At 44.1% G+C, this 71,633-nt stretch overlaps 4 protein-coding genes across 5 annotated transcripts in view; 3 read left to right on the top strand and 1 right to left on the bottom strand.

Annotated features, from left to right (window-relative positions):
• rps16 (ribosomal protein S16) overlaps positions 1-1,138 on the top strand; it is a 2,075-nt gene extending 937 nt beyond the window's left edge. For both annotated transcript variants that reach the window (XM_053414864.1, XM_053414865.1), the window contains exons 4-6: positions 211-307; positions 430-477; positions 956-1,138. In XM_053414864.1, coding sequence (XP_053270839.1) covers positions 211-307; positions 430-477; positions 956-1,101 — 291 coding nt within the window. In that variant the 3' untranslated portion in view covers positions 1,102-1,138. The remainder of the gene's footprint in view (positions 1-210; positions 308-429; positions 478-955) is intronic.
• A 23,781-nt stretch (positions 1,139-24,919) lies between these two features.
• myf6 (myogenic factor 6) lies at positions 24,920-26,088 on the top strand. Its single transcript, XM_053415019.1, has 3 exons — positions 24,920-25,486; positions 25,805-25,901; positions 25,985-26,088. The coding sequence occupies exons 1-3, from the start codon at positions 24,920-24,922 to the stop codon at positions 26,086-26,088; spliced, it is 768 nt and encodes a 255-aa protein (XP_053270994.1).
• A 5,162-nt stretch (positions 26,089-31,250) lies between these two features.
• On the top strand, positions 31,251-33,068 carry myf5 (myogenic factor 5). Its single transcript, XM_053415047.1, has 3 exons — positions 31,251-31,706; positions 32,648-32,720; positions 32,878-33,068. The coding sequence occupies exons 1-3, from the start codon at positions 31,251-31,253 to the stop codon at positions 33,066-33,068; spliced, it is 720 nt and encodes a 239-aa protein (XP_053271022.1).
• Positions 33,069-41,587: 8,519 nt separating this feature from the next.
• On the bottom strand, positions 41,588-61,973 carry lin7a (lin-7 homolog A (C. elegans)). Its single transcript, XM_053415383.1, has 5 exons — positions 61,884-61,973; positions 51,453-51,571; positions 45,133-45,204; positions 41,925-42,134; positions 41,588-41,803 (listed from the first exon to the last, which is right to left on the bottom strand). Exons 1-5 carry the CDS (start codon positions 61,918-61,920, stop codon positions 41,588-41,590), a joined length of 654 nt encoding a protein of 217 aa, XP_053271358.1. The 5' UTR covers positions 61,921-61,973.
• Positions 61,974-71,633: the final 9,660 nt, after the last annotated feature.

Raw genomic sequence — 71,633 nt, 5'->3', positions numbered from 1 at the left:
TATTTTAAAATAAGTGTCAAGTAGTTTTTCTCTTCATTGATGAGAATATTAAGTGTTTGATTATTGCTTTTACAGGTTATTTCAGGCACTTTCTAAGTTCTCATATCGGCCAACCAATAATTAATCCGACTCTTTTCTTAATATCGTTCAATAGATTTAAAATTCTGATATTCTGCTGAGCCTAAAGTTGACATCTATTTGTTCTCTTAGCTTTTGGAACCCGTGCTGCTGCTCGGTAAGGAGCGTTTTGCTGGAGTTGACATCAGAGTCCGAGTGAAGGGTGGTGGACATGTGGCACAGATCTATGGTAAGCAGACATGTACTCTCTTAATGCAGTTTATTTCTATTCAACAGTCACTAGTGTTTATGTATGGGAGGGAGATATGTAATTATGAGTTATCAATCACGATATAAATTGTTGTTTTTCAGCCATCCGCCAGGCCATCTCCAAGTCCCTGGTCGCATACTACCAGAAGTGTAAGTATTACAGTGGTACACTCACTGATCGTGTATAAACGAAACGCTGCTGCAGTGACTGATTCTTGTTCATATCTGAGGTCAGCTCCTCAAAACCGACCAGACCTGACTTATTAAAAATATTTACTTTTAGAAGTTGAAGCATCAACTGATCACTTTTTATTTTCTGCAAATACGTGAACAAGAGCTATAGTTATTTAGAGGACACATATTAGGAACATGCATGTAAATGGATCACAGCTTGTAAAATGTCAGACTTGTTTTTATAATGTGTAGACCTGATGCGTGAGAGATATTAAAGTGAATGGCCGGGGCCAATGATCTCTACATGTTCAGAACAGTCCCATCATGCCTTGCTGCTCCCAAACCATAGTTGGGACATTTTTTGGAACCATTAACAACAAATGGGAGGAGCAGGGAGCCACTCGTGTGCTTGTTAAAAGTTTATTTAATAACCAGTGATTTTATGTTCCACCAGATGTCGATGAAGCCTCCAAGAAGGAGATCAAGGACATCCTGATCCAGTACGACAGGACCCTGCTGGTGGCCGATCCCCGTCGCTGCGAGTCCAAGAAGTTCGGTGGACCCGGAGCTCGTGCCCGCTACCAGAAGTCCTACCGTTAATCTGTACATTTTCATAATAAAGTGGAGGAACGAATAATTTCACTTGTCATTTTTAATTAATATTTATGTGTGAGTTGCTCTTCCTCTCAACAGGCAGTGATGTCTGTATATTAAGAATTTGCCAGATTCAACTGGCGCACTGTAGTAATGACCTCAACCTGAGAGGTTATGTTTTCATCTCCATTTGTCTGATACCTTTACTGGAAGGATTACCATGACACTTGGTGGTATAGATCAGGGAAGCACACATTAAATATAGTTTTGGATACAGATCAGGGGGAAGATCCAGGAAGTTTTGTTACATATTTCACTATTTCTGACGTATATCATAAATGTGTATCTTGATGATAAATTCAGACATTTAAGGAACTGATGTGTATCAGTGCAATGTGGTGCAGCTTGATTAGTGGATATGTGCCTTCTATGGAGAACAGTTCTAATGTCTTGATCATTTAGCACGAAGGAAGTGCATTTATCATGAAGCGTTTATCACTGTGACAGTTACTGTCGGCTATGTTCAATACTTAGAGACTAAACTAAGTTTTGATTAGATTTCTTAGTTTCTTGTCCGAGGCTCTGAACCAGGACAATAAACTAATTGCAGTAGAAGAACATGAAAACTGGTACGTGTAACAAAAAAAGTCAGCATTTGCCTCAATACTAAATATCCCGCTTTATGTGCTAAAAAGCAATCTTAAGAAATTGTTTGTTTGCCAAAATACTTTGCTGAGTTATCGTAATATTTGTGTTTGAATAATTTAGCAGTTGTGTGTTATTTGCCGAAGTCAAGGACAGATGTTTACAGAGTTAAAGCTCCTGTGTCCTGCAGATATTTTGAATTATAGTATGAAAAGCACAGTTAATCTTTTCAATATCAACATATTTACAAGGTCTCTGTGCCTGCAGACGTTAGAAGTTATTATTCACTGAATTTATGACAGAGACATAAAACCAAGACGTTTTAATTTCTCAAGCAACTTTACAGTCAAGTCCCTTCGATTAAAAAGACATTACCACATTCTAACACCAGGTGGCGCTATAACACTAGAAACAACATGTGACTCCCTCACCAGCAGCCATTAGAAAACGTGCTTTACTGGCTTGCTGCCATTTCAGAATGAGTGTCAGTGTCTTAGAGCTCAAACAAAATATGAATCATATACACCATGTTCCAATTAAAACAATTAAAATTACTTGTATGGGTAAGTAATTAATATTCAAATAACCTAATTCGAATTGGTGTTAAAATCTATGCAACAACACAGATACAGAACCACAGATTCACTGAGTATTGTTTGACTTTATTAATTAAAATCATCCAAACTAAAAGTCAGATTTGTCTATTTCAACCTTGATTTAAAACAAAAACACTTGAAGCAGACAATTCCTCTTGTCTGTAGATCACGTCCAGCTTCACAGTCTTACATCAGATTGCAGCATGTTTCCCTCATTTTCTGCTGGTTCCTCGTTGCCCTTGTCTTGTTTTCCCTTCCAGAGCTGATGGACAAACACACACACACACACAAACACACACAGCACTCCACAGGAGCGTGATGAGGTGAGCCGGGCTGAGCTGAGGCCCAGATGTTGTTGGCCTCTCTGCGGGCGGCCAGCAGCAGCCGTTCCCGCTCGCTGAGCTCCCGAGGGGTCGGTGCTGGGGTTGATGGGAGGAGGAGGAGGAATCAGGCCTGTTTACAGCTCTCCAATAATCAACACAGCAGGGAAGCCCACTCCCCACTGCTACCGTTGTTTACTGCTGTTTATGTTCTGCCCCGGCCTAGTGCCTCACCTCGCAGGGCCGACAGTGGGCCCCTGTGGAAGTGGCTGTGAGTGAGGACCGGCTGCAGGGAGGAGAAGAATCAGGATAAGGTGGCGAGCTGCAGGGAGCAGAAGCAGAAGGAGCAGAAAACTGTGACAAATCTGTGTTTCTGGGGTTTGTGCGACAACAGAATTTGTCTCAATCTCTATTTCCTCAGAGTGATGAGTGCATCTCGAGTCCAAGTGAGATGGAAGCGGAGGAATAAACTCTAGTCACCTTATGAAGTGCAGCACTCTATGGTTTGTGTGAATCGGTGAATATGTCCTGTCAACAACTGTAAAACTCTTTTTGTGGTGGATAAGATGAGAAAAGTAAATACACAACATTTACCATTTAATCCCAAAGCTCCTAAAAATAAAGAGAAAGATAAATTACTTGTTGTATTGTCTCGTCTACAAGGACATAAGAGATGTAGTTATTATCAAAATATGTGTCATGATGTTTTGCTATTCAAATCATGTCATAAATAATGAGGGGTTATTCTACACACACACAGACACACACACTCACTGCTGGACCTAACACCTGCCTTTCCTCTGTTAACACTTCTGACTCTCTGAGTCTCCAAAGCATAAAATAACACTGAGGTGTGAGGCCAGGATGCATTTTGTCATCACTTGCACTTCATCCCCACCTCTACACACGACGCCTTCATACACACACACAAACACACACACTGCAATCAACACATGGGGGGATATGATCATTTCACTCACATCCACATGTATAAAACAAACTTCTAGCAAGGGTTTAAATATTATTAAGAGGACAAAAATTAAGATGGACGTCTCTTCATCGACTTCATGCTGACCACTGCTCTCCTCCTCCTCCTCCTCCTCCTCCTCCTCCTCCTCCTCCTCCTCCTCCTCCTCCTCCTCCTCCCTGGAGCCTTCCCCTCCTCGTCAGGCCTCATTGCCCCGTGTGAGTAAACAACAATTGGCCGAGGATCAGGGGACAGTAGCAGGCAGGGACAACAAATGTTGGCCTCAGTGGACAGGAAATGCAGCTTAACCAAGCGACACGCCGCTGTTTGTGGTAATGACGCCGGGTGATAATGAGGAGCTGCTGATCGGAGGCGCTGTCCTTGAGGGAGGTGACCCCGGAGAGCATGTGACTGTGAGTGAGTGGAGGAGGGAGGCAGTGGAGACGAGGGACGACTTCATCCAACGCTGACGTGTCAATAAAGTTTGATACCGAGACTGAAATGATGCTGATTTGAGGAAGTAAACATGTTTTTCTACACATGTGACCTCAATTAACCTCATCATTAATCAGCTTTTATTGACTTTTGAATACACATATTTGATGAATAATCAATCCAAATTAACAATGATGCTATTTCATGAATCAATTTTCATTATTCCTAAAAAAGAAAGCCAAACATTTTCTCCTTCCAGCTTCTTAAATGTGTTTCTTTCCTGTTTTCTCGTCTGAAATGGATTGTGGGTAATAATTTGGGTTAGGGACTCCTCACTCAGACAAAACAAGTAACTCGACCTGACTTTCTGGGAACCTGTGATGGATGTCTTCCAGCGTGGTATGTTCTGGCCTCTTGACTGGATTTTATTACCTCTGGACGAAGCTCAGTTAGCTGTTTGCCCCATTGTTACCAGTCTTGATGCTAAGCTAACACCTCGAGCTACACATTTAACATTCAGTCGTAAGAAATGATTAGCCAGAAATGTTGAAGTATTTCTTTTTAAATAAACAAAAATTTGTCTAAAGTTGAAAATTTGCAAGGATGTACGAAGTAGGAGTGGCGCCCTCTAATGGTGTGTAGCTGTAACTGCAAGTCAAAAATAAAGTTGGCTTAAGATATAGAGGAGACTTTATAATACTTGTAGATGTGGGTGCACTGTCACATACAATTGTGTATTGATTACAGTGTGTGTGTGTGTGTGTGTGTGTGTGTGGACAGATGCTGGATTTGGACTCGTCTCTGAGGATTAAATGTTTCACGGATCATTTTCTCACTTTGCAGAATCATCAGTGTTGAGAAACAGTGATTCACTATTTGTCAGTCGCTGGTTTCAGTTTAACGACGACTGTTATTGTTCCTTCTTTCCTGCGAGTAGCAGCTTTGTGTGAAACGCTACGTGCGTATAGAGTTTTTATAGTTGGCTGTAAAAAGGTCGATGATCTCGAATGAGCTTCCACCTGATGACAGCTATCAAGTAGAGCCTTCTGTGTTTATTCCACAGCGTTCCACTTTACCTCCCCCCCGCCCGCTCTCTTAAAGTAACCCTGGTCCCCGTTGAGGAGAAAATGGAGCTGATGATGGATTCTTCTCATCTGCTTCCCTCTGCATGAGGAGGCTCCGCTCTCTGCTCTGGGTTTCTAACCCTCTACGGCCAGTTGACTCACTCCCAACACATTTAACCTAATTAGTCCCAGTGGAACCTCACAGAACCTTCACCTCCCTTTTCCAAATCAGCCTCTATACCCTCGACTCCTCATTTTCGTCCTCCATCTTTGTGCCGGCTGGGCGTCTGCGGCCCTGGACGTGGCCCTGCACACAGAGTGAGCCGGGTCACCCAGGGTTGCCCCCCCCCCCATCCCCCCCGAGAGCCCGGGCGTTACGTCCGAGCCGAATCGCGGGGTCAGAGGCTACCTCACACACCCTCCAACCTTTTACCCTTCAGCCCCGGCAGCGGCGCTCTGATTCCTCTGCGACAACCTGCAGACGACCTGCGTTGATCCCCCCCCCCCTCCTCGGGGGTCAGGATCTATTTTAGTGAAAACACACAGTTCATACGAGAGCGCCTCACCTCCCGCGTGGCGAGGGCCCAGCAGATTATTAGGGTTCACGGCGCTCGGAGATGAGGTTCCAGGCAGCTTTGAAGTGAAGAGGTTATCTTTCATTCCTGACACAGTTGTTGTTGTTTCCCTGAGCGTCTTTATTAAAGCAACAGGTCAACTTACCTGTGAGGAGACGAGAGAATGAGCCTCATCGTCCACATGTTCCTTTTAGTTCATCTGACCTAGAATATCAACAATAATAATATACCAGCTTTAAAGGAGGAGTTATAGATGTAATGTGATCTGTGTTTTTGTACTTTTTCCATCTAATTCCATCATAATTGTTGCAGCTTTTATAAACAAAAATAATAAATTTGAGATTGACCTTAAAACAACACGACAACAACACATAAAGAGGCTTTAAACTAAAATCCTTTTTCTATTTATACGGAGCAGCCTAATGTGTCCAGAGAAGAGGAAGAGTTGTGGACAGATGGAGGTTTAGTTCAGCTATAAAACTTTACAGCGGAACGAATAATCTATAATCGCTCCACAGAAACACTTCCAAACACAAACTTGGCAAAATCAGCCGAACTGAGTCGATGCTTCACCACATGACCACTGCACTCATGTAATTAAACATCTTTATCTCACATTTTCTGAAACAAAAAGTCACATTTGATTTGATTTTTATCTGAGCGACGTTTAATGAAAAGACATATTTTATCACTCGGGTTAAGGCATGTGTTAAAACCCTGCCCACGGGGGGGCAGGTGAATTTTATCGCCGATGCTCTCCTCACTTTCGGGGGCTCGCGTTGGCGAATCTCCCACAAACCTGTTGCTCTCCTCTGAGGGATCTGACCTCCGGCTCCGTCAGCTTCACTAAGTGCTGCAGAGCTCATGAGCCGCTCGACTCGGACCTGTCAGGAAGTGTCGTGAAGAATGTTTCTGCGAGAGAGAGAGGAGCCTGAATTGATTGCCCTCCGACTGCTGCCAAAACGCACTCGGTGTGCCATCCTGAGCCGAGTGTGTGTGTGTGTGTGTGTGTGTGTGTTGGGGCCTGTCATGCCCCCCATATGTGGATATGGGGGGGGGGGGACATGGCTAATTAAACCTAGTAAAAGCTGTTGAAAGGGGTTGGACACTGGCAGCACGAGAGGACCTGACACCCATGTGTTCTTGTTTCTAGAGAGAGACGGGGCAAGCGTGACGGAAGCTGGAGGCCCAGGTTGCAGCGCCCTGTCTGGCTGCCAGGGCTCAGGCACAGGGCAGGAGCAGGAGGAGGAGGAGGCGAGGAGGAGGAGGAGGAAGGTGGCGTTAATATTAACTGCAATTCCAGACCTTCTCCTACCAGTCTGTCTTTGGGTTTCCACCACTCCCCAGTCTGCAGAGGGCTCTAAACCCTGAACACGCCTGCCTACTGCTCCGCACACACACATACAAGTATATACACACATTCCGAGAGAAAGGGATGGGAGCGTGACAATCGGGAAACAACGGCTGTTAGTTACAGAAAATGCATTACGGCGTGGGCCCGGGCTGCAGAGCGGAGGAGAGGAAGTGGTGGGATTACGCCGGGCTCGGACGAGGAGAGCGCAGGGGCCATTTCTTCCCCCTCTCCGCAGTAAACTGTCCAGATTTACAAGGCCTCCGGGGACACAGATACCCCATCCTCGTCCTGTCAGACCTCGACAGCTCCTGATTTAAAAATAATCCTAAATCAGCCCGTGACAGTTGTCAGCGGGGCAGGAGGAGGTCAGAGGAGCCATCGATGCAGGAGGAAAAGCTAATCGCAATAAAAAGTGTTTGTGAGATAAGAGATAAACCTCATGTGCACGGTGTATTTAAAGATCCAATCTGTAAAATGGTGAAAACTGCTGCAAACTGCCCCATTATGAGCTTAAACACAGTGACTTGGTGGATTAATGACACTTTACTGGACGCCAACACAAATTCTAACACCTCAAAACAAGTTAAACATATATTTTAAAGGCACATTTGGCAAATTTGTGCATTTGAAAAACTCCTTTTTTTAAATTAAAGAATAAAATACTGTTCCTGAAAAGACTGACAATGTTAAATAATGCAACTTGTATATTTAGGCCTCATCCCAAATATATCCCCAACCGTGAACATGATATACCAAAAATCTGGATTTGTCAAAAACCACACCAAAAATGAATGGCTTCTTTTTCGGCCCATGTTCGACCCTTCCACCAAATTTCATGGAAATCTATTCTGTTGTTTTTGTGTTATCCTGGTCACAGACAATCCAACCACACAGAAAATGGACAGGGGGGAAAACGAGTTGTTGTTAGTCAAGTGTTTCTTGCTCCATATCGCCCCCTGGCTATATGGTTATGACATGTTCCCGGATCTTAGCAGTTACCTGAGTGAGTTTTATGATAACCTCCAGAAATAATGGCCAAACGACAAAGTTGTAATGAATTATTGTTTATGGGATCATGAGGCAAATAAAGATCGGGAGCCATTCTTTCTAATTTATGAGTCAAGCTGCACGGAGCCGCAGAGCAGCAGCATCTCTCCCTCTCTCCGTCCTCCACATCTGACAGAGCAGAGCATATATCCTCCTGGAGCAGTAAATAATAGCATTTCACTATCTCCCCTCTTTCCTGTTCCAGCTACTGCTCCGTTGATGTATGTTTTTTTTTCCTTCTTTTAGTGTGGAAGCATCACCTCCAACCGGATACGGCCCGCCAGCCTGTCCTGTGATCACCGCAGGCCTCGGAAGACCCCTCCGACAGAAACAGGAAGCAGTTCACGGCGCGGGTCGCGACCCCTCTCATTCAGCCCCATGAGTCAAGCAGGGCCCACCCCGGTGAAACACAGGAAAGTTCCGGTCCCATCAACAAGTTGTGGAAGGATAGTCAGAGGGAAGGAGGGGCAGGAGGACTCCTCTCTTCTCTCACCCGATGCACATGTGTATGCACTGAGTGTGTGAGTGTGTGTGTGTGTGTGTGTCAGAGAGGTGCACATCTGCTGAGCGCTATCCGTGTAACATTATTACACACAGGGTCCACTGAATCTCACCTAAACGCAACCGCAGCTGCATCCAATACTCGGCCGCGTCCACAGGAGGAAACTACTGTGTGAGCTGCTGCTGAACAAACACCAGGTCCCTGCAGACGTGTGATCCACGGCTCCGGGGCCAGAACACAGTCTATAACTACAGTGCACGAGTACAGGCAGTAAAAGGTTGGAAGAATCCAATGCAGTCGTAAAGGTGAAGGATTTATTGCTTGTATTTTTAAGTTTTGCCATTTTTCTATGTGTTTATTTTTCTCTGTTGACCATTTAAACCACTGTAGACTCGATTTTGAATAAGACGACATCATGAGACTGGCGTGACTGAAACAGACTGTGTCTCAATTCAGGGGCTGAATCCTTCTGAGGCTGCACATTTGCCACATTTAATTAAAATGCAACCGAGAAATGCATCCTTCCAACCCAGAGAAACAAAGGCTCCAACAGGTGGATCCTTCCTAGACCAGGATTCATTGAGTTTGGGGGAGGAACCATTTTTCAAAAAGGTACTGACAATATGTCTGATGCCTGAGTATCACACTTCAACTCACAGGAAACAGCACACAGGTTTTTAAAAGCAACATATTGAGAATAAATGCAAAAATCGAATAAATGGTGGACAATAAATGTAATAATTTATATCGAGGAATAAGGATTTTGAATAAATGAAATCCTCTGATGTGGCGATTATTTAGAAAAAGAAGCTAACACCGATGTTTTAACATGGAGATTACTTTGCTTAATACGACGTTAGACTGATGATACATGATCTTACGTGTGTGAGGAGATGTAACACGACCCTCCGTGAATCCCCTGAAGTGGCAGCAGACGTGTCTGGACTTGCCCCGACTTGTCTGGAGATCAGGAAAACAAAAACACAAGTGGGATTTGATACAACGTGTATTGTTGACCTGATTTAACATGTCGTCGTATCATTTATTTAGTAAAATGAGGGGAAAAGAATAACAAAATAAGGTGCAAAGTCATTAATAACTACAGCTTCAGGATTTCAGGATTATAGAAAATACAGGAAAGGTAGAAAACATTGTAATTAAAAGGAGAAACAGTTCAGGAGAATGATGGTGAGTAACTCTTACTGAAAGACCTGTTTGCTGCAAAAGCATTAAAATGCCAGTTTCTGATGTTAATGGAGCTTTGGCATCATTTACAGTTTGTCCTTCATGCAGTGAAGTGTGGGAGCACACTACCTCAGTCAAAGTCACTTCTCTGAGAAGCTGCAGAGCCACAGAAACCGGACGTGTTGTGTTGTTACGTCTCTTTTGTGTTAAACCCACAGAATGAAGACGCTTGCAGAGTCGAAGGTTTTTTCGTGCCAGAGATTGTGTTATTTTTTTGGCCAAAACACGGAGCTGATGTCATGGGAGCTGTGTTCATGTTCATGATCGACCACATCTGATATTTCACTTTAATGGACGGGGTGTTAAGTGGGGGTGAGCGAGGGGGGAGGGGGGGGCAGAGCGAGAAAGAAGAGATCGTTTGGCTGAACAAAGCAAAGGTTCTTTCCTCAACAGCTCAGACCGACTCCGACATTATTTCCACTTGACAGATAATCTTTACTTAAGAGCTCCGTCTCACAGTCTGAATTATTCAGCCTTCACAGACTCGCTGGCAGCTTTATTAACTTCCCTGATAAAGCTGTGAAATCTGTAGAATTTCACACATGATAAGAATAAACCCTATTCTAACATTTTGGCTATACATTTTCCCAATGCCACTTAAAGGGACACTAATCAATAATTTTACATATTAAAAATATTAAAAGTGAAGCCGCAACATCTGGATTGCCCCCTGGTGGATACAATATAGATCGCCAACCCCCCTCCTCCATGTTAGGGAGTTTATAAACGTACAAAATGTAACATCAGCCACTAGGGGTCTCTCAATTGAAACAATAACATAAGAACTAGTTTGATGGTTGTGAAGCAGCATCCTGAAAAAATCATGTTCATAGCGAGGTAAAGAATGTTTTATTCACAAATACGTAAAAAACGGAACAAGTGACCAGTTCAAACAGTGGAAAACTGGCTAGCAGTGGTTTTTAACTTCCTTATACATCATTTAGCTAACTAGCTAACTGGCTAGCGTGTTTTCCTTTGTCAGATTCTGTTTAGCTAACTTGCTAGCTGGTTAGCAGTGTTGTATTCCTTCCTTATACATCAATCAGCTAGCTAGCTAACTGGCTAGCATGTTTTCCTTTGTCAGATTCTGTTTAGCTAACTTACTAGCTGGTTAGCAGTGTTGTATTCCTTCCTTATAAATCATTTAGCTAACTGGCTAGCAGTGTTTTATCTTACGTATACATAGTTTAGCTAACTAGCTAGCATTGGGTTTTATGGTCTTAAAATCTTAAAAGTGAAGCCACCACATCTGGATCACCTCTGGTAGCTGTCTGCGATATAGATCACCCACCCAGATGTTGTTTCAGCAAACTTGCCAACAAGCTAGCAGTGTTTTATCTTCCATATACATAGTTTAGTTATCTAGCAGTGGGTTTTTCATTCATCATATTGTCATTTAGCTAACTGGTTAATTGGCTAGCAGTGTGTTTTTGCCATGATCATGTTATTTAGCTAACGCTTTGGCCGGACAAAGCCACGGGTAAAGTAAAAAGTGACCAAAATTAAACGTTTACCTTGAGTAGAACTGTGGATTTCTCTGGGTTGAACAGTTGTTATATCGCATATCTTGAGGTGATTTTCAAGTTTCCATCGTCTCCTAATCCTGTAGTTTCTACGTCATTTAAACGTCCTCCTCAGTAATTTGATCCTCCATCTCTTTCACGCTGATAAGAATCATCTTTTTTAACAAATGAGTCGGCTTTTGTCCGGCTGAATTTATGCCTTGCCAGTTCTGGTATTTGTCCTTTTCGCCAGCTGTTTTCTTTCCTGAGGTAAATCTCTATAAATCAATGCGAGTTAATCTGCTGAGAAGATTGTGTGCTGGGCCCGGCTATGGGGGCACTCGATCTCCATTGGTTACAGAGCATCCATCAAGTACTCAGTGGAGGCTCGGCGGAGCAGTGACACCCTGATCCCCTCTGACCCCATCGCCCTCCAACCCACCATCCCGAACCCCTCCCTCCTCGCACTTCTTCATATTCTCAGGATAATTAGGCCGTGAAGATCTATTCATTCCTGCGGAGAGATAAAGGGAAAGTATCGTATCAGTTGTTATCTGCTGTAAAGTTTCGCACCCACACATCCGGCCTCCTCTTTATCTGGATGTCCTCTCGCCAAACAACCCATCCTGCTGCGCTGTCTCCGGGGCGGCGCTGTCCTGCTGCAGTGGAAAGTCGATCTGATTGCGCTGTCATTCATCATGTAACTTTAACTCCAGGGGCACGGCGGACTGGAGTCAGGGCTTCTTCTTCATCGCGACTGATATAAAGCTGCGGCGTCATGGGTGCAAATCATCTCTGCGCTCGCTGCAAGGGGAGATGGGGTTCGGACATTCTTCACATTCCGTCCGAGGGTCGTCTGCGTGGATCTCATACCTGGCGCGGTGGTGTGTCGGTAACATACGCACGTTTATGATATGCAGATACAGTCATCATTCCTAAGAGTCAGCTCTGCAGGGGAAGACTGTGTCACTGAAATGGCAAATGCTTGTCAGTATAAAATTAGGTGGTGGAGCTGGATGAAGGGATTTTGCAGATTTCTGAGGCTTTGATAGATTCCAGAAAAGACAGAGAGAAGAGGGTTGGTGGTTTATGGGGTTCGAACCCTGGATGACCCTGTTGTGTTTACCCAGGTTGTCCTGCAGCTCCTCCCATTATACCCACCATGCCAGACCTCCTCCGTCCAGCTCCAGTCAGCCACTTCCCAGGTGAGGACCTCTGTTGACATGCAACAAAGGTCTGGAGGACAAATGTTGAGGGAGTTCACACAGGTTCTCAACTCGAGTGCTCCTAACACTCCTCAATGCTGAATATCAGAGAATGAGAAGCATTTTTTTAATATTAGAATCAACTTTTCTGAATGTACACACTCTGCTCTCAATGTACTTACAAACATTAAGTCAAGAATAGTATAAAAAATACACAATAGACAGCATAAAGAGTGATAAATAGGAGATGAATACACTTTCAAATCAGCTGGTCTGTATGTTAACACTGTGCAAGTTAATATTTAATGTAAGTAGTCACCCGGTGGTATGTTTGAGAGTTATTTACAGCATACAGTAAATAGTGAATGATGCATTATACATGTTGAATGAATATTTAGATGCAATAAGTAGAAAAGTTGAATTTTTTACTATAGCTGGTTAATAATGTATTTAAAATGGAACATAAAATAAATATGAAATAATGCATTGAGTTACTTTTGATAGAGAAGGAGAAAATGGTGAGTGGTGGGTTTGTTGTTGAAATTACTGTGCAGCAGCTGCTTCAGAAAAATTTGTGAAATGAAAACATCTTTTTGTCACATGGCCAAAACATTGACCTTCATAACTCCCGGGTCACGTTGACAACTTAAAGAAAAGATGTGGAACAAAGTAATTTTCAGTCTTTTCAGTCAATAATAATTGAATCTAAGTTTCGATTTGAGCAATTTTTCCTTCATTAGTTCAGAATCCAGTCACTCGTCCTCTGCTGAGAACCCGAGCTCGACATGTTTCTATGACACAGTGTGTGACTCAGCGTGTTGCGTGTCTCAGTGGACGGTGGGTTTGTGCGGCAGAGACACTGACTCAGAACTCTGCTTCATGTTCTGCTCGCTCCCGGTGAGATCAGCCTCCTGACACACACCGGCTCAGCTGCCATGTTGAGTTCCTGCCTCCCGGTTGCCACCTCTCCCTGGGCTCGCTCGGCTGTTTTTCAAAGCAGGCTGCAGGAGACCACACGGGGAGAGGGAATCAAGGAAAACATGTCCGACAAACACAACCAACGACGGCTGATGTAGCCTTTCAACTGCCTGGATCCAGCGCAGGGGGGGTGGGAGCAGAATTCAGAACAGCTCTGGGAATTTTCTCGTTTGCAGGACGACATCACGCCTGCTGTGATGAATTCAGGGCTCTAATAGTCTTCTAATGTCGAGAGTAAAGATGTGCATTCCTTCATCAAGTGCTGTTGAGACAGGTCAAGCGGGTCAGTCCTGGTCAGTGCTGTGTCGAAGTGCAAGGGGGGGGGGAGGAGAGTGAATCACTGGTCCAAGATGACTCCATTCCCTCCCATTGTTCCTCATCCCTGAGCGTCTTCTTTCCATTCGAGAGGCGTGAAGAAATGACTCAAAACTCAAACATCGGCCCCAAAGGAGCTCCTCACTCTCAAAGAATGTCCAAACGAGCAGGAGGCTCTCAGGCACCAGCGCTGCTCGCTCTTTAAACAATGTCTACAAAGTCTCCGAAGGGGGAAAACACACAGACCAAAGCTGGCCTGGTTTCCAGCCGCCGGGCGGAACTGGGACTGGTGGGAAACCGACATATCGTCTATTAGCAGTTTAAGGTTTCAGTTTGTGTTTTATTAATTTTGACTGGGAGCCAGAGGGGTGGTTTAGTTCTAATGGCCTGGAGCCATGCTCTGTGATGGGCCGGGGGCACGGCGATTAGCCCGGGGGGCTTACGGATGAACCCGAGGTAGAGCAGGGTTTCAGCTCCCCGCCGGCGTAAACTGTGGGTGGCACGGAGATAAAACACGAGGCAGACTCTGCATTGTTTGTGCTGCCTGTTTGTGGTCTGCATCCATGCAGGGGTGTGTGTGCAAACCCCTTATGTCTCTGCTATGTAGCACGGGGATGCTAAAACCACCTACAGGGAGAGTGAGATGGAACAACACAGCTTTCTATTGGCCAATACTTCTGCAGAGAAATGCAGATATCAGACAATGTTTAATCTCTGGAATGAAAGCTGGTTTTGTGCATGGAAATCTTCCTTGAACTTTGCAATACAATATAAGAAAAAGTGCATTTAAAAGTGTGACATGCTCTTAAAACCCAGTCATTGCACACATAATAATAATAAACCTGGGGAGACAGGACTAAGTATTCTCTACTGGAGGTCCATTGTTAAGTATGGGGGGTCCCTGTCCACCTGTCCCCATGCCCCCCCCGAGCAGCCAGGGTCAGCCAGCAGCAGAGAGGTGGTCCTGCCTGGCTCCATCCACACCAGGAGCAGCCCCACCCCATCAACGCTAAACAGTGTGAAACAACACAATAACCAGCGGCCCGTCCAAATGTCAGCCGGGACAAGTGCCTGCTTTTAAAAACGACCACATCCCGTTATCTCTCTGTGTGGTCTCCTCGTGAAGACGTGTCCTCACGTGTTTTTGTTTTGTTGTTGTTTCGTTGTCGTCATCTGCACAAAAGCTTCGGATGAGCAACATCTGAGTCGAGGATTGGAGCAAAATTTAAAGAGAGATTGGATCGGGATTAAAGATCCGGGAGATGCTTGTGTCTATGATTCGATTCCCGCAAAATTCCACACAGGAATTTATGGTGTTTGACTACGTGTTGACGTCTCTCAGTTATTGTTGTCGTTGTTTTCCTGTCAATGCCATTTGTGTCAGTGCTTAGAAAACACGACAGGGTTTGTTCAGCCTGTGATGTGGAATCTGAATTTACTACAAAGTCCAGGAGTCACAGGAAATGTTTGAAATGTTGGTCGACCCCTTAAAATAATATTTTCCTTCCGTCAAGTATCCGTGTTGTGTTTGACTCTACTGGTAAGTCCTCTAGTATTTCCACTGTATGTTAATTTATACTTCAACCAGTATAGCACTCATGGGGACTATGTTTTGACAGTGTGTGTAGAGAGCTTGGTCCTTGACTCTAGAAACTTGCATTGCATTTAATTTATTTTGTCCTCTGCTGCAAACCACTAGAGAATAATTCGACTTGTTTGCTTTCTTTTTTTCTCTCTATCACCAAAAGGCCGTTTGGGGCAGAAGTCTGACATGAAGTTAATTAAAGTGCAGAGGTATATTTGAACCGTGCTTTCTATGCATAATTTAATTCAGACTATTTGAAGATGGAAAGTGAAGCCGGGACTGAATGAATTAAATAAAACTAAGCTGTAGTATTTTATCGATAATGTTTTTTAAATTTCAGTGATAGTGAGATAGATTCGCTTTTCAAGACAAAACTTTACCGAAACTTTTGATTCTTTCAATGTACAAAACTATATTTATCTTTGGAATTACAAGTTCATTTCTGCAGAGGATTAATATCGCGACACTTTGGTGGTATCGTGCAACCCAAACCCTCTCTACTGTTCCACACATAAATCTCACCGAGCGTGACTAACCCCCGGCGGTAACAAGAGCCGGGACTGGCGGTCCCCGCGGACCCGGGCCTGCATGTCAGCGGTTCAGACCCCTCCGCTGCAAGGACCAGCCCCAGAACCTCCGTGGGCCCCCGGAGACCCTGTGAAACCAAACAGTGAGGTCAGCTCTGGGCTCCCATCTCACAGCGAGGATTACACAGAGACACACACACACACACACAAAGAGCTGAGGCCACTGAGACTGAACTTGGATTAAGTCATTAGGAGAAACCATCCTCCAAAAGCTCAGCCGGAGACTTTCTCTGTAAAAAGATATTCTCCTCTCTCAGCGTTTCAACATTTTCTCTGTGAACAAAGCCGGTCGGCCCGTCCTCGCCTTTACTTTGGATTTAGAATTAATTCCTCCAGTGGATTGACTTATTATATTCCTCATTAACTCATTATATTCGTCCTTTTTCTGCACAGACACCCCCTTTGTCTCATAAATCCCTTCCTGGGTGTAAGACAATAGCCGCAGAGTGCAGACGGACGCTTCCCTGACCATTTCCCTGCATGCACCTGCACACACGCACAAAGAAACCCAACCTCCAATAACTTCCACAACAGTAACAGGAGATTTTTTATTGTATCAAACAGGTGGCGATGACCTTCAGGCCCGGCTCCAGGCGTGCTGTACGGCTTGTGTTTGTGTATGCACGTGCACGCAGGTATACATGTGCACGTGCATGTGAGTGACACCTCAGATAAGACAGTTGATCCTCACTCTCACACACTGGTCTGGTTTTAAGTTGGATGTTTCCTGAGGCTCGGGATGCACCGACAACACTATAAGATTATACCATGCTTTCAACGCATGCTGGAAGAGGGAGGATGCACACAGACACACACACACACACACACACACTTAACTTGGCCTCAACAGACACACAATCATCGATGCTCAGTTACCCTCTCCTGTGTTTGGACAGTAATGCTAGTCCTCAGGGTTTTGGGTGTGGAGAGCAACCTGTTGAGGATAATTCACGCGGGTGTCAAAAGTGGGAATCTCAGGATTCTCTTACACTTTGTGGGCCACACACGTCTGGACGCACACAACCTTCGGCCCATTTGTCAACATTATACGGATCAATTGTAAATCTCGTCTTGTTTTATTCCTTTCAGCCGAGTCATAAATAATCTCGTCTGCGTGTAACGGGTTGGCTAATTGTTGAGGAATGTGCATGTGAAGTAAAAAATATTGGATATTGTTAAGTTCATTGATAAGATGCCTTGTATTTGCACTTTGTAGATTTCCCACCTTGTATTTATTCATCCTCCCCTTCTCAATGACTCCAATAGTTTTATCTCTGTCTCTAATCTAAAAAAGGGGGATTATTAATCATTAGGGGGTTTGAGATATGGTTTCAAAAGGAGATGCAGCTCAATATCCGGGGACAGAGTTCAGTGATAAGAGGAAAACGAGCTAAAGCCTGTTGTTTTCTACTGATTTGTGGAATTCTGAGACTTTAAGAGGCTCGAGGAGTGAGTGAGAGAGGAAAAGTAAACAGGCTAAATATTCATTCTCTGATGGAATTGAACGGAACAAACTAAAAGATTAGAAAATTATAGTTTATCTCGCTTTATTACTTTAACAAGAATGTCCTGGATCCTCTCCCCTCAGTCAAATCCAAACCAAAGGTCAGAGGCTTCTTCCTTGCAAACCAAACCTCACACTTCCACCAAGTTTCAATAAAATCAGTACCGTAGATTTTGTGCAACCAGTGAAAAATCAACTTGACACCAGTTATAGAAAACTAACAGACATATATAAAAAGTTTCTCTCTGTCATACGATGTTGACTTTGGATGACACGGCTCTGGAAGAAGGTTCATTTTGAATCAACGGGGTAAATCCCTGGTTTTGGGTAACAAAGGTCTCCCCCATTAAGTCTGAGCCAGACATGGCTGTGTTCTTTACCCACCGCGGCTTTATGGCTCTCGTGTTATCGCTCTGCGTCCTGCCAACGCTTCTCCCCTCGCTATCTTCTGTTTTCACGAAGGAGCCCGAATAACCAATTATACAGCGCAGCAGTGACCCTTCTCTCCCTCGTCAACACTGACATTCATCAATATCCTATTAGTTTCTCTTGGAGAGCGGGACTTTATCCCCCCCCCGCCCCCCGCCCACTACCACTCCAAAGAAAATCTGGTGTTGTTGTTATTCAAGAGTCTAATATTCATTCATGTAACAAAAACTCGCTTTGTTCTCGGCTTCGGGAAAAACTAATATTGGCAGATCATTGTCACCCACAGTCACACTCGCTGATGATTGGATTCACTCTGTGTTATCTCCGGCCACGCCCCCCCCCCCTGACTCCCAGAGGCAGTGTGATATTAACGATAGCGATGTTCCACCATATCGCTTACAGGCTGCGACATCAAAGCAATATAATAATAATAATATATATTTTAAAACAACTCTTTTGATTCGGACTCGGTTTCCTTCCGGCTCTGTTTCCCCGTGAAAAGTCACTTAATGTTTATAAAAGTATAAAAGTATAAGAGCTGGAGCTGGGGCACTGAGGGCCAGACAGGGGCCAGCGGGGGTCAACGTCTCACCTCGCCCGGGCCAGACGAGGGTCTCCTGTCGTCTGCTGCCGGGTCAAGGCCGGTGCCCTCCGCTAAGTCCCCATCAGTGGCCGTGTCTGGGAGGCAGAGACACGCCGGACAGCGTACGGCTGATCCATCACTCCCCAGGACGAGGACAGAATCAATCAGGAGGGACCTTCACATCACTCGCAACTAAATCACCATCAGCTGTCAGGTGATAAGCTGCAGACGGAGAGTGTACTACGACTCGGGACGGCAGAATAAGGGGACGTGAGCAGCTGGGGGACATTTTTGCCTCCCCTCCCCCCCCGCCTCGCCCTTCAGGCTTTTTCCCCTCTCTTGTCGATACCGAGCGCTCGCTTATTATTCTTCACATCCATTTGCAGGAACAACTCTTTAAGCCTGTCCATCAATACCAGTCCATTTGCGAGGGGGCTATTGACGTCGCCCGGCCAGCGCCGCGTCGCTCTCACCGGGGCCGGGCGATGTAGAGCGCTCTGAGGTCATCGAGAGTTGGCCAGCGAGCTCTGTCCCTCGCTAATTGATGCGCCCCAGCCGCTCGCTCTTTGAACTGAATCCCTGCGTCGTCCAGCAGAGAGGAGGCAGATGCCATCAGTGTGTCCCCTCCCCTTTTGTCTTTGAAACCCAAACCAGCTCCCCACCAACTCCCCACACCCCCCCTCCCCTCGGCTCGGGGCACGAGTGAGAGGAGCCGTCTGTTAGCTTAGCTCAGGAGAGACAGCTATTCCCCCGCCTGGGAGTTTTTGAGGGAACCAGGCCAGAAAAGATTAGCCGTGTTTTCGGTGGGAGATGCAATCATACATGCGGTTTGGGCCCGGTGATGCTCGGCAGAGCCCGGGGAGCCATTGTTTGACTTTAGCCTCGACTGGCGCTCCTCCAGCTCGGAGGGATTCTGAGACTTTAGGCCTGGAGTTGTGTTACCACATATCATCAAGATAATAACTCGACAACAGCAACATTTTCACAGCTGCTCAGCACAGCCATTTTCAGACGAGAACATTCAGGTTAAGTCTTCTGCGTAAAGAAGGACCTGACGTACAAATTCCAAAGTGGAAAAGTCGGCCCTATCGCCTAAACTCTCAAATCTCATTGTCTTTCCAAGTTGACATCTTCGTCTATTCAAGCAAATCCTCCAGACATGTTCCTGCTGATTTCTCACATTGGATAAACTTTGGAGAATGTCCCAGGAAACTCCCTCGGACATTTGCCTCCTCACATGCAGCTCCAGTCTGAAAGCAGCATCAGCGTGTGGCACTTTAAGTCCTATAAAAGTTTTTACAGCCTTTTCTCTGAGTGTGGTCTCCTTGAATTTTGTGAGATTTTCAAACGCTTAGTTCCACCCTGACAGGTTGTCGTGATTCCCAGCTCCTGCACTGGTGTTTTTTCTTTGTTAGGAGAAATGTTCATTTTTAAGGCAAAAACCCCAAAAAGTGTGTCTCAAAGAAAGACTGATGATCGTCTCACGTATCGAGGAAACGGCAACGACGCGACAAATGATCAATTTTCTGCTCGTAATTTGAGGCAGCAGTTTTAGAGAGACTTGTAATGTAATGTATGAACAGAAGTAGCAGACCAAGGGTTTTTGGGGCGAGACATCTCATTACCGGCCGCACTGATGGAAAAGCAATCTCCTGAAAGTAGATGGGTTTACAGGCGAGAGGGCGGATTGCTTTCTTTTTGCTAAAGAAGATTACTTGCTATTAATAGCACGCACTGCTGTGGCGTAAAATTATTCCTGGCTGGTGATAAAAGTGACTAATAAACACCAGCACACAGGGAATTTGTGCTTATTGTTGCCACCTGTTGCAGCCTCTGCCTCTGAATGGCTTCATCTTTCAAGCTTCCTGCTCTGACTAACAGATCATGGTCAGATCTGGATAACTATTGGACATCGAGGCTCTTCTTGAATAGGACACATTAAAAACCTCCTCCTCTACCTCCGATGAGGCCGAACAATCTTTTTCACATGATTGTCTGGAATCTGCAGAACTCTAATAAACTCTAACTTATGTCAAAGCTGTTTGTACCAACATTAAATTAGTGATAGTTGCAGGTTGCAAGCCCTGTTTTTAAAGTGCAGTTGGTTCAAAAATCTCCACAGCCTGTTAAGATACTAAAGATTTTTTCGTTGTACTAACTCATACATATCAGTAAATATGTTAGATTTCGAATTATGTGCGTTATTTCCTGACAAATAAAAGAAAACTTTGAAAAATGTCCTATGATTCAATATAAAAGAAAGTGAAATAAAAATGTATCCTGGACCTGCCCCCAAATCCACATCCACACCCAAATGTAATGGTTTCTATTCCAGGTTCAATCCACTTCCATCCACCAAGTTTGGCTTTTATGGTTTTTGCATAATGAGAAGATAGTGAAAACCCTTAACCTAACCTACAGAGAGCTTAGTAACTCTTCCCAAATATATAGGAATCACTAGAGTGACAAGTCGATGGTTGTGTACGACATTTAGATCTTCCAAAGTCCGCACACAGCCAAACGCTTTTCCTAAAACGTTTCCTTTTAACGGGGAATTCTTCCCCTGCTGGTTTTGTTTTATTGTCCATTCATCGCACTTGTTTTCTGTTTGTGTTGCCACACCGTCTGTTTTGTTTTATTGCAAAAATGTAATTTAAAATAATAAAATACAGTAATCTAACACATACATTGTTTATCACTTCAGAAACTGCAGGACCATCCATCTTTTAGTTCCTCTGGATCGATCTCTGATGAAAATCTGATGAAATCTTTAACATCTCTCCTAAGAATCATTCTCTTTATTGAGATATGAGCTCTTGTTTTCCACTCACTCATCACAGCCTCTTTGCAGCAGGGTGAGCAGAGCGGTGATCCAGGGGGTCGACGGGTCGTGATCCCAGGTGAGGCATTGTCATCGGGCCCACGGCCACGGTATTTAACCCCCGATTGGCTAATTCATATCCCAGGTGTGGAGCTGGGTTATATGCGGTGTGTCCGTCACGGTGCTCGGGGTCTTTCCTCTGAAACAGTCTGAGGAGGCAGGAGGTCCAGTTAGGCCGCGGGGGGAGGTGTCGGCTGGGGGAGGAGAGCCAGGAGAGGAGATTTCCTGCAGTTCATGTTCATTATCAGCTCTAATTGTGACCCCCCCAACACACACACACACACACACACACACACACACTCACTCTAGTCCTAACTGGATCAACGTTCTGACACCAGAAGGATCACATGACACCTTAAGAAATTTGAGATAAACACAGTTTGTTCAAAAAATATCCAAAGATGAAACTACATTTAAACATGCATTTCCAGTTCAATATTAAATATTACAGGGAAATTTGCACAGAACATGTATTATGTATACATTACTTACATTTTGCAATAGTGTAATGTATCACAAACCATTAAGCCTTGAAGAAACATCCCAAAATGATGCATTAATCAGTTGCTTCTTTAAAAACAATCCGATCTCCATTCTTAGAGTTTATCTGTACATTTTCTCTTTTCCACTTCTCCCTCAATTATTCACGTTTGAATCCCTGAGTGCCACCGGAGGAGACACAGCTACCGTCCCTGCTGGGCTCACGTCCCACTTGTTTGGAATATTAAATGTTTTCAAAGTGCAGAAAGTGAAGAAACACAGCAAAACTTTTTTAGTTTATGTTCAATATGGAGTTTGCCGTCTCAAATCTGGACACTTTGCTCTTTAAACTCATAATACAGCATCGGAATAAGAAATATGAGGCATTCTTATGTGTGCAATGTTGTGGAAAGTATTAGAAGGGGGTTATTGGGTTGTTGGCTGTGTGTGTGCGTGCATGTGTGTGCCCGACTGCGCCACACAAAGTTCCCTCAGGTGAGAGGTGTTGCTTTCTGTTTGCAGGTTGACAGGTCGGCCGCAGTGCGACACATTCTCCATCTGCTCGACCGTGAAAATCAGAAAACAAACCTGCTCCGGCGTTTCCTGTCGCTGCCACTTCTCGTCACTTTCATGCAAACCAACAGTCCCAGTGCAAAGTGGGGACTGGAGATGAATCAAACCTGAGGATAAACACATGAGACAAATTGTTGCTGCAAATGGAGAAAAGAAATGAAATTAACCTCGACTTCAAACGTAATTGGCCTCGTTCACCGAGCTGAAATGAAGCCAACACATTTCTAAATGACGTCGGGTCCCTGCTGAGCCCTGACTGTGTATTCTCTCTCTCTCTCTCCCCCCTCCCCCCCACGGAGCTACTGTGCATCCTGAACCGACGTAAATCCCCGTCAGTGACGAGGACCTGACGCCTCAGCTGTCAGGGAGAATCATGGGATCCGGACTCAGGCCTCTCAGGGAAGGAGGAGGCGGAGTCAGGACCGAGCGCGGGAAGTGTAAATCTGTCTGGACTCCAAAGAATCAAACAGCTCTGGATTGAAACCACAAAAACATGCATGACACAAGCGGTTATTTGTCTATTTAATAAAGAATCTTATTGAGAATGATTCCACTGGGAAATCAGTGGATTTGCCCTAAAATGCTCTATCTTGTAATAGAAAATCCCTAATCCACAGCTACACCAATATTTAATGGGTTCTTCCTCGACTCTTATCCCTTCCTCCCACCAAGTGTCGTGATAATCAGTTCGGTAGTTTCCTTGTAATCCTGGTCACAAACAGACAGTCATGATTCTGTTTGTAATTTCAGCCCCCGTTAGTCTCGCAGGTCCCAACAGACGCCTGGAAATTAAAACCTGCATTCATTATTTCTGACATGGAAAAAAAGAAAAGCCAGATATGAAGAAAACAATCTCCTGAATTACTCCAGAATTGATTGCATTGGTGATGTGGGACGTTACAGGATTGTCAGTTATGGCGGCTCTGGGGCCATAAGTTAATTTGAATGTGGAGATTGTGATGCAGTTGAGAAGTAAGAGGCTGAGGTGGAGAGTTTTTCCCACTGGTCTGTGGAGATAAAAAGTCAAAGCTGTGACTCTCTCTTCCCGTGAAGCCTCCTGTAAATCAGAATAACCCAAAACTCACTCTTGGTGTTTCCATCAGTAAATAATCTGACGTGTCTGGAGGTTCTGATTTGGTCTCTACCTCATTTCATAACATTTCATAACACAGGGTCACGCCGCCGTACAGAAATAGGAATCCCTCACATTCCGGCCCGCGGAGCTTCCAGTTGTGGACCTTTCAGGTTCTGGAGAGAAATGCAGCGGGTGGGTCGTACATCACGTACGTCACCTCCTCACGGCCCCTTTATGAATCTCCTCTACGAATGTGAGATGAATGAGCCGGGCTCCTATTTATAACCATCATACACACACACATGTGTTTTGACTCTGCACATTCCAGTCTATTTATAATGGGAATTTCTACACGTTACAATTGGAAACCATGCAGCTGAAACAGGCACCAGTGTGTGTAGGACTATATAGTAAAAGTTGTAATATAAATACAGATGGGCAGTAGAGCAGAGTACAATTACAAGTAAAAGTACAAGTACAAACTATAAAGTCTGTTTTTCAATAGATTCCTGTATGTTTCTTTATCTGTTCTGAGTTTTGTGTATTGTGTGTCCTTGTTTGTGTTTATGTATAAAACTTTTTACTTCATTGCTGCAAATCTTGACCATAAGAGAAGTGACACTATATCTTGATGGACCTTTTATTGTGAAATTCACCCATTTATAAATACTTCTTTTTAAGGTTAGAATATTTACAACATGTACTTTGGGGTACTTTGGACTTACTAAGTTACTTAGAAATAATCACTTATACTGGTATTTAGTATACAAAAGTGAATTTATACCCATTTAAGTGCATACATATATATATATATATATGGAAAGCACATTTTTAAACTCATACTGTGTACCACACCTGCCTATATACTTAAAACAGTCAATACATTACATTTATTTCAACATTTACTTATACTATAATGTACAAATCCTGTTCACGTCCTGTGTCACTGAACTTAACTCAAGTACATTTCGATACAAACAATATTTCAATAGTGAAGGGTTTATATTATTTACATATTCTCTGTAATATACTTTGCATTCTATTACATTTGACTATCTGCTGCTGTAACAAGTGCTTTTTCTCTGATCTGATCTGATCTGGGCTCTGTGTTTTCCTGTTGACAGTGGACCGGGACTGTTTATGTGCTGGACTTTATGCAGACATATCTAAAGCACCTGTCGTGAAACCCGAGGTGACACTTCCATACCTCTCGAGGCCTTAATGCACATCTTTATTTCCCATACACACCAAGTCAGTGGGTAGTGAGGAGCCATTGAAAAGGAAGATGCTTGATGCAGCGTGGCAGCCAAACCGTTGGATAGAGTTTCACATTCTATATATAAGCCTGGTGACTTGTGTCCCTGCTGCTCTATTTAAATGCCACAGTCCCACTGTCACAACAAGGGAGAGGGGCGCAACAATATGATGGACCTTTTTGAGACCAACACTTATCTTTTCAGTGATTTGCGTTATTTGGAGGAGGGGGATCATGGACCACTGCAGCACCTGGACATCGCGGGGGTGTCCCCCTTGTACAACGGGGACGACAGCCCGCTGTCCCCGGGCCAGGACCATAATATTCCGTCCGAGACCGGGGGGGAGAGCAGCGAGGAGGAACACGTCCTCGCGCCGCCGGGGCTCCGCGCGCACTGCGAGGGCCAGTGCCTCATGTGGGCCTGCAAGGTCTGCAAGAGGCGGTCCGCGCCCCCGGACCGGCGCAAGGCGGCCACGCTGCGGGAGAGGAGGAGGCTGAAGAAGATCAACGAGGCCTTCGAGGCGCTGAAGAGGAAGACCGTGTCCAACCCCAACCAGCGGCTGCCCAAGGTGGAGATTTTACGCAGCGCCATCAGCTACATCGAGCGGCTCCAGGAGCTGCTGCAGACGCTGGACGAGCAGGAGGAGAAACCCCAACACGGATCAACACTTAACTCTAAAGAACACAGTGTAAGCTCATAAAGTCCCCCCCCCCCCCCCCCCCCCCCTTAGTATAACTTGTGATATTCAGATGGTTTTATAGGAACATTAAGATGATTTAATAATGAACCCTCCCAGCTGGAATATTGTCTGTGGAGCCTGTTATGGTTTTCTGATGTGGTTATCTCCCAGTGTCTCTGTGGTTTTCTCATTCCAGCAGGGTTTTAACAGCAGGATATTCAATAATGAAATCCCTGCTATGCATATTCCCCCTGTGATCTTGAAGAAGGGATCTGTGCATGCATGAGAACACGTGTGATGACGTGTGACTTGTGTGTTCCTGCTCAGGCCGCCGGTCAGCCCTACCTCTGGAAAAAGTCCTCTGAGCCCTGGCTGACCTCTGCTGACCATTCCACCGCCGCGGCAATGACAGCCCTGAGAGAAGGTAAAGCTGTGTTTCTTCTTTACGAGCGACAGGAAACTCAGCGGTCAAGTGGGGACTAGAGGTCAGTTTGTTTTGTGTTCAAGGAACCGGTGGGTCCTCGGGTTCCTCCAGCCTCCTGCATCTGTCCTCCATCGTGGACAGCATCTCCCACGACGAGAAGATCAGCTCCAGCGTCCTGGAGAACTGAGGCCTCGCCCCCCCCCCCCCCCCCCCCGCCGCTGACCTTTAGCCCAGACGACCATATTTCAAATTTTAAAACCTTCCATTATCGTTTCCACGAGTCGGCCATTCTGCCTCCTGTTTGTGACGGAGCCTTTGATTTTTTCAGCAGGAGCAACAACTTTGTACATATTTTATAAGAATAAGACGTTTTAGATTAATTTATTTTGTATTAAAAGGCTGAAAAATTAATATTGTATTTAAGTATTTGTACATAACTGATCGTGAAAATAAACTTTTTCCATTTCAGCAATCGACTATTATCCTCATTTTTTCAGGGGCATGTAGAAAAGTGCATTTTCATCCAACTCACAGATTCAGGCGACATCCACACGACCACGTTTTCATTTCTCCTCTTCTATGGATAAGTCTTCCGTCCACACTACTCCTGAGTTTTAGAGCTGCTAATACGTAAAGTTTGAAAACTCCAGGGCTGCGTTTCGGTCTGAGAACTGAGATGTTTGGAAAACGATGTCGACGCCCTCACAGCCGGCTGCTGATTGGATCTTTATAGTCACGACGTCGCCTTCGGTGCTTTGCCAACAATATCCTCAGTTACCAGTGTCGAACGTGACATGGAGAATCAATTACAAGCGTCGCTGACCCTGTTTGCTTTGCTCACAGCTGTTGTGCAGTTAAAATACATTTTTACAATGACGCAACACGTGTTGGAGACGAGCTATTGTTCTCGCAAATCCTTTAAAAAACGGTTGGAGATTAAAACTGGTACTGAGCCAAAGAACGCTCCTGTGGACAGAGACGCTTTTATTCAGGGGGACGCTGTTCTTGTGTGAAGACGTTGTGATGCTCGGCCTCCAGGTCCAGGTCCAGGTCCGGGTCCAGTTCCCCCAACACTCACGGCCATTAAAGGCCCCATAAAATCAGTCTGAACTGCCCCGGAATAGTTTGACGCCGGGCTGCCCCTCTTTGTTCCAGCAGATCTGATCCCACAACAGTAACTCGAGTCCACTGCAAACACACGGCGAGCCCCCCCCCCCCCCCCTCCTACCCCACCCCACCCCCCCGCTCTCCTGCTCCTATCACATGTTGGGGGACATGGAAAGTTGCGGGCGGCAGGCACGAGTGCAAAGCCCGGCGGCATGATAAGGTTATTTGAGCCATCGGGGTCTTGCTTCATCGTCGACCAGCTTTGTCGTCATTGCGCGGCAGAGCGTCCGCGGAATGAAAATGTGTGACAGGACGCTAACGGCACGGAGATCCATGGGGTCTTGTTGTGGTGTGTTGACATGAGAGGCAGGCTGGGGGTTGGGGTTGGGGTGGGGGGGGGGCGTTTGTCTACGATGTTGGGGTGTGATGGACTCTCCCTCAGATCTCTGTGGATGACACAGAGCCCTGCTGACCTCTGGGAGTTGGCCTCATCTCTCAGGCCTGCACACACACATATACAGACACACATTCACAAACGCACACACACACATTAACATGTGACGCACACATTTATAAGGTTTATCAGAAGCTAAAAACCTCAACAAGAACAAAATATGACGCACTTCATTTCTTTGGATAAAACTTTAAAAGAACTATTGTTTCTACTTGTATTTTTCTACTTCAAAGGAAAGAACAAGGGAACGAGTTCAAACCACTTGAAGTTGAAATGTATCTCAGTTTTGGAGATGTTTTAATAACATTTGATACTTGCTAATTCCCTGGATCTCTGAATTGTTAATTTTAGGGTTTGATTTTTACATTTATTGCCTTTTTTATTAAACTCATTTACTTGTATTTGTCCACTCGCTGATTAAGTTGAATGTTTTGTTTGTTTTTAACTTTCGTGGCTCGAACCACGTCCCTCTGAAATATGTCAATTGCATCTCTGTTGTGATTCATGGAGGCGTCCAAACTACCACTCATAACATTATTAGTAAATCTTTAATATGCATCTATTCCTCTATATTTATTTCTCTTATACTTTAACTAATTAACTGTGTTTAATAGTCTCTGTTTTCTATTCCAGATAAAACTTTCATATAAAGTAGTTAAAGTCAGCTCCTCCTTTACTAATTTAAAATGCTGCACAGGCAACTTGGCAACACAAATAGACAAACTACACAATAACACAACTCTCGAAATTGGACAATAATAAAAAAGTACTAGTCTAAGTACTAGTCTAGATACTGAAGTAGTACTTCTGGAGTTTTATGTAAAAACTTGAATGAAGGATTTAATCTTTTTCTATACTTTTACATTGTTGTCAACTTTAATTTGATTAAGTTGTGTAAGTGCGTCTTCCTCACTGCAGCAGAATAAAAAGCTGAAAAACACAAACTGATCCCAGGGCTGTTATTTGGCTCCTTTCAACACAACTATTCACATCTTTGACCAAATATCCTGTTTTCTGCAGAAACATGATATCTCCAAACAGTAATGTGACTTTAATGGGCCCCTGCTCTCTCCCTCTCTCCCTCTCTCCCTCACTCACTCACTCACTCGGATCACACTGTTCATTTGCAGCTCCACAGTGCAGCCGCCAGTTCCCTCTCTGTTTCTGGTGATTACTGGCCATTATTACCAGGAATGGACCCAACAACAAACCATCATAATTTGTCTTTAAAACAAAAAGTCTGTGTGGTTTAGAGCTGGTGCGTATTCTTTGTTTGAAATATAAAGGTTTCCTTAGGTTATGAGCTGGTGTTAAAAGTTGTATGAGCTGCAAAAGCCGGGGCTTCACACCATCGGGCCTGCGAGCATGAACTCCCTCTCCGAGCCCTGACTCTCTCCTGTCTAACTTTTACGGGGATTTTGGTGTTAGTGATGGCACCATATAATTCTCATTTGGCTGTGAAGGCAGTGGTTTAAAAAGAAAAAACGTCAGAGCTGATGAAAGGCGAGCTGCTACAGGCGGGGGGCTGCTGGACGCTCCGGTTTATCCAGACGCCTTCCTAAGAATAAGGATTCAGAGCCGAGCAGGCCTCTCTCTGCTCCGTGCCAAACAAATGCTGTTGCCACTCAAAATGCTCTTTTTTCTGGTTTCACTTTGGGGGATTGGGAATTGGACTTGGAGGAAAATACCCCCGAAGAAATTAGAGATTTTATATATTTATTATTTTGCTCATAACATAAAAGACAACTTATAAATCACCAAAGGAGAAAACAACACTAATCCTGTTTTTATGAACTTTATGTGTCCACATGCTAATTTAACACAAAGTGAGCCTTTGTAAAGTGAAGTTATGCTTTTAAAAAGTCGTATTTTAGCTGCTAAATCTTGCAAAAACAGAATAAAAAATAAAAATTCACGTTAGTGCCAATGGGTTATTTGTAGGACTCTGTTCTGCAGGAGTGCACGTGATGAATCGTGCCCCTGTCAGGAACCTGGCGTTGCATTTAAACAAGCAGCGCGTTGGGTCAAAGCACGAGGCACTTTGGAAGAATTAAGGTTTTCAGACGTGCGGGACTCGGACATTAAAGAGTCACCTCCTGCCCTTCACTTAACTCCGTCTCTGACCCTTGAGAACAACACCAAAGCAAACTCGCCCGGTTCCCAGGAGACCCACGCGGCACTGCTCGGCACGGCACGGATCACATGCTCGCCCTGGAGCCCTGTGCGTAAAGTGCCGCTCCATGTAAACGCAAACAGCGGAGCCTCATCGCGGGTGTTTCTCAGCCACTAAACAGCCTTTGATCCCGCAGCGATGTGTTCCTCAGCTGTGCGCTAATCCAAACTGCGAGAGCAATTCAGGGGCAGCAGGTAGACGCGTGTTTTCTTAGGTGCGCACAGAGAGATGAGGGGGGGGTGGGTGGGTCGCCAAACGTTTTGACACATTGTGAGAAATATCCGCATTGTATCCTTGGAAGCTGTCAGCAACACAATCACCCCCCCCCCTTCAAACTGTCTGACAGCCTGTGTCCTGCTGTAGGAGATCAACTCCACTAACACAGCGAAGAGAGTAGAAAGCACTCAATTTGATGTGCACTGTAAAAAAAAAAAAAAATACACAACTGATCAAAGTTGCTTTTACTTAAGTAACATTTTCTTGTATATGTACTTCCTGTAAATGGCCTTGATTCTCTCGGTTATCATATAACTCTTAGATGTGAAGATATATAGATAGATAGACAGATAGACAGATAGATAGTTAAAAGGTACAAATAAGACACATTGAGATTCCTGCAGTGTATTTAAACAGCATTAAATTCCTCTAAACGTCTACCACACAGACCCCCACCTGAATCAAAACGACTGTAACGACCATCTGTTTGCATTGAAGCACTCGACTTGTGTCAATAACATTTAATGGTTAGAATTTGGCCGTCGGAGGGGAATCGCTGGAAGGGGATTGCGCGGCGGTGTCGGTTGTGTAATTGCTGTTTTAATGAGCTTTGGCAAACAAGGATGGCCTCATTCACGCAGCACCTTCAGCGACGAGCTGGAGGTGTTTGAGTGGGTGGGGGGGGGGGGGGGGTGTCCTTGCCGCTGCAATGTGAATTCACTGGGCTTGAAATGTTACACCTTCCCTTGCAGCTGGGCTGCATCTGCAACGCTGTTGTCTCCACCGTTAAAATTGCCCCTCATGCTCACTGTGAGCGGCCCCCCTCTTGTCTGCACTGTTTGACCAAACAAAACACACTCTTTAATATTTATGTCTTCATGGCAAATTGGCACTTCCACCGTCGGCCCCTGACGCGACGCCCTCAGGCCGGTTACAGATAAATCAGGCAAAGAAATGAAGCACTTATTATGACTGTTACAGAAAAGGTCTTGTAGTGTTTGAAGCTGCGAATGTCCTGAGACATTCCCATGCGTTGTGTTCACCGTGGCCCTGCAGGACGAGGGCTGCTGGGAGGAGAGGGTGGTGATGAGTGGGAAAACACCAGTAACTGCAGATGTGGGAAACTCTGCAGGGTACTGGGGGGTGAGAGGCAGCGCTTTGGGATGGGGCAGGGAGGGAGTTGAGCTAACCCCAGCCTGCCTTCTGGCTGGGCCAATGGGCCATGGTAATTAGATCCGGCCAATGTGGGCCCTTGGCTGTGGCCTGGGGGCATATAAGGGGGGCCCCGGGGCAACAGACCCCTCATATCACTCAGAGGTCTCCTCTCTCTCACCCCACTCCTCCTTCCTTCCTCTGCGCCCATCACTCCATCCATTCAAACTCCTTTCTTCAACAAGCCATGGACGTCTTCTCACCATCCCAGGTCTACTACGACAGAGCATGTGCCTCCTCTCCCGACAGCCTGGACTTCGGCCCCGGCATGGAGCTCACCGGCTCCGATGAGGACGAGCACGTCAGGGTCCCCGGAGCCTCGCCTCACCAGCCGGGACACTGCCTCCAGTGGGCCTGCAAGGCCTGCAAGCGAAAGTCCAGCTTCACGGACCGCAGGCGGGCCGCCACCATGCGAGAGCGCCGGCGGCTGAAGAAGGTCAACCACGCTTTCGAGGCGCTGCGCCGCTGCACCTCGGCGAACCCCAGCCAGCGCCTGCCCAAGGTGGAGATCCTGCGCAACGCCATCCACTACATCGAGAGCCTGCAGGAGCTGCTACAAGAGCAGGTGGAAAACTACTACGCTCTGCCTGGAGGGAGCGGCTCGGAGCCTGGGAGTCCACTGTCCAGCTGCTCTGACGGCATGGTAAGACCCTTCATCCAACAAACATCTGGTTGAGCCTTGTTGTGGCTGCAAACCCCAAAACATGTCCATCAGGGAAAAGAGACCAACTGCATGTGGGACAGGATTTCGTCTTTATCCCAAAAGACCTTTTTTGTTGGGTTAGGGTATTTTACTCTGTTGCTTTTGACCATGTAGAGTTTTTCATTTCAAAGTAAAACCTGGATTTACAGTCCAAAAAAAACCATCAATCAAATATGTTGGTTTTGCCCAAAGACCTTAAATTACCTAATCTCCCATTATTCCTCAAAACAAACATCTATTCTGTCGTTACTACACGTTGCTCTGAGCTCTGATGCTTATCACCACGGCTCAGATCGAGTTAGTTTTCCCTCAGTGGCCGACTGAAGGTGACCGTGCATCAGTTAATACTGGATGGAGTAATAGCTTTCCCACAACCGGACACTTTATAGCCCTCATAAACTGAGCCAAATCCACCGTGCCGAAGTCCGGCAGGAAAAAGAGGGTGCTTTTCTGCATTCCATCCTGACTGCAGGTTCTCCGCCGCTGCCAGGATTTTCTGCAGATTTACTGGGAGAAAGTGTCATCTTGCACAAACTGGTGTTGCTTCCACTGATACAATCGATTCGCCACGCTCGGAGCCCATTCGGGGGGGGGGAGGGAAGGAAGGGGAAGGGGGTGCAACGCTGCCACTTTGGCTTTAAGGTGTACGTGAAATGAAGAAGCCCATAACTTTGGAATTCAGGATTTATTAGCCTGTCAGTGATAATCGTGAAGGGGACTGGTTGTTTGGTGTTTTTTGCACTTTCCTTTCCCGCCTCTTCCAGTCTCATGAATGTTTATGCAACCACGACACTTCAAATCTGTCTGTGTAACTTTTTACTTGCAAGGATTCAAGGGTGCATTTCTCATTTTCTCACATTTCTTCTCATTTGCTTGTACAGGCCGACGGCAACAGTCCCTTGTGGCACCAGTTGAATGCAAACTACAGCAGCGGCTACTCGTATGCAAAGAACGGTAAGAGTTTCTGCAGCCTGATAGGAATGCTGTGTTTTAGAAAAATGCATGTTTGATGGCTTTATTGGGCACGTTGCCTGGATTTAAGAAAAAATACAAAAAATCAACTTTTGAAAAAATCCTTGTACTGATCCAAACTCTGCCTTCGTCTTCTCAGAATGCGATAAAGCCGCCGGAGCCTCCAGTCTCCAGTGTCTCTCCAGCATCGTGGACCGCCTCTCCGCCGTGGAGTCGAGCTGCGGCCCCCCCGCCCTGAGGGACATGCCCACCTTCTCCCCCGGCAGCACCGACTCGCAGCCCTGCACGCCGGAGAGCCCCGGGTCCAGGCCGGTTTACCACGTCCTGTGAAATATGGACACGTCACCACAGGCCGTCGCTGTGTGCCGTCACCAAAACAGACAAACGCCATGAGAATGTGAAGGAGCGGCAGTGGAGGACCTGGCACAGAAGCTTTTATATTGTACATGAGACTGTAAATAATGTAAATTCCCATTTATTCTATACCGTTATACCCAGTGAGACATATTTAATAATGGCAGTTAATGTGATGTTGCATTATTCCCAACATTAAGTGGTATTTATGCAGTGTTTCTTACTTTTCATATTGTGAACATTAAATCTTTCACTGTTATGTATTAAGATCTGAGCTTTTTGTCTTCTTCTTCTTGTTCCCTATGTCGCTGCTGCATCTCATTAATTATCCCTTTAAATTAGAAGCTAAAATAAGGAACAATTTATTGTTCAAGATACCAAAACCATGTGACCAAGCAATTTCCTTTGTTTTAAAGAACCCTAACAACCTCCATTCATCAAAATGAGCTTCACAAACGAAAATAACACATCATCTAATGGTCAAAACATCATTATAACTGTGATTAATTATAGTTACAGCTTAATGCGAGCTTCATTAATCTTTAAAGTTTAACGATTCCTGCGCATTTGCATAATAATCAATGCAAATGACTAAACTTCTCATCGTGGACACTCTGGATCGTCCCCATGCAGCTGATAAGGTGTGGAGATCACATTAGAAACTGATCACCTGATAACATTAATCATATAAAATCAATCACTCATGCAGCTTGCTGAGTCATTGCAGCGATGAAAAGGCATTTTGTCTCAATAATATATTTTTCTGCACCACAGCAGAGAAAATTACAATCGTTTGCAAAAATCTGTAAATGCTGCAGCGAGTTTCCAAATGAAAAATCCACTTTGTGTGAATCTCTCTTCTGTGTGCAGCCCTGCATTGTGAGAGTGTGTGTCTAAGGGGGGGGGGGGGGGGGGGGTACCTGTTTGTTCTCTGCAGCCAAATGTGAGTCATCATTAACACACTGATTACACCATCAGCACTGGAGCTGAGAACAAATGGCCTCTAATTGTACTTAGAGTGTGACGGTGAGGGACCAGTTGGGGGGGGGGGGGGGGGGGGGAGAAACACGTGTGTCGTACTTTCTTTGATCATGATGTCGTTCAGATGCCTTTTCTGTTGAGAGGCAATATTTTATTTTTATTTAAATCCCAACACATGCAGAGAAAATGTTTCTTTAACGGTTATTGTTTTTATGGTTATGTTTCCCGGAGTCACATTAACTTCCTCTGCTCTGCTACACTTCCTCTGATGTGCTGTAATGACAATAACGTCTCCTTTTCGATATAGTGTTATTATATCTCATGAAAATGTTTTAAAATATACATTTCCTCTGTTTTTCTTATTATTCTGTGCTCTTCACATGATTGTTGACCCTTTTCCTACTGCCGCTGAAATACTCAGAAGTAACTAATACTTGTACTTCACTTAGATATTTCTATTTTATGGTATTTCATAGTTCAGAGGGAAAGTTAATACTTAGTTAAACAGGGACTTCTCCTTTGAGCTGGTTTAAGCGGAATCAAAACATTTGGTGAAACTACTTCCCAAGAATCAAAGAGGCGCTGAGAATATAGATATTATTAAAACATGAAATTTGAAATCCACCTATTAAGCATTATTTGTAAACAAAATTGACATTTATTTTGTATCTTAACTTTCTTTTATTGATTTTGTTTCTATCATGGATTTCTTTAGTCGGCATTAGTCCCTAAATCTGAATGTTTCTAAAATCCTATGTTTTCAATTGCATTTACAATAATACTACTACTAACATAAATAATATGTATATTAATAATAATAATAATAATAATAGATTAATACATAAATAATATAAAAACATACTCATTGAGAACACGAATACAACATTTTTCTGGTTGTGATTCATTCTGGACTCGCTGAGTCGACACAAACCAGACGGAGAGTTAAAGGTAAAATAAAATAAAATATTAAAATGTGGCTATTGCACCTTTATATTTGCTGCATTTGAATCTGGAAATTGAGTGGACATCTTTTATAGATCAACTCTGTGACAGCCTGGAGTCAGAGGCCCAGCTCAGCCACTACTGTAGTACCAGTTTAAACCACAAGGAAGAGGTGTTTCTTCCGTTTCCCACATTATCTCCTAACTGGTCACCTTGAGCCTCCATGTTTGGACTTGAATCATCTCACCCCTGAGACGTATCTTCTGTTTCTGACTCTTTAAACCATCACTAGTATCATAAGAGAACTATTGAAGATACAGAGATTCACCAGTGTTCTCAGAGTGGAGGAGAGCACTGAGTGTAACTCTGTGGAGAGTCGACTGAGGCCTGAGGCAACACAAGTGATGTGGAGGAGCTGACGGAGCGAGACGCTGCAGGAACATGAGATAAAACCAGGTGGAACTAAACCTCAGTCAATCCTGAACAAGTCCATGAAATCAGCAGATTCTTTGAGTGGAGTCAGATATTTGTTTTGCTGCCGTCGTGTAAAAAGCTCCAGCGTCTCGCTCAGGGACAAATTTAAGATAAAACTGTTAAATGTACAATTTGTAAGAATCTAGATCTGATTTTACATTTGAATCCTTCCATCATGTGAAAGTCTTATAGTTTAATAAATCATGAAATGTTGTCTCTTTCCAAACTGATAAACCTACAAAATATATTTAATATAATAATAACTGGATATAGTAAAAAATATAGTCTCCTCCCGCAGATAAACCTGACAACTGTATTTAATATAATTATAAATGAATATTTAAAGATAAGATAAGATAAGATAAAACTTTATTGATCAGCACACTGGGGAATTTAAGAAATATTGTCTTTTCCTGAGCAGATAAACCTACAAAGTATATTTAAAGTCTTCATATCAGATGTGAGAGATTAAATTAAAGATTATGAATAGCCCAGTTTCTTACTGTATATGTTTTTTAAACTGTTATCCAAATTTAAACATCACAAGGAGAATAACTTTGTTTTTGTTCAGGCTGAATTAAAAGAGACCTCATCATCAGAGGTGTGAACCCTGTTTCCTCGCCGCCCTTTCAGCTCCTGCTCAAAGAAAACAAATTGGAACATTTGTATTATTTCTTCCTCTGTGCCTCAGGTTGAAGGAATCAGAGCTTTTTGCCTTTTGTCAGAGTGAAGGATGAACAGTTCCAGCTCCTGATCCTGGCGGAGGTGTCACATTCGGCCCTGATTAAAACCCCGGTGAGGGATCTGTCGCCTGAGGCCACGTCACCTTCCCTCCTCAGGTTTGTCACGTCAGCCTCTGCTCATCCAGAGGTGATCAGAGGGAGACGTTTTACTGCAGCCGGGTACAAAAGGCTGCTGCTGAGGAAAAACAACTCCTATCAGAGGTGAGTGTTAAAAAGAGTCTCGTGATTAGTTTCAGTGATTAGTTTGTTCTGAGCTGACAAACGGTCACTGAGGAGTTTTAATCATGTGACCTTCGGAGGCTGAAGAGGATCATTAGTGACTCACTGTTATTGTGAGAAAAATAATAATGTCAACTAAATTTAAACGTGGTCTTTGCCTTTGCTGTAATTTATATATTTATTACCTCTGTTCTCATCAGTATTTCTTTGTTTTTTATTTAGCTTAAAAACTATTGAACTTAGTGGAAGGAGGCGATGTGGGTCAGGGAAGAGTTTGATGCAGATTTGGGGGCATGTCTCAACAAATGATGCAGAGATCTTTATGAAATAATTCATTGATACTAACACCCATAAACAGAGGTCATTGTTAGCAGGCTGTGATATTGTGATAAAGTGGCCAGTCAGTAGGCACGAAGCTCTTCCTTCATCTTTCTGATCTCATTCCTCCACCGAGGCCAAACCATCCATCACATCATCGTCTCGCTCTTTTATGGTAGAAATATAGAAGAAAAATGGAAGCGGTCTAAATGATTTATTTGTCATGAAAGGTAGTAACATTATTTCCCTCTAGTAAATGTTTTACTGGATTAATGGTCAAACCCGGGGTCATAGGTGCACGGTCTTAATGGTTTTTATTTATGTGTCACTCAAACAACGTCGGCACAGCTGTCAGGGGCAATTTGAGTTTCAGTGTTATTGCGGTCAGAACTTGGGGGGACAGGGATCGAACCGCCGACCTTCTGGTGAGTGGCTTTACCTCTTGAGCCATAGTTTAAAACATGTAAATTAAAAAAAAACTTTGCAAATATGTACTTTTGTAATTTTTCTGCCTTCGTCTTCGTGAATAAGTATTCACCTCTGGTTCAAAGGAAGCACTGACACATGTTCACTGTACACAAGCACATAGATTTATTTATACAAATATAGTATGTATAACAATTGCATATCAACAGTTTTGTTGTCTTTTTTTTTTTCTTTGTCTTTACGTTAAGTACAGGACCATCAGCTTCAAAAATGCAAGTCAATTAAGAAAAGTACCTGTGATTGAAAGATACAAAAAGGGATCTGTCGTATTCAGATGTTCTGCTTGAACAAAAAACTTTAGAATTTCCCATAAAACCAAAGAGTTAAAGTCACTGAACACGAAAAACAGCTTTTAGCGTCGAACGACTTTAACGCTAACAGGTTATTTATGGAAAGTGTCGAATGGATCCTTAACATTAGATCAATAAATCCATGATACCAAAGAAATAATCTGCAGCTTTTCACTCTGCTAGGAGGAGAAAAACAGGAAAGTCCCCTGGGCCAGAAATGATGTGCTTAGTGTTTTTGGATTCGTGATGAAGAGGAAACAGCCTCAGGGTGTAAAGTCTGCATGATGGGGGGGGGGGGGGGGGGCTAAACAAAAGAGAGAAGAAGAAGTGAGAGAGTGAGTGAACGTCTCAGAAAAGAAAAGAAAGAAAACACGAGACCGTGTGAGAAGCACAGACATCAACAGAAAGGTGAAGTCAGAAGGAGAACTTAGCACCAAAGATGGAGACCACGGAGGAGTAAACACAGACTCTGGAGCTTTTTGGTAGAGAAACAGATTTTCTTTACAGGAACAGACGAGTAAAAAGAGAAGAAGAAGGTTCGACTCGCTGTGATTGTCAGAACAGAAACTACCGAATGTGCTGTTACACAACTAATAATAATAATAATAATAATCTAAACACGTAATATTCTAAAGGAAGCGATAAAACTTTGTGTTTAAAATCTCTCATCTCATAAACTATAGAATAGAAGCATCTGAAAAAAAATAAACATAATTTTCACTTAATCCTAATGAAACAACTGCTGATTCAGTTTGAAGGACGTGGATAATATTTCTGATCAGACATATATTTGTTCTTTTTCTGGATAAATCTCATCTGGGAGTAACTAATGAAATAATAATAATATTTATTGCACATGTTATGCCACCTGTACATCGGTAATCTCTTTAAATGGCACAGATTTGGACTCAGAAGCTGCCGTTCGGTGCATAAGACCCAGTTCACTTGTTTTATTTTTTAACTCTGTCTCAATTCAGCTGCGTCTCTCGGAACGAGGCGGTCGAACCACAATGAGACGCTCTGGGTCCCGCCCCCTTATTGCTGTTAACGTTCGAATGCCCCTTGATTTTTTAAAATGTGAACCGTTAGCTGCACGGTTGAGTTGAAGCAGCGGACGTCTCTTTGCTTCGCCGGCGCCATTAAAGTCTTTATAACCCAAGTGCAATGCATGCTGGGATACGTTGGGCCCGAGAAGGATCCACCTTCGTTTCTCTGGGATTTGGAAAGGACGCGTTTGAAGGAGCCCCTGAATTGAGACCCAGCTTCTGTATCTACTGTCTGCACCAATGAGGCGACTGAAATCAGGGTTGAAATGTGAAACTGAAGAATCTCTGTTATTGCTAAATCTAGCAGATTACAAAAAAACAAAACAAAAGAAATCAACGTTTTCTTGCTACAGTTCGGAAGGTAGAAAAAGTTCAGGTTCATCCAAAACAGGACAAAGAAACCGAGGAATCAATAATCAATGGTCATTCGTACAGAGACACAAGCACCGATTGAAGAATCAATAGAAACATCCACTGTACAAATGATATCGAGGAGGAGAGACGGTCTGTCAGCGATCAGAAAGTAAACAAACCCGACAAACACGAGAGAGGAACAGAGGGGGTTTCAGTTTCAGAGCCACGACCGGATCGGGGGGGGGAAACAACTTATAAAAGGAAAATACAAAGTTAAACCGGACGATGTTTCGGTGCTCGCCCCCCCTCGAAGCACCGGGGCCAGGACGCGGCTTCTTACTCGGTTATCGGTGGAAGCCGGAGAGAGAGAGAGAGAGAGAGAGAGAGAGAGAGAGAGAGAGAGAGAGAGAGAGAGAGAGAGAGAGGAAGTAAAAGAGTCTTTCACTTGTTCGTTTTTCCTCGGAGGCTTTTCCTTTGGGATCTTCAACACAAACAGATGGTCTCTGAGATTCACCTTTCCGCCCCCCCCCCCCCCCCCCCCCCCCCCCACCGCCCCTCCGTTCACTCCTTCTTCTTCTTTTGGAACAACCTGCGGGCAGAAGAGATAAAAAAAGAGAAACAAACTTAGAGTGATTCTGTTCTTCTTCTTCTGATAATGATGATGAAGTTGTGAATCGATCATTTCTGCTCGCTGACGTTACAACAGCTGTGACCTCAGCTATGGTTAAAGTCTAATGAATAATAGAGGTTTATCTATTTATTACATTATATTCATATAGCACTTTTCAAAATAAACTAATAAGGTTCTTTACTGGTTGAAAATGAAGCATTGAAGTTAAACAATAACAAACAATTGAGGATGAATTCTTGAGAGAAGCAAAAATGTGCCTTAAAGAGAGATTCCATGTATCTTTTATTATTTGTACATATTAATATTATAATTATTAGTAGTCATTGTTGTATTAGCACATATCTCATTGTGTATTTCACTCATACTATTTTTATTAATATCTGACGCTGAGCCATATGCATCATTCCAGCCCACATATGTAACCAGGCTATATTAAAGTCATTTTAAAAATCTCTCTCATGTTATTTGACGATGAGAAGCAGCTTGCGTGTGTGTGTGTGTGTGTGTGTGTGTGTGAGAGAGAGAGAGAGAGGAAAAGACAGAGACAGAGACAGCGAGAGAAAACCTTAATACTCTCTGCTGCCAAAGCAAATCTCTGCGATCGGTGTGTCGGCGTTGATAAAACCCGATCCCTGCTCGGCTCCCTGTCTGTGGCTCCACCACAACACACAGTTACAAGCTCCCAAATACCTTCCAAAGCCGCTCGGTGCCAAGTGCAAGACAAGAGAGATGCTTGGGGGGGATTTAGCATCAGACGGGCGGTGCCAGGGAGAACTTGGACACTCGCCCGCCTCCACACACGTCAGGGAGACGTAATAATTCGATAAATCTGGGAAGAATTAGGCGTAGCATGATGTGATTTCACTCCGTGGCCTGAAGAGCTGCTTGTTGTCTGAGTGGCAGCTCAGAGCTTTGGTCTAAATCTGGAGTCTAACGTGTAAAAGCCGTCTGGGGCAGGTGTGTGGAGAGGATCTGTTCGGCTGCAGCCTCCAGGAATCGACCCCGCGGGCTGCATCTACTTATCCTCATACCTGCGAAGCACCGGCCGCAGATGTAATCAGTTTTGGGGTTTAATAATTTATCGTCCGTACAACAGAATCCCTGGCAGAACAAAGCCGAGGCGCTGATGTTTTCTCAGAGGTTACCAGCTGCTGCAGGTTGCTAAATATACCAGTGAGGTTTCAGGCTTCATACTGGGATGTAAACTCTCCAGTAACAAAACACGAGCTCACAGACGTGCTTCCACTTCCCTTATCTCCATCTATGTTCCCCGGCTTCAGCGACTGAAAACTCGAGTTAACACTATTTATAATTACACACTTGCAAAGCAAAGTCATAACATGCTCCATAATTAATGATGTGGAGCATTTGAATTTGTGAATCTTGGAGGAAATGCAGGAGATTAGAAGTTTTCCTGGTGATGATAATAATTCTGCTCCAGGATTTTCTGTCAGCTGGTTTCCAGCCTGAGGCGGAGCACACGTTCTCACAAGGGAAATGATAAAAAGGTAGAACTGCATGTGAACATGAGCACCCACTGTCTCCTCTGATTTGGTTTTATAACGTGTGAGTCCTAAAATAGCAAAACACCTCTAATCCAGAACATAAAAAAATTATATAAAATCATACTGAAGCTCAAAGATAATCTGGGCTCATCTCGATCTGACCTCAGTGGTTCGGCCCGACGGAGACTGTGTGATGAAATAAAGCAATAAACCACGAGAGCAGAGGTTTGAGAAACGGCCCAATGTTCGGATCCTTATTCTCACAAAACTATAAACTATAAAAGTATATATCTGTTTTCCTCCGTCTCCGAGAAGAAGCAGATATCTGACCTGTTTCTCTGGAGCGAAGGTTTCTGGTTTGAACCTCTCACTATATTCCACTGAACTGTCTGACTTCATATTAGAATGACGCCACAAAGGAGAACCTACTGTACATCCTCCATCACCCCCCCCCCCCCTCCTCCTCCTCCTCATCCCTTTACGCTTGAAGCAATGAAGCGCCTCACCTACGACATGTGGTTCTGCTGAGACGCCAGGTTCTGCTGCTGCTGCTGCTGCATGAGGATCTGCTGCTGCTGGCGCCGCCGGGCCGTGCGCAGCTTCTCGAAGCGCGCCTCCATCTCCTCCAGCACCTTGGGCGTGTAGCGCACCACCAGCTTCACGCTGTCCTTGGCCGCCTTCAGCAGCTCCACCGCCTTCTCGTGGTGCTCGCCCTCCACGCTCTGCAGGAAGGGGGGGTTCAGAGAGAGGGAGGAGAATTTGAGGATATTAGTTCCATTTTAAATATTGGGTGATGGAGCCTCTCTCCCTGCAGCCTGGATCAAAACATCTGGCTACACCTACCACGCCGTTGACAGACAGGAGCTGGTCCCCTCGCTTCAGGCCGCCGTGCCTCTCCGCCACGCCGCCGGGAATGATGCGGGAGATGTAGATGGGTGAGTTCTGCTCTTTGCCGCCCATCACGTTGAAGCCCAGCCCCTCCTCCGTCTTGGGGAGCTCCACCACCCGCGGGTGGGAGTGACCCTCGCTGGCTGCGAAGGCTGCGACCGTGGCCTGAGAAGAGAAACGGAGGATTTGAAACATCCTGTATTTGAGACAAATTTATTGAACATGCACTCTTGGGTTTGGTCCCATTCGCTAACATGGAGGAGGCTGTGTTTATGACCGATACTGCACCCACCAGGGGGCGACTGGGATGATTTGGCTTTACTTTTGGAAGGCTGTCATGTCCTGTGGGACTGTAAACATCTGCTGCATCTTCATATTTCAGGAGAGACGACCACCACAGACGGGTTTTTCTTATTCAGACTTCACAGGAGAAGTTCTACCCATCCCAGGAAACTTGAAGGAGCAGCCAGACGACTCTCACTCTCCCGTGTTGTCACCGGCTGGTTGATGTTCCCGGCTGCGTTTCGTCTTTGAACCGAGAACTGAGCTCCTTGTTCAGAACAAAGCAGCCAGGCGCTTGTCGGCCCGGCTGGGGGGGGAAAGCCGATGGCAAACGAACAGAGGCTCCGGTGTGTCCACGGTGCCATGGTATGTGAGGAGGATCGAGAAAAATTTAGGGAGGATGATAAAAGCAGAGGGGGGGGGAAATCTCTGCTGGAGATGTGAATCCAAACTCCCCAGCAGCAGTCGAGTGGAACTTCCAGGCGTTTGATGGCGTCTCTCCTCCATATTCATACATCCACATTCAATTCAGCTAAATCTGCTCGTTTGTGTCTCCTCTCCGACTCCTTGTTTTATTGCATCATGCCTCCTCTTCCTCCCGTTTCCCTCTTCGCTCCGCCCCCTCTCCTCCTCCTCCTCCCCCCCAGCAGCTCCTCAGCATGCACGCCGTGGCCTCCCCCGGCCTCACGCCACATCGACCTTCACAACTTTATCTGTGGATTCTGTGACTGGAAACACAAGCTGGCAGATGGCCGAGGAGGGGGGGGTGGGGGCTGTGAGTGAAAAACTCACTACTAGTCATTTGATCATCTGCCCCCCCCCCCTCCCTCACATGGCCCTGACACTCCATCTCTCTATTAGGATCAGCGTTAGAAGCCTCAGGCCTCAGGAATCAGAGGCTGAATTAATCTAATTAATGAAGCAATCAAAGAAAATCTAGTTCTTGTGAAACACAAACTCAGATCGTGATGAATTTGACGTCTCATGAACTGAATGCTCAGACGAACAGAGGAGTCGTCCAACGTTTCACATATTTCATCATTATTGCTGCTGCGGCTTCATTTTCTAAAACCACTGCACGCAGCTCTTTTCCTTGTCACACGTGTGATCCTGATTAAATTCAACTGGCACCGTGACCTGGCTTCACGGAATATCTCTTAGGAGAGTAAAAACTTTTTGAAAAGACCCGGTCCTCCGAGTTGAGAGAGCTCCCCGAGGCTCAGCCAGCTCAGGCCATTAGCCGGGTGCTTAATTGCCCGGTGGATATGCAACTTTAATACAGATTTAGCTGCAAGAAACTTCTCAAAGTTTGGGGCGAAGAGACAGAAAGTCGAGTGGAGTTTTAAAGCTGCTTAAATCATGTCTTCATGGTTCCTCCAGGCTTAGTCACAGTGTTCTTTACGAAGGGAAATTACTCGACTTTAGTCATAAATAAAGATTTTTTAAGTCCTCCCAGATTAAACAATGGTGCCTACTTGACAAAAAAATGGAGACATTCCCAACGCAGTAACAAATGAAAGATAATTTCTCTATAAAATGGTCTTTCTGTCTTTTTTAAGGATTTTCTCTCAGGTTCAGTTAAGCAGGTGGACCCAGGATTTAGAGTTTAAACAAAAGGTCTCAGGAGATGAAGCATAATGACTAAGACAGACATTAAGACAAGCACAGGATATCACGACAAACATTAGGACAACAAACCCACAAGGGGAAGCACAGAGACTTATATCCACACAGGGAAGGAAGGGCAATTGAACTCAGGTGGAACACATGAGGACTGGTGCAGGCAATCACAGAGACAGGAAGTGAAGAACGAAAAAACACTGGAAGCAGAAACTACAAAATAAAACAGGAAACAGAACACAGGGAGTGGGCAAACCAGAGACACAGAAACAACAACACTTTCAAACATAAACACAGGGATATACATGGAACATGAGGCGGAAATAATAATTAAACTGAAAACACTCTTAATAAAAGAGGCAAAAATCACACTTGGAAGACAAAACCATGACATTTTCCATCTAAGATTTTGTGCATTCTGTGTACAGTAAAACAAATATGTGGAAAACTTGCACTTGTTTGCTTTATGTGAGTTTAAGTGATATTTTGAGCTCATTAGCAATAATAATAGTTTTTGGGTAAAAAGAACATAGCAATGTCTGCAGGTGTGTTTGTTCATTCGGTGCTTGCTCCTCTTTTCACTGCCCCATATTAATTACAAGCGCGATGCATGATGGTCTATATTCCTAGCGACCATCACTTGTAAAGTACTTATCATGATGCATTATGGGAAACAATGAGTCCACACCCCCTTCAGGAGACGCAATTTATCGATGTTTTACACAAACTTTAACATAAAGAGTTTAAGTTTGTGTTAAACAGTTATATATGTATATTTTGTATTCATATTTTTCTTGCCAGAAAGAAAAGACTACAGATCGAACAAATGAGGTATATATTATTTATTATTATTGAGCTTTAGATGTGTTGCAAAGTGTTTGTGTGAACTCGCATTGCTTCTAATCTTTATGCTAATTTAGCGAATCACCTCCTGACTTTTGCTCCATTAAAGCAAAGATGCAGGTATTCTGTTAAGAGCAGTGAAAAGGGATTAAATATCAAAGTCCACAGATTCCTCCCCTTTTTAGTTCAATCCTATGAAATGGGCCTGTTATTGTTTAATTGCTCAGACCCTCTGTTAATGACGCCCATTAGCAGAGTCGAGCGTACTTGGCTACTTTCACACATCCTTGTCCAACAGAGCAGGTGAGGAGAGATATAACAGGGAAGTGTGATTAACAGATAGTTCACAACTCATTAGTTCTACTTTTCACTCGTCACAGTGAATGATTTTAAATAATTGATGTGAGGCAGTTCTTACCTTAGCGGTGGCCCTCGCCTGGTACTCTGGACAGCCATTCACTGTAATGGTTTCGTGCATGTACTGGTACACCTGGAAGAAATGAAGAGAGGCGGGTGTTATAATATTTATTCACTAGTTCCACCGCCATGGCCGAACGTCCCCTTTAAATCCTGCACCAAATCTGTGACGTTCATTCTAGAACGATTGATGAAACCTAAGAACCTTTGATTCTTTACTGAATCAACATTAACTAAACAAACTAAAAAACCATAACCCCCATTAAAACCACATTGAAATCTGCTAGATCCTGATTTTTGCATTAAATTTCACCAATCATAGATATCAGTCCCGAAAATATGATGTTTTTCAATCAAGATAAATAAATCTGAGAAAAAACTCATGTCCCATCCATCCACTGACCGTCGTGGAAATCTGTTTTTGCGTAATCCTTTTGACCAACCAGTAAACTAACCAACTAACCAATCAACCAACCAATCAATCAATCAATCAACCAACTAACCAACCAACAAATGGGGAGGGGTATAAACATCCTTGACCGGGCAACTGATGGGAAACATATCAGATTCACATAAAGGTCTTCGCTTAAAAATCTAAACAATATGTCAATTTCATTATTTCGACACCTCATGAAGTTGGAGGTGAAAATCAAACTGTTTTAGTCCTGACCTCATTCTGCTGCACATCCATGCCTCACCTCAGTGTCCACACATGTCCTGAAGACGAGTCCTGGACTCAGGAGACTGAGCCACACTCTGCCTCTGACTCTACAAGCAGCACAGAGAGCTGTGAGAGGCAGAAACACAATACTGTGGTTCTGAACCGGGGCCAAGACGTGCGACTGCTGTTCATCCAGTCGGGTGAAAAACAAGGTTTTCTGCCAATTCGCCGAGGCAGACGGAATCGATGCCGACAGCTGACCTTCCCAGTTAAGACGTGTCTTGTGAAGACCACTTACAGCTGAACTTGTTCAAAGAATAAAAGAGAAGAAAAAGAAGAAGAAGAAGACAGAGACAGTGTGGAATGAGGACGTATAGTTAAGACACTGTAGAACTTCTCTGCATGAGCACTTGAAGCCATCTGTACTGCAGCTGTTAGATTTTAAAATGTCAGATATGCATCACCAACCCCCCCCCCCTTCCATGCTGAAATACAATAGGAGGAAGGAAATCTGATGATTGAGATGTACGTGCTGATAACAGAGTGTCTCAGAGGAAATGTTTTCATGAGCTGCTGCAGCAGACTTTATACAAAACGTAAATTACAAGCAAAGATCGTAAAGTTTTCAGGTACAAGCTCATCTACTTGTTCTCCCAGTGGAGAGTTCTTCCAAAGGGCTTTATGGATGTTTTAACAAACCAAAAACTATGGCAGGACAAATATTCTATATAAAGTTTATCAATAGTTGCTTGTGCATCGCCCCGCCAGTGCTTTTCATTTCAAACAGTGGCTGTTTCACTTAGTTGAGTCAGCAGGTCAAATTTGAATCTGATTATCGATACTGTGCCGAATAAAAGAACTCCCACATATGACAGATACAAATTTTTGCGGCTCAGAATTGACTTTTAATCCTGTTCCAGATTTCATAAATCCCAGAACCACATAACAAAGAGCTCGCCTCTCCTGTTATCATCAGAAGGATTTGGATCCAGACCCCGAGATATTTGTACGCAGAGATCTCACTGTGAGTAAAAGAAGAAATATCCCCGAGCTTATGTTGTGCTGCTTGCTCATGAATCTCACAGAATAAAAACGAGCAGCCTCGGAGCTCACGGCTCCCCGAAGCTGACTGCAACGCATCTTTGTAAAATGTATAGCACTGATGCTTGTGGATAAAAGGAAAGCTGCCGTCCACACACAAACAGGAACACTGAATTCCCACAGGACACCTATTCCCCAGGACTGAAAACTTTTCCTTTACCTCAGTGAGTCTGCAGAGTGGCTCCAGTTCTCCCTTTATGACCACAACAGCTAATCACACCCGTTTATTCAGCTACTGGCTCCACGTTTACACACATGTGACCTTTAACAAAGCTGTGAAAACAATGGCCTCAAAAACAATTACGGGGCCATCAGGCATTGGTCTTGTGTTATGCAAATGTTGTGTTAATTGTTATTTCCAGACACGACAGAACCGCACTGCTCATCTGGTGATTGAAGGAAAATAGAGGCCCAGCGCTGCGTCGGAAAACAATCGTTCCAGAGAAGAAGAGCATCCTCGGTTTGTGTGAGTGATGGATGTTTGTGGCAGCTGACGGCTTAATGAATGACCATCGAGGGAATAGGGCGGCCATCGCCTCACGAGTGATTGAGCGGCCCTGAACAATTTGGTTTCATTTAGTAATGGAATATAGAAACTGATCAAGATGGATTTTAAGGAGAAACATATTTGAGATATAAGAAGTTGCTGTAACATAAGAAATTGACCTCAATGCAATGATTTAATATAATTATGATACAGAAACGTAGTTGAGGCTTTATATTTATGTGTGAATCTGGATGTAGTGAATTTTAACGTGGTTCCATAAAGGGGCTGTTGGGCCTGGGCAGGTGGGTGCAACTCAAGTTTACAGTTTAACCATAAACTTGATTATAAATAACTACAAATACAAAACACAACAATAAAACAAGTAGAACTGGGGCTAAGAAAGAACACATAAAATTTTGGTACTACTGAAAAGAACCTGTTAAATGCAATTAAATGCAGATTTCTTTAACCTGAGCACAAACATGTAATTTTCTTCGTGCACAACAAAGTATTATTGACTCAAAAGTATTAAACAACATTTATTACAGTATCGCTTTAACCTGTATCCTTTAACCTGAGTGCTCTGCCCTGGATAGCGGAGCCACAACACGGAACAAACACAGCTCTTGTCAGTCTCCTCTCATCGAGGCTGCACTTTGCTCTAAAGAAAGGCCACTTGACCTCCAGGCATCTTTTCTTTCCCCCAGACGACCTGACCCTGTTCCCCCCGGTGAAAAGGAAAACAGGAATTTAATATTGAAGTCCGAGGGAATCAGCACGGCGTCACGCAAATCCTGCGCCCCTGCGTTGGCTTTTTCTTTTTATAAAACATGTCTTTTATGCTGATTGAAAATCTCCAGTGAAGCGTAGAATCTGCTGCAGCTTCAGAGCGGCGATCGGCCCGGCTCTCTTTGCCTCCTGCGTGTCAGAGCGACTCTCTAAACCCGACACACTGTGAATTCCCACTCTCCATCATTTCCAGCTGGTTAGCCCCCTCCAGTCGCCTCGTCCTGTGTCCTTCCTTCCCCATTTGCAAGGCTGATTGACCCTGACAACTATTTCAGGCTGATGCGATGGGACTAAGGCGGACACGCAGGATTCTCCCGCCCTCCCTCTCTCGCCCGCTGATGAACGTGGCGGAGAGAGAAATACAACCAGCTCATCAAACCCTGTCCCTTTGTCATTTAGCCCAGCACTGCTGAACAGGCTCTTTTCCCCCTGACGTCCATTCTTCACATTGACAGCCAGCCTGTCATCCCTAACAAGGCTGATTCATGTTCGCGGAATTCTATTGACGTAAAGTCGGGGTTTAGGTTTGGAGCCGTACGCTCAGTCTGCTTCTCGGGCTCTGTTCGTCTTTTCAGGCACATTCTTCAGGCATATTCTTATATATCTATATATTTAAATATGTATACTTTGTTGTTTTTATATTTATATATATATCTGTTTGTACTATCCACTCCAGCAGCACCAGAACACTTTCATTCTAGACACTGAAACAATCACATCATTGCATTCTGTACCATAGGGTCAGACCCATTCATGTACCTGTATCTGCAATGTTCTAACTATGTATATGTGTTTTTTGTATGTATGTCGGTTAAGTGTATAAGTGTATAAGCTACTGGATGACCTTAATTTCCCAAGGGATTAATAAAGTATCCATCTATCTATCTATCTATCTATCTATCTATCTATCTATCTATCTATCTATCTATCTATCTATCTATCTATCTATCTATCACGTAGATTTACAGTTTAACCTGTTTTAACAACTCAACACTGACGGATGACGCTCAGGAACAGACGTGAGTCGTGAAGTCAAAATGAAATAGTATTTAATTAAAAAGGAAGACGTAAAAGATAGAGGGCTGAGTCCCAATATTCTCCTGAAAGTATCCAGAGGGGTCAGAGTCCGAGTCTTTCCTGCAAATCAATCAATCAATCAATAAATCAAATTTTATTTCTATAGCCCATATTCACAAATCACATTTAGTCTCATAGGGCTTTAACATGGTGGGACACCCTCTGTCCTTAACCCTCAGCAAGAGTGAGGAAAAACTACTAAAAACCAATTTAACAGGATAAAAAATACGTAGAAACCTCAGAGAGAGCCACACGTGAGGATCCCTCTCCCAGGACGGACAGAAGTGCAATAGATTTCAAGTGTAGGAAAACATCATCAAGTTTCAGGTTTGTAGACGTGTTTGTTTCTCTACAGTGGCTCAGGAAAGAAAAGAAGCCTTCTGCGTATCAGGCCATTAAAAAGCCGCTCTCCCAGTGAGTCTCCCTTCCCCTCTCCAGTCCGTCTCGTAATTGTTCCCGACTCAGACGGAGCATCAGAGGCTGCAGCTGTTGAGAGCTGTGATATTCCACCACAGCGTAATAACAGTGATATTCCACAGTATTGCAGTGGCCAGCACTTACAGCCGGTCCTTCACGCAGCTGGCTCAGCAAACCGCAGAGAGAGCGGCACACACAGAACTATAATCGACTGGCTATGTACTCGGCCTCGCTGCGGCCCACTAATCCCACAGCCTATCTGATGGTTTCCCTGGTGACTGGGCTCTCACTGGGTGAAGTGGTCTGGGGCAGCAGCAGCAGCTCGATGTCACTGAGATCAGTTTTACCCTCCTGAGCTTCCCTGGACCTGCCTGAGCGGAGCTGGACCTCATGAGAGGAGGAGACTGGTCCTGTCTTCCTCTCTGTCACATGATTTTAAGGGTATTCCTGTAATGTAAAGATTCCAGAAACGTTTCCTTTATGAACCAGATATTTCAGCAGCTGGACCAGAAATCCGGGACATGATCAATAATTCACAAAACGTACGAGGCGATGTTCTGCTCTGTGGCCGTGAAGCCTCTGGAAAGTAAAGTAGTGCATCTCCGTGACAAACTGATTAAGTCGGCTAATTGTCTGCTTTCATTCCCGGGACAAATTACATGTTCACTTTGTTTACAATTAACTTGCAGCTCGGAGGCCGTGTGGTGGAATCTGTCATCGTTTCCCCGACTGCTCCTCCGATCCGGTTTTCTTAACCAAAGCACAACACTGGGCCAAAGTATATCTCCAGAGACAGGAGGCTGAATATGTAAGATCTCTGTTGTACTGGGTCCTGCTGATGAATGGCCGTCGGGATGATGGATCGGCGGGAGGCTGTTAATGTGCATGTGAGTGAGAGCGTTCCGGCGAGGGGGAGGAAAACAAGGGCTCCTGTTTACGATGCACACTTTGTCCCGTCCTGTAAAATGTGATTAAAGCGAATCTCTAACAGCGATTTGCTTAATTAGAATTCAGCGTAACGAGCTGATCAAACTTTTAACTTAATGAAATGCTCGTAATGTTTTCTGTCCTCGTGATTCATTTTAAAAAGCTCTTTATGAGTTTCTGGTGCAGTCGGAACATTTCACCGTGCATCTGAGCAATAAACTCTGACACTGTGATCATGTGGAGGTCGTTTGCTGATTCATGTAACACAACAGGGACCTAAACGTTCTCTGGTGTCGTGGATATTGCTGCGATTCATCCAAACACAACAGCATCATCAGGGAGAGTTGACCTTTGACCTTTGGAGAAGTCATGAAATAACTACAATGGTTTTCTTTGTTGCATCATCACTGAAAAGTGCATTCTGAACCGCACTCTGATCCAAACAACTACATTTATGCCATCCATGCTACTTGCGGGTTGTGTATAACCATGAAAAATGAGAAAATCAGCATTTAAAGAACTTTCATCTTGGTATTAAAATGCTCATTCATTAGATGTCATGATAAATGCAGCACACCATCGCTCTCATGGTGCCCACTGGTTTGTTTCCCTACAAATAAAGCTATTAGATGAGGAACAGAAATCCAATGCAATGCAGCAAAACTACAAAACAAAGTTAGTGAAAATAAAAAAGTTATAAAGTTATTTCCCAGAGTGGAACAGAGAAAAGAGTCCCTGGTGAGTTTGTGTACCTTCACTACACAAACTCAAATATAATTCCTGTACAGAAAACAAGGTCAGATATTCCCACAGGACAAAAAAAAAAAAAAAAGGGAGAATCCAAAGACATGAGATGACTCACCTCTCTGATGGCCGTGCAGAACTCGCTCTGAAGCACCTTCTTCAGGGACTGGAGCTTGTGACCGGGGACGTCGCCCGACTCCTGCAGCTTCTCCAGCAGCTCGATGGCTCTGGCAACATCTGGCGGAGACGACACAGAGAGAGGACACGGCCATGAATACGTGCATCGCACCCAAAAGGGACAGAAATCTCCTTTTCAATTAACGGCAGAGGAACGTGCCGACGCTCATCAACGGGGAGGATAATGGAAAAAGACACAAGGCCAGAGGTGGGAAGGAGAGAGAGAATACCAATCCAACCCGGGGATCTTTTTCATCCGTGCACGACAATAAAGAAGAAGCGAGGGAATAAGTCAGACACTGGTTGGTTGGAAGGTTAACACTCCCTGGCACGAGGACGCACCGGCGGGCATTATAAAGCATTTACACTAAACCTTAAGCTTTAAGTTAGAGGCCACGACTCCTGGGTCCCCCCCCCCCCCCCCCCGTGCCCCCCCTCTAATTAGCCGGCGCTCGAGGAGTCCGCCGGCGTGCCTGATTAATTTCCGTGCCCTCTGAAAACTGACTTGCTGAATAGAGGCAAATAATGAAGGCAGAAGGAAGTGATTGTTCCTTCAGCCTGAAATAGATTAGTTTGATTTTGTTATAACATGAACCACAACAGACCCGTTCATTATTCACTGATTAATCAACTGTTTGGAGGATGAAATGTTGTTTGTTTTGGCAGAACACTGATGTTTCGTTTCAATTATATGGTTTAAACTCGGAAAAACACACACATATTGAATATTTGAAGTTTTTAAATGAGTCATAAGATGCTTATTCTATTATTCTTTTTTTTTTTTGTGAATGTAAAACTGGTTCTTTTAGCTCTACTCTCCTGTCGTCCTGCTTCCAGTGTCTCTTCTCACAGGACACAGCAATAAACACAAATTCTACTCGGAGACATGACAGTCAGACACACACACACACACTGATATTGAATTCTGGGAATATGGAGTGACTCAATAAAGCCGACAGCAGACAGAGGAGCTCTGAGACCTGAGGGACACGAGAGAGACGAAGAAGAAGCCGTCTGGAACTGTGACAGTGTGAATACTGCATCGGGGCCGTGAAGAGGGAAATGTGAAAAACACTAAAGATTGTAAACTTTTATCGCTTCTTTCTTTTTATGATTCGAACATAAAGACAATGGGCACTGAGAAATCCAATGTAGACGTTTCTACTTCCATAATAATACAAGTAGCGAGGGTTGAATTGACACTGCAGGTTCATTTCCCCATTGATATCGGCCTTGGACCTAAAGAACAAGTCCAGTGAGAGTTGTATTGACAGGTGAGGCTGTCAGTCATTCATCAATCAACCCTTCACATGTCAGGACGGTCTCAAGGATCCATGATCTATAGCTCTTATTCTTAAAGGGTCGAGGGAGCCGATCCCCAATCTATCGCAGAACTAAGAGACAAACAACCTACTCACCCTCAGTCGATTTAGAGTCTCCAATTAAACCTGTGTGTCTCTGGACTGTGGCAGGAAGCCCATGTGCCCACGAGCAGTGCACCGAGCAGTGTTCTGTATCTAAATAATCATATTCACACTAATAATACTTGCAGACTTTGAATAATGACTCATTCATTTAATTTGGAAAAGGCTAAAATTACGTGTGACAATTTATCCAGCTGACTAATTGAGCTAAATTTAGAAATAGAAATTTGGTTTAAAACAGTCTCCCACTGGCTCTTTGTAATATTCAAGCTGAATCACATTGAAGCCAGGATCCTGTAAAGCTACAGATATGATTATGCTATGAGGGAAATATGAGATGCACGTGTCAGGCAGAAGATTAACAACAGGGTACGAGAGCATCCAGTGCAGGTTGGTGCATTTAATGAGGATCCATCTGACTTGTGTTGGCAGATTATAGTTATTCATCAGTCAGGTTTTTCCCCAACAACCTTTCCTCTCTCTCCAGGTACGTCTTCAAAACAAGCCGGTTTTCAGAGGAGCTGTTTCTTCTGTGGTTTGAAACTTGAATTTGCAGCGTAACCAGATAAATTATGTTTCTGTTGCAAAAACAAAAGTCTGATTGGAAAACTCACCAAAAAGGAACCTCTGGTGCAAATGAAGCTGAAACTGTGCAGACAGATTTATTTGTGATTCAAATAGGATTTTATTTAAGCCAGTTTGTTGAGGAAATACAACGAAATGTGATAATTAGGTTTTGTTTTGTTCTGTTTTTATTTTGGTTGGCTTCTTTGAATGGTATAAAATGAATTGTAACTTGATGTGAGGGGCCTGCAGCTATTTAAATTCTTAATTAATAAAATTGAATTCAATTGATTTGCTTGGTTAATTAATGTCTTTTGAATGAGCAGATTAAATAAGATGATTCTTCTTTCTGCTCCTCTTCATTCACGATTAGAGATTTTGTGTTTGCATTTTGTGTTTGTCTATGAATGAAACAAACTTAAAATCAGTAATACATTTAGATCTAAAAGCCATGGTACGCTTCTTTATGTGGGTGAAGTGACCTTCAGTGAAAGCCGTGTCCAGTGAAACCATTTATCTATTCACTGGTTCACTGAAGTATTTTCATCTTGAATCCACCATAAGAGGATTTAAAAGGATGATATTAGTTTTTCCGATCCCCATGAATAAGTCCTTTATTTTTTTACCTGTGTGCCAGAACATGAAAAAACCCACGGATTCTGAATAGCTGGTAATGAGCTGGTTCTCTCCCGAGCAGCGAGGGCGTCTCGGAGGTTTACGAGCGTTTCTTTCTCATTAAGTGAAGGTCAAGGGCCACAGAGGAGAGAACTTCTCTTTCTTCACAGGCTCATTAGCAGCATTTTCTTCTGCTCGGCACTGGGATCATAACTTCAAAGATCGGTGTTGGAGGCGTTGCCGGTTGTTTTTTCCATCTCGCTGATCAGACGTGATGCCTGCCCATTTCCTGATCCGATCTTTTTTCATTTTGAACGAGGCTAAAAACTTGAATCTCCTGGAGATTTACATCAAGAAGAGTTTCGGCTAAGAAATTGACGTCTATTGTAATAACTGAAAATCAGGTTCATTTAGAGAGAACAGCCCAGGGATTAGAAGACAGTGTAATTGCAGGCGTCCACACGCAAATAAATGGTAACGAGTGGGACTGACACACTGGGGCTCTCCACTGCTCACAGGTAATGAAATGTCTTCTGGTCTATGGAATTTTCTCGTCTTGTCTTTAGCTCTCGACCCCGCGGCTCAAACAAGACTTTTATGCAAACGCGAGGCCAGAAAACGTCCCATTTATCTGCCTGCTTAGCGTAGAGAGTGGGCCCTCGCCTGAGCCGTGTCCGATCATGTGGAGACGGGGAAGTGAAAGCTGATTGTGTTCCGTGACGCTGCGGCCGAGATGACTGCAGGGGAAATAACTCCGGAGTCAGATGTGCAGTTAAATGACGTGTTACATTGGTTAATAGTCTAGTGGAGGGATGGAGGGATGGATTGATGGAGGGAGGAGGGGGGAACGCCTGGATGACCTGGTGCACTCTGATAGCACTGACAGAACCACAGCACACTGATATTACTAAACCTTCGTCTGAGGAGAGACAGAACAAAATGAGGCGCAGTTCCAGATAACGCCACACGGAGCCTGTTACAATTCACTGGGCCTATGAATAGCTTCAGCCGGAGGGGGACACAGGAAACGTGATCCCACCCTTCATTAACCAAACTCTGCCGAGTGATAACTACACGCACAAAGCCACAAGAAAAATATAACAACAGAACAATAATACACAGATATCGTTACTGGTGTTTACAAACGATGATGCAGTTCCCAGAATTCACTTCCTGCTCGGTTCTTATCAGTTAAGAACAAAAACAGTTTCAGTAGCAGTTCCACTTTGTCCAAGGAAACACATCCCTGCTCAGATAGATATATATATATATACAGAGAGAGAGAGATAAATAGATAGATAGATGGATAGACAGATAGATAGATAGATGGTTAGATAGATAGATAGATAGATAGATAGATAGATAGATAGATAGATAGATAGATAGATAGATAGATAGACAGACAGACAGACAGACAGACAGACAGACAGATAGATAATAGATAAATAGATAGATAGACCCTTCATCAGTTTCCTCAACACGTCTGTGATGTCTCATTGAATCATCCTTTTTAACTTCCCCCCTCCAGACTTGACCTTTCTGACCTGACAGCCCTCGTGTTGCCGCCTCCTGTGTTTCGGACGCTGCTTCGACCCGACCTGTTTTTCTCTGAGTTATGCAATCGAGTCCTTCATGGGTCAAACTAAGCTGTTTCATGAGTGAAATATTTGAACACTCGTGCCAGAGCTTCACTTCCTGACCTAATTACTCCTTCACTGAAAACGCAGTAGTGGGAAATTAGCTTTTTGCCCTCGGGGGCTTTATTGCATTGTATTGACTTTAATCTCGACCCAGAGACCCACAGCTTACAGATGTGTGCAACATCTGTGCAGGGTTTTACATCTGCCTCTGTGATCCAGTTGTGATATACCAACGACCAATAAGCTTGAATTTGAAAAGGGACAAGAGCCAAATTTAGCACATGTCTGAAGCAAACAGACAATTAGGTCATCTCACTGGGTAGTTTGACAGATTGTTCTCCACAGAGAGAGGGGAAGGGAATTTTAAGTTTTTTCTTAAAACATTGTTGGAAAAGTATCTTTTCTCTCACATCATCTGCCAGAGGAAGCTCAGAAACCACAGGATGGAGATACCACAATGAGCAGAGGAGCACCAGACACATCTGGAGAAGGTCGATGTCTTTGTTTACATTTGATCTGGTTAGTTTGGGTTTCACATATTAATTTAGGCAGTGGACTAAAGATTTTAGTTTGACGTACGTCCTGTCATCGGCTGCGTCTATGTATACTTGACATTGATTGGTTTATAGACAAGCTAGCTTATAGGCTGGGGGGGGGGGGGGATGTATCTGCAAATGTAATCTTCTTTTCCTGCTCAAAACCAGTATAAACTGTTTAAAAATCCATTATCCTGTTATTTTGTTTCAGACTAAACTGGAGAGTCTGAAGGTTCGATTCCAAACCAGGGAAACCTATGTGTGTGTGTTGCATCAGGACACAGTGACAGTGTGATGCTCTGCTGCCGTATTCACAGAATGTGACACCGGCAAAGATACTGTCAGCAATTAATTCCCCACTGCTGTGTTCAGGGTGAGGGTTTTCTCATTAGTGATTAATTAGTTAGATGAAACTTTGTTTTTTAATTAAGTGACTGTCAAGACTTTCTCCGAAAACAAAGTTTCCACGGTGGGTTGACGATAGAATCTCAGTATTTGTGGAGGCTCATTAATGAATCTCAGAAAGAAAAGAAAAACAATGTTAAACGCGGAATTAAAGTCCCTAAAAAATTGTTCTGCCATTTCCCCAGTTAACGGTTCCCAACAGATTTTAATGCTGCCACTTCCCCTTCACTTTTATATTCTCACACCAGCAGCTCCATGGATTCCACCGCCTCAAACAGAGTTTAAATACGAGAGAAGAGGCTGCTTCATTTCCCCCAAAAAGAAAATGAAATATTCCTTCACATGGAAAGATGCTGAGTGTGTTGTGGTCACGTCCCCTGAGGAAACACTGCAGGTCTTAAGGTTCCTTCATTGTGTTTGCAGATAAACTGAGAAGTAATTGAAAAGTTTCCCGAGGCTCGTGAGTGATGAGGTTCTCCGGCAGCTCCTTTTCGTTGTTGTCTGATATCAACCTCCATTTTTTCCTTGACAGTCTCGCTGCAGCGTTCGTCACCTGAATCCCAAACACACAACATGCTCGTCTCCCCCCCCCCCGGCTGGAGATAAGACCTCCTGACATCAATTTGAAGGCAAACAGAAACACGACAGCTTGCAAAACGTTCTGTGTTAATGAAACTGAACGACTTGAATATGTATTAACACAATTACTTATGTTTTTACTATGCAAAGAGTAGATTCAAGAACAGAAGGGGATCGACAGGAAAACAGCACAAACCTGTCAATCCTCTAGCGTATGAAAACTATATTTATATAAATCTGAAGTATACTTTAGAATGTATTGAGGAATAACAAGAATAAAATGGCCAGACATCAAGCTTTAAATATAACAAGGGTATAATCATCACTGTGGTGAGAATCTCTGAGACAACCAAAGGTCGACAGTGACTAATTTCTAATTTTGACAAAAGGGTGAAACATTCTGGACCAGATTTATGCTAAAAATACATATTTTTTTCACTGACTCAGGCATAAACACACCTGAACAAAATGCAAAAATAAACTGAAAGCAAGAAATCCCTTGTGTTTCTCTCAGCAGAGGCTTTAGTGTGGTTTCTTAGATAAGAAATGAGACTGGCAGTCAACAGAGCACATTCCTCCACTGAGGCCAATCAAGCTGCACCAAATTACCAACACTTTTTAAAAATCAGGATTAATGAATTACTCCCTAGGAAACCAGATTAAAGGAAGTGATAAGAAAAGATTCCTGGATCTGCCGGCTGATCTGGACCATTAATAAAATAAGGACAGTTAAGTAAATTGTGGAAGGAACAAAAATATACAGATGGACCGAAACAGGGTTTGATCGTGTCACTGGTGTGCAGTGGTTTAACAGGAAATTAATGATACCTCCTACTTGATGTTACCAGCTTTAGCAATCATGATAACTTACAATGCATTACACAATTTAATCAGAGCCACTCACATCATCTCACGCACAAAGTAAAGATCTTTAGAGTTCCTCGTTGTCCATTCACTTTACAAGAATAATCAAATAATCCAAAATAGAGGCAATCTGTGAATTGTTATTGTCTGTGTGGCACAACACCCTGGAAACTCATTTCCCCGAGCTTCTTTAATATCGGACTCGCTGCCTGGAGAAGGTCATCCTCATCATCGGCTGATTAGAGGAGCGGCACCGGGCTGAGCAAACCTACAGTGACACGTAATGAAGGCTTCAGCGCTCGATGAGGCTCCACAACACTGTTCCAGGGATCCACCGGGCGGCTCTCCAGCTTTCTGTCATAATTAGTCCATTTTTAACAGTGGCAGGAGTGAAATTAATTCATTTTTCAGTGCTTAAAAGTGTCATTTTGACCGAACTGCAGCGATGTACACAAACACGTCCGTTTCTTGATTGAATCTCTGCCGCCTGAAGTTCCTCTTTTCAAATTCTGACTTTGATTATTGATTGAAATGCCACTTTCCGACTCAGCAGATGAAGGGAGCGTCCCAGGCGACCTCTCTCTGTGTCGGCTCGTACCTTTGTACCTGGAGAGACGCTTTGTGGATGTCTCGCACGCTGGAATAAATAGTCCTGAAAGGGCCTTGCCATCTGCCACCACCACTTCGACCTGGATGTCCTTGCTGCCCCTTGCCTCTGACTCCGGCCATAAAAAGTGAAATAATCGCAAATAATGAACGAGTAAAATTAGACAACAGGCTTTTACCAAACAAGTCATGTCCCCAAGCCAAGAGAATTAGCTCTCAATCGCCTCTGTCCCCTTGAAGCACAGAAAATGAATCAGTCCTTGAGGGCTAATGGCTCCTGCAGGAGCCTGTGGTTCAACCAGAGAGTGAAAAACATCTGACTCTTAACGTCTTCTTCATCCTGTCCAATTAGTGGACAGTTTCCCTGCAAGGCAATCTGTCTGCAAGCCTGTATTTCTGCATTATGTGGAGGTGAGGTGAAATATCAACCTGTTATGAGTAATGTCAGCTTGTCAGCAAACTTCTAATCCCTCAAATCGCTGGTGTGACTGAGCATGTGATGGGAGTAAGGTCTCACCAGTGGAACACCAGGACTGGGACCATAGGGTGCAGCAGTTAGTCGGTCTATTAAATCAGGAGGATTTAAGTTGTATAAAAAAAGGGTTTAACTGCACAAACCTATAGCCACAGAAAACCAAAGGTATCATACTGCTGGAGTTTGATGTTTTAACCTTACCAGTTGCCTAGGGGGGCAAAGCGTGTGCACCACTTTCAATCATAACTGAAATATCTCAACAGGTAAACTACTGGATGGAATATTTCACAGACATTTCAGGTTTCCCAAAAGGACGAAGTCCCGAGACGCTGGAGACCTTCAAAATTTTCATCTAGCGTCGCCATGACCTGGATATTTGACATAGTTTCAACATTTATGTAAAGTCCAACAATAAATGTGTGTTCAAGTCCAGCATTACACTTACTAAACATAGGTGTGTTAGACAATTCATGTTGCATTGGCATTTAGCCCAAAACAAAGCTGTAGCCTATTGCTAGCATAACTCCGGACTCTTGACAATGAAAAGCATTTCTTTTCATTGTCTTTAACATGGCGAGTTACAACTTGTTACAACTTGCACACAAACTCACTTTTTTAACACAACAGTGTCAAACTTTTCTTTCTCATTCCCGCTGCGACACAATCTCAACGACCTTTACCCTCATTGTTTCCCATTAGAGAGCATGTCATCATCTCTGGGACATTCATATTTGTGTTTGATTTCCAGATCCACACAGAATGCAGACTGGTTTCTTTTATCATATCTACAGAGAGGTTCAAATCCATTGTCCTTGGCACTGGTGCTTTCTTATCACCGTCATTTCCCCCCCCCCGACAATAACAGGAAGAAACAGTGATGTCAGATCTTTTCATCCTGCTGTGACCCGACAAGACAAGTGGGAGCTGTGAAAATGAAAATCTCTGTCTGTTTCCTCCCTCTGTGTGTGCGTTTGGGTGTGTGTTTGTGTGTGTGTGTGTGTGTGTTTTTGACAAACTCAGGCACCAGAGCCGCTCCCAACACCAGATGAAAAACTAGCTTTTCATTAGCAGTTACCCTGGAGCAGCCGAGAGAGGGATCCTGTGACGCTGCCTCTCCCTCTCAACGGCTCCTGTGTGAAACTATCATTACTAACTCCTCGGGGCCATCACAGCTGCCAGCCGCTGACTGGTCAGATTCATGCCAGTGCACGTGAATATGGATCTGCTGCAAACAAGTGGAGGTCACGTCTGAGTCAGTGCCAAAACCAGGGACCAGGATCAAATACAACTTTTACAGACGAGGACATTTCTCATAGTCGAGTGTTTAACATCGTCAGAACACCTTAGTCCCTGTGTTTAATTCTCTCGGCTGTGTGGTGGATTGGGGAAATGGTCTAATCTGTTTGCCTGCTCCAGCCACATTCATCATATTAACTTGTGCACGCAACAGATTGTGGATCAGTGAAGCTCGACTGCCCAGGAGCAATAAACTTTAGTGCAGAACAAATTGCAATTGAGCGAGCGGACAAAAACTAAATCGAACCCCTCATTTCAGAAAATGATCAATTGTGGGTAATTGTGACACCTGTCAGATTATACCTCCTGCAGGGTAAGGCACGCTCCCACCAGATTCTGTGTATTTATGGTGTCTTCTTGTGGCTCGTGGAGCTCGATGCCAGCTTGACTTGGCACAGAGGAACCAGCGATTCGTTCTCCTTTTCTTTATATTTCACAGAATCCATTTCCTATGCAAGGCTCGTGCAATATTCTGTTTCACCGGCGGATATGCATTTGATCTCCATGTTAAGACTGGGGAATCTTTTCAGTTGCAATCTAAAAATAGACACTTTTATCCAGCAAGTGTGCGGATTTAAAGTGCTTCTCATGGGTGTGTACAGGACGCTTTGTCTTTAGAAGGAAAGAGAATCTGCTGGCAGTGTTCTTCAGGGACTTCTCTGAAACGTGCAGAGGGATTAAAGCTGCTTGCACAGGGGAGACATTATTAATTACGTGAGGATCCATGCTGGAGGCACGTGAGGTCAGAGGACACCCAAATAATGCGTTTCAAGTCACATGGGCTGCAATTGCATGGCCAGAGTCAGCTCAACGCAACACAACAGGCTGCCGTCTGCAGAAATCCCCTCAGCCTTTAATTGCAGTTTCTTGCAAGTTGCATGTGCACAACGGTAAGACCACAACACGCCCGTGTGCGTGTGCCGTGCACCTGTCCGATGCAAACGCGTAAAGTTGCCTCCAAAGTGGATTCCCATGCGTGTCAGGGGCGTTTTGTTTTTACACGTGAGGAGAAAGAAGCGACGCACTATAATGGAATACTACCACCGAGGCGGTTACATAATGAAGAAGGGAATAAAAGATGAGTAGATAACGGATGAATGATGTTGGTTTAACGCGCGCATCCAGAGGGTGTACAGAGGAAACCAGTTCTCTGCTTCTGCAAAAAATAACAAGAAATACGCGCACGCACAAGACGGACTGGTTTTTTTATTTGGCTCGGATCGGCTCGCAAATAACGAAACGTGGTGGTAAAGATCCGAGAAGCGAGACCAGCACCTGGAAGAAGAGTCCTGCGTGTTCCCAAGTTTTACTACATGACGAGCACAGGGAAATTAAACATGCAGAAAAATGTGCGAAGCTCCGTCTTACCTCGATCCAGGGTGAGCGGTTGGACCACTGTCGCCATGACTGCTGTTTACTGGAGACTGGAGAGAGAGAGGCTACAGCATCACAGAGAGGGAGAGGGAGAGAGAGAGAGAGGGAGAGAGAGAGTCACTACAGCATCACAGAGAGAGGGAGGGGGGAGGGAGAGAGAGAGAGAGAGAGAGAGAGAGAGAGAGAGAGAGAGAGAGAGAGAGAGAGAAAGAGAGAGAGAGAGAGAGAGAGAGAGGCACTACAGCATCACAGAGAGAGGGAGGGAGGGAGAGAGAGAGAGAGAGAGAGAGTGAGAGAGAGAGAGAGAGGCACTACAGCATCACAGAGAGAGAGAGGGAGGGAGAGAGAGAGGATACAGCATCACAGGGAGAGAGGGAGGGAGGGAGGGAGAGAGAGAAAGAGGCACTACAGCATCACAGAGAGAGGGAGGGAGAGAGAGATTACAGCATCACAGAGCGAGAGAGAGGGAGTGCGAGAGAGGGTGAGAGAGAAAGAGGGAGAGAGTGAGAGAGAGAGGCTACAGCATCACAGAGAGAGAGAGGGAGGGAGGGAGGTAGAGAGAGAGAGAGGCTACAGCATCACAGAAAGAGAGGGAGGGAGGGAGAGAGAGAGGGATGGAGAGAGAGAGAGGGAGGGAGAGAGGCACTACAGCATCACAGAGGGAGAGGGAGAGAGAGGGAGACTACAGCATCACAGAGAGAGGGAGGGTAGGAGGGAGGGAGAGAGAGAGGTAGAGAGAAAGTGGGAGTGAGATAAATGGTGGTGTGAGGGGGGGGGGGGGGGGGTATTCTTCCGTCCTCATAATATCTCATGAGAATCCAGCCCCATAAAAAATACAGACACTGTGACACAGACACATTCATGACATGACGTTAAATTAATTTGTAATGGACACAAGTATATTATATTATGACATGTGGGAAAATGTATTATTCCTTTGTGAGGATAAATTGCATCTGAGCCCCTGAGTGGATTGGTGAATAATATGGCAAAGCTCTGCTCACTATCATAATAATAACAGTAATAATCATAATAAGAACAAAATAACTCACATTAAAACCAAACTCAACCTACTAACTACATATAATCATTGCACTTTGACTTGTTGGTTTGGTCCGTGTCCCATCCACTAACATGGAGGAGGAGGGGTTAATGATCTGCACTGCAGCCCGGTCTCACGCTACCCATTTGTAAACGTCTGCCTTAAAGCTGGAGGCTAACTATCGTCCAAAATATCATTTTATGCAAAAATCTAATAAACATGCATTCTCCCAAAACATGAAAAACAGCCCAAGAGGAAAATAAATCACAAAAACACACAACACGAGTAGTGTGTCTACGTAGTTTTGGCCATGTAGCGTATCCCATAAATCTGAATAACACCGTCCCCTCCAACTCGCTGTATAATAATTTATCAACCCCCTATATGAAAAGTCGGTGGTGAATCACAGTAACACACCTCCATCGACAGCTCTGCAGTTTTTGCATTCTCAATCCAACAATCACGAGCTCTTGTGTGTAAATGCTCAGCCGTGTATAATCCATCCCTCCATTGCACTTCACAGATCAGTTGATTGCGCGGCCGTTTGCCATTAAGGTTTATTGTGAAGCGCTGAGCCACGCCGGCGGTGATCTCCCCTCCTGGCTACACGCACCGCACGCAGCCTGATAAGGACTGAATGATGCTGGTGAACCTCAGCCTGTGAAGGGCTTAAGGATTAATCCTCATGTTTATATGCTGCCGCAGAACAGAGCCGGACCACTGGCTCGCTTCATTCTACTGTGGATCTGCTGCCTGATGGTGTCGGACTTTCACTTCACGGCAGAAGCAGAAGATCCGGTGGAGAGTTCCTGGTTGGGCAGATGTTGCAGCAGAAGCATGATGTGTCTCGTGGTTCTGACTTTATTTAGCGTCAATTTAGGTTGCATTCTTCAGAGGCTGCATTTGAGACCAATTGTGTCAACTGGACTTGACTGCCCCTCTATGAAGGGTCCTTCGAATGTGGCCATCAAATCTGTCCCTTCATCTTCGAGACACAGAGGCCCAACCTATCCCAGGATTCATTGCACCTTTGTGGCGATAATGGCGCCAGCAAGCAAAGAGTTGTCCGAATGCTTGAGAGTCGGCTAACGTCATTAGAACATTCTCGTTGGGTCAAACTTTGTTTCTAGGTGACAGCAACTAGGGCAGGACGAGCTGGTGACGCTGGTCTATCCTCTGAGGACCAGATCGTCTAATTTGGGTTCTACACGGTCCTTGAAGACCGCCTCCTTTGTAGGATCCTCCGAAGGACGCAGCCCCCGAATCGAGACGCAACAATAAGACGATTAAATCATTTCAATCTTGTTTATTTTGCCCTGCAAGGAAAAAGAAAACCACTTCCTGTAGCTTGTACCCACTTGGGAAGAAGTTACCTTTTCTATCTAAATGGAATTTTGACTTTTAGAAGCACCAGGTAATCTGCTAAACCTGCACACGTTTTTAATCACACGGTCCATATGTGCCGGGGGGGGGGGGGGGGGGGGGGTCCAGCCGTCCACGTTCCCACACCCCCGGCCGCATGCAGATGTAAACAGGTTGTAAGTGGAGCGGCTGAAGGGGATGGACGGAGAGGGCGAGGGCTTAGAGAGCGCACGAGAAAGAGGGCACCGGGAGATTACAGCCTCACATCCATATGGGCTGGAATACAGTTCTTTTTTTAAAGAGGTGGGATTACGCTGCAGTGCTCTTAAAGCCGTCAAACTGCAGATAAATTGATTTCTGAGAGGCCAGAAGAAAAATGAGGACGAGCGCTTTATTTGTCGATAGCACTTTGGAGTGTGTAGGGTCAATGTAAAGAAAACAGAGTGAAGGCAGATCACCCGGCTCTGTTCAGCAGAACCTCTCACCCAACATCTAATATGGTTTATTTAATCCAAACAAAAAAATGAGTTTATATTTCTCATGTGGCCTTTTCCCAGGAGCCCTGCTCGAAAAAATTATGCTTTCCCAAAAAGGAATAGAGAATATCTCTGCAGCTACAGCTTCTATATGAGGAATGCTGGGATCTATATAAAGGAAAAACACTATAGATGTAGCTGGGTCCGAGTAAATGAAGATAGCACAATGTCAATGAAAGATTTCATGCCTCCTCTATAAGGATTTCATTGGTAATGTGGGGATGCTTCCACCTCTTCGTTGTAACTCAAACATCTGACGGCAGAAATGCTTCACTAATCTTCTATTTATTAAAAAGGGACAGTGCATAATACAATTTTGACAACTACTGACTGTGATCTACACGGCGTGTCACACTGGGGAAAGATAAATCTACAGAGCAGCGTACAAATGGTGATACATGTGTTAAGGGTTTTCTCCTGCGTGACGTGACAGCGTTCCCACAGCAGCTCACTGGTTTATTGCAAAGCTCCATCAGGAAGCAGCTGACAGATCCTGAATGTGCATGATCCTATGAACGTGTGAGGTAAAACTGAGAGGCGGCAGAATATGTTTATTTATTTCTTAACAAGACAAGTTGATGAAGCAAGTGTGTAGTCGATCCGTGGTTCACAGAATTCTCTTGATTTCCTGTGAAGTTACACTTTTATCGAGGCAACTTAAAGCAACACTAGGTCACTTTTACTGAGCAGCAGCGCCCTCTGCTGCCAGGCATGGGGATTCATGCTGTTAGGGCTCCGCTGAGCTGAAACCCATCTGAAAGGTGGATATTACCCATGATTCCAAGGCGTCCTGAACCAGAAGAGCTGCCGCAGAAACAAATCCACCAAACTCTGCTCAGAATTTTACCCATTTTACAAGTTTCCTTCTGAATATGTGGAATTTTAAGTATTTTTAACCGATCGACAGTTCAGCTTTTACTCTTGAACTCGCTGGACCTGATTCACTCAGTCCCACACAGATCGAACCAACTAATCAAACTCTTTTTAAATAAACTATTTTAAAGTATAGTGGTTACATAGTTTTAGTAATACATTGTATTTGCTGTTGTATTTTTTTTTTACCTCCGACACAATCTCCATTTAACCACAAGGCAGTTGACTTCCCCTTCAGAGACACAGCACCCGCTCACCTTGTCAAATGGAAATAACACATCACACAAAGTAATGACATCGCACACTTGTTCACTTTGTCGCGTCCATTAGCTGCCGACTGATTTAATCTAATTTCGTTTGAGCAGACGCGACAAGTAGAATTACATTGTCAGACCTGTCAGGACGTAAAGGGGTGTTGTGCAATAGTAGTAGTAGATTTGACGTTGGCTAATTATTAATAATCATGAGAAATGATTATTAAAATAGAAATGATTTATTAAAAATAATTAAAAATTATAAAGCTAGTAATTAAGAGTAGTAAAACAATTAATTAGAAATGATACGGTTATCAATTAATAATGGTTAAATAATTAATGAAAACAATAAAATTATCAATTAAGAATGAAAAAAATCTGTAATTAATGCTTATCGTTGCGGGGCACCACCCTGGTTACAGGGACCAACAAGTCAATCTAACCCTAACCCAACCTAAAGTGTAGATGTCGTCCATCTTTATTTACAGTTTATGGTGTATCGTAAAAAGGAGTCCAACTTCTCAAAGTAAGCGTACAGATCAATCTCCTTCTCATGGGCGTATTTGAGGGGCTTGCAGCGCGGCTCGACCCCATCACCCTCGCTGACAGTAGAGATGGCAGTGCAGCGGCGTAGAAGAACATTTCTGCAACATCATCGGCGTTGTTACCTGTTGAAAAAATACAAAAACAGATCCAGCTACTGAAACCAAACCCAACAAATTATTTACTGTTTAACGTTAAGGCTGATACTGCTGCAGTCTGTACATTTCAAGGTTGAAAATCTTGTATTGATAGTTTAAAAGGGCTATGTGGATTAGACGTTACCTGTACATGTCTTGTCCACTTTCAGCATGATGGCTCCTCTGTCTAGCGCCTGCCTTCGGAACACTTCACAGAAGGTTCCATAATCGGCCTTCAAAGTATTATTGCACCCACAAATAGTATAAGGAAAGGAGCTGAGGCTGCCAATGCTGCTGACCCCATGACGCCCGAGAGGACTTTGAGGACGCATTCACGGCTGCACTTCCAGAGGCAAGGCTTTGCTATTCTCTTTAGGATCTGTAATTGAAAGCACTTAGCCATAGCCTTGATCACTCCTGGATCGGGTAGAAGCAGCAGGTATCTCAGGTTCTTGCCTAGCTTGCTGTGAAGCTTGGAATACACCGCCTTTGCAACACTCTTGCTGCAAAGATCTTCCAAAGAAACCTCTTCGAGTCCTTTTAGTATTTCTTGGACCAGACGCTTTGTATAACTGACCATCAGCGGATCGCCGGCGTCCTTCATTTGACTCTTCTTGATGACATACATGACCAGCTCGGTAACAAACTTCCAGCGTGTCGTCTCTTCAGAATCCACAGAGTCAGACCACTGCAATGATTGTACACTATTCTGTGCAAGCTCTGTTTCCTCTATGAAATCAATGTCATATGGGTTTTGCTGCACAGTGTCTGGTGGCTGCTGCAATGTTTCTGGGGGCTGCTGCTCTGTTTCTGGGGGCGGCTGCACAGTGTCTGGGGGCGGCTGCACTGTTTCTTGGGGCTGCTGCACTGTTTCTGGGGGCGGCTGCATAGTGTCTGGGGGCGGCTGCATAGTGTCTGGGGGCGGCTGCACTGTTTCTTGGGGCTGCTGCACTGTTTCTGGGGGCGGCTGCACTGTTTCTGGGGGCGGCTGCACTGTTTCTGGGGGCTGCTGCACTGTTTCTGGGGGCGGCTGCACTGTGTCTGGTGGCGGCTGCCCGTCATATACTTGCTGCTGCACTGTGTCTTGGTTAGGGTTAACGTTGTACTGGGTCTGTTGCATGGTGTCGGCAATTGTTCTTTCTAAGGAGACTGGTTGCCTCCGAGTGACACCTCACATTTTCTAAAGGAAATTCTAAAGAACAAAATGCTTATATATTAAAGATATTGAATGTCTTTAACATTCTTAAGAATTAAAGACAAAGAGATGTCTCTTTGTCTTTAATTCTGTTTAATTCTGTCTTTAATCTTTTGCAAGACATAAAGATTCCTTTGATCGTTGAACACTGACACTGCAGGAGTGGAGTGGTTTGTTTACGGCTCAGCATCAAAGGATTCATGGTCCAAAACGTCATGTTTTAATGGCGTGTTGTACAATAGTAGTAGTAGATTTGACGTTGGCTAATTATTAATAATCATGAGAAATGATTATTAAAATAGAAATTATTTATCAAAAATAATTAAAAATTATAAAGCTATTAATTAAGAATAGTAAAATAATTAATTAGAAATGATACGGTTATCCATTAATAATGGTTAAATAATTAATCTGTACAATCTGTAATCATTGCTTATCGTAGCGGGGCACCACCCTGGTTACAGGGACCAACTAGTCAAACTATAGTTATCAGTCTCAAGTGATAAAACTTAAATTAATAATCTCAATATTTAATATTAATGATTATATAATAAACAATGAAGGGTTTTAAGTTCGAGCACAGGCTATAGTAATCCAGCTGTATTCACATTCACATGTACAAATAATCACAGAAATACAAATACTTTAATTACAAAAGTATTTATTAAAAAGGGGAAATAAAGTTAATGTTATTTCAATGATTCTTCATTTAACAAACTCCAATATTTCAAAGATGGCAACAGCAGCAGCAGCACTTATCACAATGGTCACACAGGTAATACTGGGTATCTACTGGTGTGTGTGTGTGTGGTCGTGTGTGTCTGCCTGTCTGTGTCTCTATGTGTGTGTGTGTGGGTGTGTGTGTCTAAAGAGAAAGGGGAGTGGCTATGGCGTAATGACGAGATCACGTGGTGACGTAGTCTGGCCAGGATCAGGATGTTACGTTCACGTACTTTCAAGATGGAGGTTTATGAATGAAGCCGTATTAAGGCTCTTTAAATCTAGAATTTTCTATGCCACATGAAATATGTAAGTGTAGGTCGGGACGTGTGTAAAAACAGGTTTAGGAGAAAAGAGAGAGAGAGGGAGAGATAGAGAGAGATCAGGAAAGCTCTCAAAACATCGTCAGAGACAAACTTTCGGCGAAGCGGGCAGTCCAGTTACGTGAGATTTATCTTTTAACAGATGTAAATCTCCGCACAATATCTCTGACGGTAACACTTTAAAAAAGGGAAGTGCCGGCTTATTACGCGCGCTTCTCAGAACATAGTAGACAAAGGAACCGGATGTGACGTCTCCAGTTCGCCGCGCGTTACACGGCTAAAAACAGATCAGCGATCTACAAACAAACACACTCAAATAAACATGACACGCTAAGTATTCAAACTAGTCTCTGCCCAGACAATAAAGCCTCTTACTGTGACCTTCGCGGTGTTGCTTGTGCGTGCCGCGCGGATTTTCGGGAAGTCCAGTGAATCTCGTTGTTAACCTCAGGATGTGTGCTCGAACGGCGAATTCCTGGAAAGCAGATGAGTGAAGTCCTGGCCTCTTAAGCGGGCTCCGGTGGGTCTCGTGGTTGCAACGGAGGTTAGCGCTGGGCCGAATAGAGCGAACTTCTCTTGCTCTTGGAACGGAATTCGGCCTCATCTCTTCTGCAGGGATGATCAGCTGTGGCGCAGTTGTGGGGATCGTGAAAAAGAAAGTCTGTTATCTCGGCCTGCGAGTGGACTTCCTGTGGCGATCTCTTTCAAGTTAAAATAACAAAAAGTCCTATCAAAGTAAGACGTCGACTGATTAAAGAAATAAAGCAAAATGAAAATAAAACAAACGTTTGTAATTGCTCCCTAAAAATACCTCCGGATCAACTAACTGGAAAGGTCAGCTCTATCTTCAGGGAATTGGGAATGGGCAGCGATTTTTGGGGTGCCAGGCCTTTTAAATTACCTGAGAGGTCCTCCTCCTTGAGGAGTTGGTCATAGGACATCGGCCAATTGATTTGTCAGGAATGGATCTGAGTGGGCGGGGCTTGGAACTCAGCGGGGGTTCCAAGGCATTCCCAGAACATTTTCCACCACCAGGGGGAGATTCTTGAGCCTGCAGGAGAATGTTTTCCCGCCGAAAGTTTAACAACCCTTTGTTCCTCTCGGCTCCAGTGTCTGGTGGTCAGTCTCTGGGCTCTGGCCCAACAGGGGCTTGAAATGAAAAGACTTTATTGAAAGAGATATTAAGATGTCATGTTCATATTGAGCTGGTGATGCTTCTTCACGTCTTGAATGTGCCTTCAATAGAATCAAATAGAATAAAACTTGATATGTCTCTTGTATCCGTCAGACACTTCTTATCCTCATCTCCTGCTTGAAAAACGAAATCTTCAACAGGGCTTTTACACAGCACTTACATCCCCAGTGCACTTCATGAGAGTGTCCTCGCTAGTTTGTGTGTTGAGTTTCAGGGCAACCTCCCACAGAAATATCACTCCACTGTAAAGATGAATCATCTGTTTTAAAACGATGAATAATGTTGTTCTGAAATCATCCCCCAGCCTCTCAGCCAACTGCTGCGTCCGCAAAAACCCAGTTCCAGATGCAAAGAGACAATCGTCATCTTCAAAACTAATTTGATTTAAATCCATATTCAGACACTCTGTGGGAAGAGAGAGAGAGAAAACACACACACACACACTGCTCGGAGATTAATCATGTGCAGATAAACTCTGGTGATTTGTCGCTGATGGGCGGTCGACTGATTTCTGCTTCAGAAGATTCGGCGGGGCCTTGATGAGCCGTCTTGGACTCGGCTCTGATCAACTGTTTAGTTGGTGCTCGGTGCCCGTCCGGTGCCAGAGAGCACGAGTTATGACACATATTCTGCCAGCAGCATCTGCGTGGTTATAAGAAGAGTTATGGCAGAGTGTGGGTTGTAGCAGAGACCTTTTGGCCGGAGGAATTGAAGCATTAGTGGATACGAGAGGCATATTATGCATGAATATGGATTTGGTGGTTGCATGCTCTGGGGAAATGGGAGGAAATTTGAATCAATATCAGGGGGAAAAACAATAATTTCATCATGCCTGAAAGAGGGGATGGGTTTAAGAAAACCTCAACAATTCACAACACGAGAACCATCAGTAGAGAGCAAATCCCCATTAAAGCCTGGGAACCAATCTGGAACATTTAAATTCTCTAAATTAAGATTTTATTTGGATTGCACACAAAAAATCCCTGGACTGGCACCAAAGTTTTTATGGAATCTCTCTTGGCTCATGTCCGATCTTTCCAAGCAAGTTTTGTGGAAATCTGTTGTGTAGTTTTTGTGTAATTCTGCTGACAAACACACAAACCAACCAATGGAGAGGGATGGAAATATAACCTCCTGCTACCATGTCTGTTAAAAGTGCATCTACATGCTGTGTTTATAACTAATGCACATTTTTGTTACTTGGTAGAAAAATCCAGAAAGAGCAGGTTTCAGTGAGAAGCTTAATAAAACCAGTAGCTTCAAGGCAAAACCTGAGAAAAGCCTCCCGGGAGAAAAGCTTAATACTCTCACAAGTTTCTAGCCCCCCCCAAAAAAAGAAGCATTGCTGTGCATGAATAAAAAGAAACAGATGACTTGAAATATCAGATGGATGAGTTACTCAACCAGGGGCAGCGGCGTGCAGGGGTCACGTACACGGGGTCAGGCGGGATTATGGGTATTTACCGGCAGCTTGGATGATGGCAGTGAGGAAAGAGGTGGGGACATGGAGATGGAGCATGACAGGATTGCAAAGGCCACGAGCACGAGACTGGAACAAGTGACT

Source organism: Pleuronectes platessa, chromosome 22, assembly GCF_947347685.1.
Source record: "Pleuronectes platessa chromosome 22, fPlePla1.1, whole genome shotgun sequence".
Classification (NCBI taxonomy): Eukaryota; Metazoa; Chordata; class Actinopteri; order Pleuronectiformes; family Pleuronectidae; genus Pleuronectes; species Pleuronectes platessa.
The sequence above is the reverse complement of the archived record's forward strand: the minus strand, read 5'-3'. Positions and strand labels throughout refer to the sequence as shown.

What these genes read in the sequence shown, in the direction of transcription:
- myf6 (XM_053415019.1), top strand. Translation starts at nt 24,920, where the DNA reads ATGCCACAGTCCCACTGTCACAACAAGGGAGAGGGGCGCAACAATATG. An exon ending in TTAACTCTAAAGAACACAGT is followed by an intron (nt 25,487 to 25,804) that starts GTAAGCTCATAA and finishes GTTCCTGCTCAG; the next exon opens with GCCGCCGGTCAGCCCTACCT. An exon ending in AATGACAGCCCTGAGAGAAG is followed by an intron (nt 25,902 to 25,984) that starts GTAAAGCTGTGT and finishes TTTGTGTTCAAG; the next exon opens with GAACCGGTGGGTCCTCGGGT.
- myf5 (XM_053415047.1), top strand. Translation starts at nt 31,251, where the DNA reads ATGGACGTCTTCTCACCATCCCAGGTCTACTACGACAGAGCATGTGCC. An exon ending in CCAGCTGCTCTGACGGCATG is followed by an intron (nt 31,707 to 32,647) that starts GTAAGACCCTTC and finishes TTGCTTGTACAG; the next exon opens with GCCGACGGCAACAGTCCCTT. An exon ending in CTACTCGTATGCAAAGAACG is followed by an intron (nt 32,721 to 32,877) that starts GTAAGAGTTTCT and finishes TCGTCTTCTCAG; the next exon opens with AATGCGATAAAGCCGCCGGA.
- lin7a (XM_053415383.1), bottom strand. Translation starts at nt 61,920, where the DNA reads ATGGCGACAGTGGTCCAACCGCTCACCCTGGATCGAG. An exon ending in ACCGCTCACCCTGGATCGAG is followed by an intron (nt 51,572 to 61,883) that starts GTAAGACGGAGC and finishes CGTCTCCGCCAG; the next exon opens with ATGTTGCCAGAGCCATCGAG. An exon ending in TCCTGTCTGTCAACGGCGTG is followed by an intron (nt 41,804 to 41,924) that starts GTAGGTGTAGCC and finishes CCCTTCCTGCAG; the next exon opens with AGCGTGGAGGGCGAGCACCA.